The sequence below is a fragment of the Corythoichthys intestinalis genome, chromosome 7 (genome assembly GCF_030265065.1).
Source record: "Corythoichthys intestinalis isolate RoL2023-P3 chromosome 7, ASM3026506v1, whole genome shotgun sequence".
Lineage (NCBI taxonomy): Eukaryota > Metazoa > Chordata > Actinopteri > Syngnathiformes > Syngnathidae > Corythoichthys > Corythoichthys intestinalis.
Genome location: NC_080401.1, coordinates 20,399,742 through 20,471,830, shown reverse-complemented (window position 1 = coordinate 20,471,830; position 72,089 = coordinate 20,399,742).

Sequence of the window (72,089 nt, the reverse complement as noted above, 5' to 3'; positions counted from 1 at the left end):
CGCCTGGCTCTTAATCGATTCCACTTATTTCACAAGAACACAGAGAAAGGTTGCCAATCATGCATCAAAAAGTAGGTGAGATTGTAATGGCCTTGTCCGAAGCTTTACTAATTTTGGTGGGAACGGAATACCGTACTTTTCGGACTATAAGTCGCACCTGAGTATAAGTCGCACCAGCCATAAAATGCCCAACGAAGAGGAAAAAAACATATACAAGTCGCACCGGAGTATAAGTCGCATTTTTGGGGGAAATTTACTTCATAAAATCCAGCACATAGAACAGATATGACATCTTGAAAGGCCATTTAATATAAAAATACAATAGAGAACAACATGCTGAGTAAGTGTAGAGTATGATTTTACATGATGCATGAACAACGAAATGCTACGAAATACTGTCCTCACCAGGACACTACAGCTTGGTCCTGGCTATACAGCGAGCTAAACTCCCAAATGACGATGCTGGACATCCGTATAACTTGCTGAATCAATTTCGTCCTCGACACCAAACAGGTTTGCATCAACGTAAATCAATGATCATTAGGTGCTATTACAGCTATGACACAAACGGTTAGTATGCGTTAGCTAGCATTACCACATCGTTCAAACAACCACACAACTGGCTCTAAGTGTCCGATCGCGGGTGGAAAACACAGAACAACAACAGGAAAGATGATACACACAGGCGTTGCCTCTGTAGAGATATTTTACAAGCATAAACAATGAATGTAGGTTCGCAGCCGTGTCTTTCTCTCTCACTCCCTCTCTCGCCCACTCGCTCAGAGATGCTGAGTAGCTGTCCGTCCTCTTCTGGCATGTGAGCACTCTTCTTCGCGTAAAGAATTGCGAGTACGCTCCCACGTGGGCGTGAAAGCGCCACAAACTAAAAGCATGCATTTCAATATAAAAAAAGTCAATAATACAATTGAACACACATTGCCAAAGGCAGAACACGAACGTGGCCATAGCTATTAAGTTATCCAGATAACTATAGCATAAAGAACATGCTAACAAGTTTACCAAACCATCAGTGTCACTCCAAAACACCAAAATAACATCTGGTCTTTCACACATGAGTCGCTCCGGAGTATAAGTCACACCCCCAGCCAAACTATGAAAAAAAACTTTGACTTATAGTCTGAAAAATACGGCAGTTTTTTGTTGTTGTTGTGAACTACAGTTCCACATAAACGTACTAAAAGATCTCATTTAGCTTAGCAATTGGAGGTGTGACACCAATTTTTCTAATTGTCCCAAACTTCAAAGAAAGCGCATTTATCAAGATTTCATTGGCTGTGACATGTGTGTCTCCGTCCACCGAACAGAAGGCTATGATGACGCCAGCGCTACTGCAATAGGACTTGTTCAGAGTTTGCAACAAAATGCTCACTGCCACCATGAACGCACCCTTCAATGGCGTTTCGGAATCAACACCTTTCAAACTACTAATGCCAAAGCAAAGGGCATTAATCGGAAAATAATTGAATGTATTAATTTAAAAAATGAAATGACAAATGAATGATATACATGTGTATTTTTTTGACTTCCTGCCAAGTGTTTCCAATATTAAGTTTTGGATTAAAATTTTGCTTTCAGTATATCCCTAATATGACATATGGCCGAAAACAAAGACAAGGCTGAAAAAGCAGTTTCTGCTCTTGCACCCCTCTTTAAAATAAACTGCTGTATTTTAAGACAAAAGAACTGTTGTGTTTGATAGAACAGTATGTTTATATGCTGCCATAGCAGATTCATGGCACATTAAGCCCCGAACTATTTTTAATTTGTCAGTTTTACTCTGGAAACCACCGTTTACAGACGTTGTGCAACCGCTTTTGTTTCAACCTAGCCATGAAAAGAAGGTAAGTTAATCGTATTTATTATTCGAAATGTATGTCATTTTCAGCTTAAAATCATTAATTGATGTCTAATATTTAGTTTGAAATAAAAAAAGACAAACTATCGCTTAATATTTTTTTCGTTACTGTCGCATTTTCCCCAATTTTTTAGATGATAAATAATCAATCCAAACAAAGAAAGACTGGAAAAAATGTTTAAAAGGGTAAATTTATGAAAATAAAAATCTCGACCACTCCTTGATTTCTGCAATTTCTGCATCGCGACCCTTGTGTTATATTACCATGTTTTACCCATAAAATCCCCCCAAAATCCAGCTGTGGCCATTCACAGCTGTGTCTTGACACTCGGTGATACATGCTACATGGAGTTTTTGGATTGAAAAGAGGTAAGTACGCGATAATATCTCGTTAAAATCATGGTGTCAGTAATTATGTTCTCGTGTGCTCTCACCTCCAGTTAGGGTTTTGCTGTTTAATTATTATTATTATTTTTTAAATGCCCTTCCGTGAAAAAAATTTCTTCCCCCAGAAAGTTGAGATTTTAATCTTTCCAATGATGTATCACACATGCATTTAGGACAATTTTGAAATTTGGCCAAATTGGAGGCTTGGGTCCTCCACCAAAGGCTTGGGAGCTTGAAGGTCCTGCGCAGTAAATATCTTTGCTGTTCCTAGGACTGCGCTCTTCTGGACGGAGATGTCTGATGTTTCTCCTGCTGGAACCACTTCTTTGGTGTTGGGGGGACACGGCCCCCAGTGCGCCTATGACCACGGGTACCACTGTTGCATTCAGCTTCCAGGCTCTTTCCAGCTTTTCCTTGAACCCTTGGGATCGCTCTAGTTTCTCGTGTTACTTTTTGCTGACATTGGCATCGTTGGGGATGGCTACACCGATCAGAGCAGCTGTCCTTTGCTTCTTATCCATATATACTGTACTGTATAAATACAGTATATATTAGGCCTGAATGATATTGGGAAAAACTATCATTGCGATTTTTGAGGGGTTTGCGATATATTGCGATATTAAAACTAGAAGAACGTTCACCACATAACTTAAATAATTCTGTTTGGGATAGGCCTGAACGATATCAGAAAAAAATTAACACTGTGATATACAGTGATCCTTCGATTTTAAATATATACAATAGGGAGAACAAATATTTGATACACTGCCAATGGGAAAACCCATAGGCAGTGTATCAAATACTTGTTCTCCCCACTGTACATGCATAAAAAATTAAAATAATGGAGAAACTATGGTGTAAAATCTGCCCATTCCCTAACAGAAGGCAAGGAGAGCCCGCCCAACTCATATTCCATCGCTCTGATTCGCTGGCCAGCATCACTCGGGAATATCGCAAGCTGATTGGCCGAGATGACCTTGATTGGCCGAGATTGACCTTGCTGCCATCGAAGGAAAATGGCTCCAAAGCGTCCTCCGCCTGCTCAATCCTCTGGCGAACCCAAGAAGAAAAGAAAAATGATGACCTTGCACAAGAAAGTTCAATTACTGGACATGCTTAAAGTTGGCCACAGCTATGTGTCTGTTGCACGCCATTACGGATTAAACGAATCAACCGTTCGTTACATAAAAAAAGACTGGGCGAAAATCCGAAAGACCGCCTCACTGTCGTTTTCCAGGGACACTAAGCGAGTCGTGACTCCTTGCAACAAGACTATTGTAAAATGGAAAATGCACTAACAATGTGGATATTGGACTGTCGGGAAAAGAAGGTGAGTCTCGACACAAACATGATTCGGGCAAAAGCCAAAGCGCTGTATGATAGCCTCATTCCTGAAGGAGAGTTGAATGAAGGTGGCGGTGATGCCGACTACGACGAAGATGAACCACAGCCTAGTACCAGTGCTTCAAGTGAAGGAAATTGTGGTTTTGTTGCCAGCAAGGGCTGGTTCGAAAAATTCAAAAAGAGGTTTGGACTTCGCAGCGTTACATTGCATGGGGAGGCCACCTCGGCAGACCATGACGCAGCTGTTCGTTACGTTGAGGACCAGTTTCCCAAATTAACTGAAGAAGGTGGCTATCTCCTGGAGCAGGTGTTTAACATGGAGGAGACTGGCCTTTATTGGAAGAGGATGCCATCCAGGATGTTCATTTTCAAGGAAGAAGTGAAGAGGCCCACAAAGATCGCGTAACTCTCAAGCTTCTCAATAAATCATCTTTACCTGCATATCTATTGTTCTGGAGTTTTTTCTTCATTTATAAAGATCATCACTGTGGTGAGTACATTTTATTCATCTTATGCATGTTTTAAACTTTTAAACAAATTACGTCACAATGAAAAATTTGGCGTCTGTTCTGTAAAAAAGTCACGGATATGTACCTCATAACTATCGCTTAATTGTATTTTTTTTGTTACTGTCACATTTTCCCTGACATGTTAGATGATAATTAATTGATCCAAACAAAGAAAAATTGAAAAATAACATTTGAAAGGGTAACTATATGAAAAAGAAAATCTCAACTACGCAATGTTGTCTGCGATTTCTGCATCACGTCCCTTGTTATATCACCATGTTTCACCCATAAAATGCCCCCCAAAAATCCAGCTGTGGCCATTCACAGCTGTGTCTTGACACTCGGTGATACATGCTACATGGAGTTTTTGGATCGAAACAAGGTAAGTATGCGATAATATCTCGTTAAAACCATGGCGTCTTTAACTCTGCTTTCGCATGTTCTTGCCTCCAGTTAGGGTTTTGCTGTTTAAATTTTTCTTTTTTTTTTTAAATGCCCTCCTGTTCAAAATGTTTCTTCCCCCAGAAAATTGAGATTTTAAGCTTTCCAATGATGTATCACACATGCAAATGGGACAATTTTGAAATTTGGCCAAATTGGGGGCCTCAGCGCGGAACTTCAAGTCACCTGAGTGTTTTCCGCCATATATATATGAAAGTTGGAGAACACACCAGTGAAGTAGTACTACTACAGTTATCTGATGATGCACATTTTTTGCCAACGGCTGTGTCAATCAAAACTAAACATTGGAGTCAACTGTTTTTCTGACAATGCTCCAATGATCAAAAGGTTTACGAATGTGTATAAAATGCATGGTTGGTTAAATCTGGTATGGAGGAACTTCATTTAACCTTTTTGGGATTATTCAGAGTGTCAGTGTCAGTTTCATGGCCAAATTTCTAATACTTTATTATTTTTCCGAAAGTTGCAGTCCAAGATTGCTTTAACAGTTTAACTTCCCAGGTCTTAATTGTGAATGTACTTGTAATGCCAATCATTAAAAAAATAGAAAACAAACAAACCCTGCAACGCTGTCCTTGAGTGTGGAATCTATACGAGGTGCTCAGTTGAACGGGCCATAAAAGTGCAGTCCAAACTCAAGGGCGCAGCCAATCTTCTACCATCTGTCAACAACTTGTCATTTCGTTTTAGTAATTACACCGGCGTAAATACAGCCAGGAGACAGTAGTTTGATGGCTGAATAAGATCTATGTAGAGAGTATTCCGGAGTGCCTGGCAAGCTCCAAAAGATTAGGTCAGGTCAAAGCTTCCCTCTGAGGAAGTCGTTGCAGCTTTTATTGGACATGATTCAAACATTTTTACCTTTGAACTTTTCACCTGCTGATCTTCAGTGAAGACAGATTTCAGATCATTTATGTTGCTATATAAGAAAAACAAACAAACAAAAAAAGGTAACCAAAGGATAATGGTTGCCAATCATGCATAAAAAAAAGTTTGAATTGAAGAATTTGAAATTAACGTCCTAATATTACTTTCAACTTAATTTTAATTTTATTTATGCAGCACTTTCACAACTGGCCCAGGTATACCAAGAAATTAACAGGAACACATAACACAATACAAAACACATGACCCTTTTGTCTGCAATTACATTTTGTTATTTTGATCCTCTTGAAGTCAATATTTATATATATAAAAAAAAAAATAGAAAATACAAAAAAAACCCATTGATGACAATTAACGTCTTACTGTAATCTGATTACTTTCTTTCAGTAACGAGTAATCTAACGTGTTAATTTTTCCAAACGAGTAATCTGATTAAAGTTAGTTTCCTAAGTGTCTGCGCGTTACTATTTTCTTATTGCCTCATAATTTGTGTAGAATGAAGAATATTGTAATCATGTACGAAGATCATTTTGAATGAATGAAAATGCTAGAAAGGTTCCCGGTACGTGTTCCCATGGTAACCATTCACCGCTACTTTTCTTTCTCGAGTCTCTTTGGTCACGCGCTCAGTGTTGTGGGACTGAGAAAGGCGTGGGTAAGGCACATTTGACCTGAGTGTTGAGATACGTGAGGGAAAGTTGATCTGTGTACATACATGAATGAAGGTGAGTATTTTTTCTTCATTCTGGAGGGTATCAGCAATAGATTGGACCCCCTACATGTGCGGCAGTCATTGCTACAAGTTGGGAAGCTTTGTTTACAACATATTCGTGTTGCACATTTATGCCATGAAGTTATGTGTGCGTTTAGCATCTTTGGGATGTGTTGTAAGTCCGACTGAGTGTAAAGTGCTTAGTTACCGCCACGTTTTGTGGCCAAATTGACCGCGTGTGTGTACAGCGTACTTCCAGATTGAGCGCGCGCATCCGCACCAGCCCCCAACCCCACCTTTGTGTTTATTGCACTGTGCAATTCATTTGTGTGTTGTTGATTATTGTGCAGTCAATTTGCATTGTTTTACATTGGCACTGATATGCGGTTAACCCTAATCCCAAATTCTGAATTTTTGACATTAGGCTTAATCTTCGAGTTGGGGGGAGGTTAATTAGTCGGTGGAGTTGATTTCAACAAATTTCATGCAGTTTGTCAGTTATCTGTTCGTTTTAGCGCTCCGGAGGGGCTAAGCTAGCACGAGTCAAAAGTGGTTGAAATCAACTCCATCGACAAATTAAACCTCGTTAAAACACAAATTAAACCTTATGTGAAAAATTCTAAGCTTCCCCTTTAGATTCAATTATCAGGAAGTCAATTACATGTGATTATATTTTTCTGTTGTCATTCTTATGTTGAGGCGACAAAGGGAGAAAAATTGGTAAAAGGTAACTGGTAAATTACTTTTAAAGTAACTGTTACGTGCCAAAGACGGCTCGCGAAGGGCGTAACATAAAACAAGCCACACAAATGTGCGAGTGGACACAAATTTATTTACACACAATCAAACTCGCAATGAATATGTACATGCCGACGAAGCGTGACTTCAGGTTAAGCCCAGGCCAAAACAACAAACAAAAGGAACTATTATTAAACCCCACCCGCTAGCTAAACCCTAAACATGTAAAAGGAACAAAGAAAAGACAGCTTCTAACCTAACTTCCTACTCTATACAAAACAGGAGAAAACGGGTTGAACAGAAATGGCGACTTACCCTTACTTGCTTCAGTGCTCTTATTTACAGTGGTGAACAAAAACGATCCAATAACGAATAAACACAAAAGACCTCACCGAAAAAGCGGGAGTGTATCAAACTAGCGATCAAAATGCAAACGAGGGAGAATGGTGAGCAAACAGCTAGCGAGGAGGAACGCGACAGAATGCTGCCAGATTGCGACCTCCCAGAACGTTGACAGCGGCAGGTTTAAGAAGCTTGGCGCCTTTTTCCGTGGCCAATCAGCGGCGGTGACGTCGTCGGTCCGTCCTGCGTCGATCAGCTGTCATCACAGTGGGAGGGGAAACAGCCAGCTGGTGGAGGCGGCGATCAGCTGACTGGAAGAGTCTCAGAAAATTAACTATTAAGCGGCCAGGGGCCGTCACAGTAACTTAGATTGATAATGAAGTAATCAGTAAAGTAATTAGATTACTTTTTAAAGGCGCAATCAGTAATCAGTAATTAGATAACTTTTTCAAGTAATCTGTGACAACTCTGATGACAGCAGTGTCTTGCATTTCTTGTGTTTAAACAACATAACCCACAGATATTGTATGTTTTTTTCTGTCTCTAGTTGCGAAAAACTGTATTGTCCTGCAAAAGGCTCGGTTTTCTAGAGCTTGAACAGGATAAGTGATAGAAAATAAATTATATGAAAGAGTGTTCATTTTTAGTCGTGCTATCATTAAGATTTTATTTTCCAAAATCATCCTGTTATTCTCCATTAAATTTGTTTAAAAAAAACTGTGGTTGCCAGACGGAAACCTTGCAACCATAAAAATAGGTTGGTATTTGGGTCCCTCTATTCTTTTGGCATAGCTCTTTGAGCAGGACCTCCTCCTCACCTGGGCAGTGGGATGCAGTGTGGGGGATGCCTGGGTACAACAGATGTGAAAAAAAAAAACTTGGTTATATTACTTGAGGAAACATTAACTAACCGAAATGTCCCCAAATCAACCTGGTATTACTTGTCATGTGTATTATTGATGAAACAAAATTGTGTTGCGAAATGGAATAGAGTTCTAAAGTTGAAACGATTTATTGGAGGGAACTGCAGTGAATTACAGTAGTTCCGAAGAAATATTTTGCTTTCATGTTTTTATTACAAAAACTGCTTTTGTAGTGAAGCAATTTTCCCTGCTTCCTACTTGACCAACTAGCAACATATCCTTTTAGCGTACGACTTAGTCAAGAAGGCATTAAGTGCCCCTTGAACCATGTTGTGAAATGGCCTAGGAATAAAGAGGAGAGTTTTATTTATGAACATCTTCCACTGAATTACCCTGGAAACAATTCATGGAAGCAGTAAAAAGAGGGCCAATAAACCAGTAGAGAGACATTTGTCTCTTGAGCTTAACATGGAGAGTAACAACACCTTACATCTTTCATCCCAAGCACTATTTTAGACTGTGTATGATTTTGTTAAGTGTCTTCTATTATAAAAGCCTTTTTGCAGCATGGGTCAGCTGATCTTCATCTAAGTCACCTAAATTTGTGTTCATGAAATAGATAAAGCAAAAAATGTGTTTAAACAGCCATTTTCTATTGAAATGACTCACACTTATGCATTACTCTGCATGTCAGTGTGAGCCACCCCACCCTCAGATGTTTTTCAGTGAAACTGCATTGACTGACTAAGGTGCTGCATCGCACAAGAACTAGAGACAATCCCCAGGTACATGGGTTAGGATCACATGCACAACGAATTATGTGACATAACAACTTTTGCATTTAAAAGTTGTCAAAATACAGTGTCAATTCTGGAGAGTAGCGAATCAACTCTAAAATTTTGTTCAAACTGATGCCAAAAGTAATTTGTTATTTAAATCTTATCCTGATTTACTGACTTCATAATGGTATTGATGGGACACAGGCACAGGCGGTTTTTGCTATGGGCAATGTGGGCGACCGCCCAGGGCGCAATCTATTTGGGGGCGCACAAGCGCCCTTGAGAAAAAAAAATAAAAAAAATCCACTAGTTTTCTAGACTAATACCGCTCATTTCCATGTCAAGTTAGTAGAGTGGGCGCTAGGGCGCCCCTTGCTATAATGTCAATTGCTGCTGAGAGTCGTGTGTGTCAGAGGAGGAGGCAGGGGGAGACGGGAGGGGGATCAGGTGCTCGCAACTGCAGAGTGAGTGAGCAGGACGAGACTCAATCACTGTCAGAGGAAAAGCAAGGAGGGGGGCGGGTACCCTGTACAGCTTTTCACAGGCCACCTCATTATTCATGTGACTACTTAAAGAAATGGTGATTTTTTCCAAGAAAGTCCATTAATGGGTCTATCATATTCCTCGTTCAATACTCTATAAGAAAAATATAGCATATAGGCATCTAAAATAATCCTAAACGATTTTATTAGCAATTTTAATACTCCTTTTAGCAAGGTTACTTGGGTATGCGGTATGCCGCTGCGTACAATCCCATAGCAACCAGTCCTGTTATTGTCCTACGTCAAAAGCGCTGCATATTCTGAGAACGAGAATAGGCGTAAGCGTAAGGTGCGCATTTTGAGCAGAGGACGGCCACCCCACCTGTTAGGATTAATCTGTGCGTCCATGAACGAATGTAAGTATTTCCTCTTCATGCCATAAAGTTCTTATGATAAGTTAGAGCCGTCATCAGCGCGACCGTTTCGTGTTTTTCCTGTTACGTCAGCTGGTTGATCCCACTCGTTCTCGCTGCGTCGAGGAGAGCGTTCTTTACTTTATATTCGCATTGCACATTTGCTTTAAGAGGGAAGGTGTTACTTTAGCATCTTAAAATGATGTTGTACATCCATATGAGTGTAAAGTGCTTAGTTTTCGCCACTTTTATGGCCAAGATGACCGCACGCAGCGCGCACTCGAACCCCCCGCCCCCACCTTCGTGTTCATTTTACTGCACAAATATGTATGTGTGTCACGTGACTCAGAGTGAGTGGGCGGCGATTGGGCCCTTTTTTAATTGGCAAAATGAAAAGTTATCCGTCTGGAAATAAAAAAAGAAAGAAAAAAAAGCAGAAGAGGAGAAAAGGAAGCAAGACAGCGGTGAGTGTACTATGTTACTGTAGTTTTATGTCCTAATGTAGTCGAAGCACTGCAGACTAGTAGAAGTAAACCAATTACAGTGCCTTGCAAAAGTATTCGGCCCCCTTGAACCTTGCAACCTTTCGCCACATTTCAGGCTTCAAACATAAAGATATAAAATTTTAATTTTTTGTCAAGAATCAACAACAAGTGGGACACAATCGTGAAGTGGTAAAAAAAAATTATTGGATAATTTCAACTTTTTTAACAAATAAAAAACTGAAAAGTGGGGCGTGCAATATTATTCGGCCCCCTTGCGTTAATACTTTGTAGCGCCACCTTTTGCTCCAATTACAGCTGCAAGTCGCTTGGGGTATGTTTCTATCAGTTTTGCACATCGAGAGACTGACATTCTTGCCCATTCTTCCTTGCAAAACAGCTCGAGCTCAGTGAGGTTTGAGGAGAGTGTTTGTGAATAGCAGTCTTCAGCTCTTTCCACAGATTCTCCATTGGATTCAGGTCTGGACTTTGACTTGGCCATTCTAACACCTGGATACGTTTATTTTTTAACCATTCCATTGTAGATTTGGCTTTATGTTTTGGATCATTGTCCTGTTGGAAGATAAATCTCCGTCCCAGTCTCAGGTCTTGTGCAGATACCAACAGGTTTTCTTCCAGAATGTTCCTGTATTTGGCTGCATTCATCTTCCCGTAAATTTTAACCATCTTCCCTGTCCCTGCTGAAGAAAAGCAGGCCCAAACCATGATGCTGCCACCACCATGTTTGACAGTGGGGATGGTGTGTTCAGGGTGATGAGCTGTGTTGCTTTTACGCCAAACATATCGTTTTGCATTGTGGCCAAAAAGTTCAATTTTGGTTTCACCTGACCAGAGCACCTTCTTCCACATGTTTGGTGTGTCTCCCAGGTGGCTTGTGGCAAACTTTAAACGAGACTTTTTATGGATATCTTTGAGAAATGGCTTTCTTCTTGCCACTCTTCCATAAAGGCCAGATTTGTGCAGTGTACGACTGATTGTTGTCCTATGGACAGACTCTCCCACCTCAACTGTAGATCTCTGCAGTTCATCCAGAGTGATCATGGGCCTCTTGGCTGCATCTCTGATCAGTTTTCTCCTTGTTTGAGAAGAAAGTTTGGAAGGACGGCCGGATCTTGGTAGATTTGCAGTGGTCTGATGCTCCTTCCATTTCAATATGATGGCTTGCACAGTGCTCCTTGAGATGTTTAAAGCTTGGGAAATCTTTTTGTATCCAAATCCGGCTTTAAACTCCTCCACAACAGTATCTCGGACCTGCCTGGTGTGTTCCTTGGTTTTCATAATGCTCTCTGCACTTTAAACAGAACCCTGAGACTATCACAGAGCAGGTGCATTTATACGGAGACTTGATTACACACAGGCGGATTCTGTTCATCATCAGGCGGTCATTTAGGACAACATTGGATCATTCAGAGATCCTCACTGAACTTCTGGAGTGAGTTTGCTGCACTGAAAGTAAAGGGGCCGAATAATATTGCACGCCCCACTTTTCAGTTTTTTATTTGTTAAAAAAGTTTAAATTATCCAATAAATGTTGTTCCACTTCACGATTGTGTCCCACTTGTTGTTGATTCTTGACAAAAAAATTAAATTTCATACCTTTATGTTTGAAGCCTGAAATGTGGTGAAAGGTTGCAAGATTCAAGGGGGCCGAATACTTTTGCAAGGCACTGTAACTGCCTTAACTTGTAACTAGCTTGTTAGCGTTTCTTCATACATAAAGATGTTACCTAGAACATTAAATCAGTGTTTAGAATCACCATACACACTGATCAGCCAGACTGATAAGATGTTACATGATTCACTTCTGTGCCAGAATGTTATCCTTATTAAGTAAAAGCAATATAACTTACCAGCTAGTCAGTAGAATACGGTATGTGTAAAGGTATATGTACTAAGCACAATAATAATAATAATAATAATCTGAAGTACATTTTGTTTATTGAGGCAAATGTGTGTAAATAATTAAGGATAGTGTGAAGTGAATGAATAATGCAATTGGGGGAGGGGGGGGGCACTTTGAGTGTCCAAAATAGCGCTCTATAAGAGCGAGGCTTTATTAGACTTTTATTAAATATGCTATTGCTACAAGTCCAACTGTCCCCCTTACTTGCACATGCTCAAAGGGCCCCATGTTGCCTCTGGGCAGGGGATAGACTATTTTAATAAAATAACGTAAACAACGTAACACATTCTTGTGTTTCATGTCGGCGGCGGGGGTGGGGTGGTGGGGGGGGTGGTTGGGTAGTTTGTATGTCGTGGGTTGGGGGGGGGGGGGCTGATGGGGTGGTTCGCCCAGGGCGCGAAAGTAGCCAGGACCGCCACTGGACACAGGGTGCGGGGCTGATTAATAGGGGGCCTGTTTCCGTCGAAGCTGACCGAGTGGAATATATGGAATATATGCGTAAATCCCTGAATTCTTTATAGATATGGACGTAAAACAGTCTTGATTCTTGGTTAAAAGCAAAAAAAAACAAAAAAAAACTGGGCAGTTAGCATTTACTTTACGTACATATGTCGAATGTGCTGCTAATCTTTAAGCCACTGTGGCATTGCCTTATCACCACAAAGAGCTTTTTACCTTGACATTTTTGGGAATAAATGCTTAAATCTCTGAATTCTTTTATAGACCCTACCCACGTGACGTCACAACTCCTTCCTCCTGACTGGTGCCGCCCAATTGTCCGTCAACACATCATGTTTCCCTGTTACGGCTAAGTACATTCCTCCTATTTACGACGTGTTTTTCTGCTCGTTAACATTAATAATCAAAATGGTGAAGGCGTGTGTGGCGGTCGGTTGCAATAACAGAGAAGATAGACGGAGAAGACGGCGAGACTTGAAGTTCTACCGGATTCCAAACGATTACCACAGATTATGTAGTAGTCATTTTATATCTGGTAAGATGCATTTAATATATATTTAGAGGGTTTTGGGCTGACAACCACAATTAAGATCATTGCTAGGCTAATCGCCGACAACATACACGTATGTATGTAGTGAGAGTGCTATCGCTAAACCATATAAACATTAAAAGCCCTAACTCCATTGACAAACGACATGAAATACATTAGACTTGACAGTGGATGTTAGCAATAACAAAAGATTTTGAATTGAAAATTTCGTAACTCACCTTTCCAAGCACAAGATAGATTCCTGCCGAATTTTCGTGGACGAGGACCTGTTTCACCCAACCAGCAACGAAGTATTTATAAGCCTCCAAGCTCTTAAAGTTTTTCAAACTTTAGTGAGAATAGGCTGATTTTGTGTGGACAAGATAGTTGTACATATCAGGGTAGCTAGCAGATGTCAGGCAAATACGGCGGAGACAGCGGGTCGAAAAACATCGATTTAGGCATCAAATATGGATCTGGCGAATGGATAAACTGAAGCTTTTCCACATAACGCCTTTTATGCAACGCATCAAGTGAGTTTACGGCATCTGAAAGCACCGGGTCTTCCATGAAATGCATTATAAATTGCTCGATCAATTGAGACCATTTATAATACAGACACAAAATGACGGACAAGGGGGTGGAACCATACAGCGAGCATGTGATTTTGTGACGTCGGTGGGTAGGGTCTATAGATATGGACGTAAAACAGTCTTGATTCTTGGTTAAAAGCAAAAAAACGGGCAGTTAGCATTTATTTTACATATTATATTATTATAATATTGCGAATTATGACGGCAATGCTGTAGCGGTTAATTTCTCCCATTGTTTTTTTTTCACAATGTTTCATTGTTTGATAGTTCTGCGGTGAGGGAATGCGTTGCTCTGTAATTAACCGCCAAGCCACTAGAGGGTTGTGGCGTTATGTTTGTACGGTTTTGGGGCATGCTTGTTGACTTCCTCTAGTCTAGTTTAATGGAGAAAAAAATAAATAAAAAATGCAAGATGCAAAGCTTGAATGTGGATATTGAGCTCATCAACATTGAATAAATGATGAGGTTGACGGTTTCGAGGCGGTCTGTCCGACATTTGCTGCCGCACAGAGACTTCTAGCCTCGGGTGGAAACCAGCAAGCTGTGGCGGCTAGCTTCAAACTGGTGTCGAGCACTGCGTCCAGCGTTTTGTCCAAGGTCTGCAAAGCCCTCCAGCCCGATTTGTTTGCCGTGTCCTACAACCAGCCAGTGGAAAGCCATAGCAGATTTCTGGTGGCTATGGAACTTCCCAAACTACGTTGGAAGCCTTGTTTGGACATGAAGTTCAAGGTGTCCTGAAAAAAGGGACCCAACTTGGCCATTGTAAACAATTTTTTTCTTTGAAATATAAAGGCCACATCAAATGCATGCAAATTCGGCCAAAATAGGCTTAGGTGTTAAAGGGTTAAAAAAATTTTGAAATCCTTACAAAATCTTAACGTCATTTCGATTATTAATAATAGTGGAACAACGCTGAAACAATGTTATGTTTTCGACCAAAACGCCCGCTCATTCATAATTCAATGACTTCAATCGTATTTCCCGGTCAATCATAAATCAACTATTTGTCAACATTAGTTCATCAACTATAAAACAATGTTAACCCAACCATCGCCTGACCTACCATAGAACAACATGGTGTCAACGTCACTTAACATCGAAAATTTCGATGTCAACCATACTGATGATTTTGATGGAAAATCAACGTTTATTCAATGTCGGTCTGCTATCTGGGTCAGCATTTAAAGTTCAAATTGTAAAAAAAAAAAAAAAAAAAAAAGCTCACATATCTCTTTTCCTCAATCCATCAATCCATCAATGTTTTGTCTTCCCTGACTGTGTTTGTCTGCCAGCCACTCCCTACTGCTGATCCAGCATCACAGCACATTTTTCTCTGTAAACCACATTTGAGCAGGAGGGTTCATGGTTGACAAGTGATGAAAATTGATGTTTTCAGCTCAGTTTGCATTTTTTTTTTTTAAACTGAATTTATCATGTGAATTAAACGACTAGATTTTGGTGTCAAAAAGGTATCAAGAACGACTTTATGATAGTGGTTCAAATTCCAAAGAGATTGAGAGTGGTGAATGCAGACCTGTCTAAATTTTCAAATCGGGAAGACAAACCACACTGGAAATAATTTGAAAATCCTTCAACTGTCCTTTGCCCATTGAAAATCCAACTATTCTTTAATGTTGTATTTTTTTTATAGTGCCTGGGTACTATACAGGAGATTAAAATCAATTATCAAGACTCTCAATTAGAAAATAATGAAATTCACTGGAGTACACACGCAACAGAAACAGCTATTACTGTACCATCAAACACAAAAAAAACATTTTGCCAATCCGTTTTTGGAGACACACCCCTGTATTCATATTGAGGAAATGTCCTTTTGAATGTGCATGTATCGAGACAGAGTCTTGTCGAGCTTTGCTTAAATTTTTTAAACATATTTTACTTTTCTTCACAAGACTACAAAATAAACACATCTTACATACAGTAACATCTGCAAAAGTGATGTTTCTTGCTTCAGCTTTTCCTCCTCAATGGACCCGAACTCCTGAAATGACTAAAAAAGGCCCACTGTGTAATTTAAGATATGCTATAGCTTGGGTCCACAACGGATGCTAAAGTGACAAACAGTGGTGACAAAAACAACAAACAGAACCTCTGAGAGTCTTTTTAAGCTCTCTACTAGATTTATTCATGTAACAGAAGAAAAGTTGCACTTGAATTGACAGCACATGTAGGATTTCACTATTTGCGAGGAGGGGTGGTGGGGATTTCGGTTTCATATTATGCAGCTTTGGTGCTGCTGTCCCATGGTGCTCCTATTGTACTATTGGATTCAAAGTTGCTTTAAAAAGTAGGAACTTTAAGTATTCCAAAATTTGGTTTAGTAACTCCTGCAGTGACAGTGATGGTGACGAACCCAATTAGGGGCTGGTAGAAGAAAAAAAAAAAAAAAAAACACCAAAAGACCCACATGTGTCTCTTTTCAGCCTTCTGCTAGGAATTTAAATTACTGCGATTCATTTTTACTGGGGTGGATCGGTAGCAATTGGTCATTTTTGGAAACTAGTGAGTTAATATGAGCACTGGGAAAAAATGCCACTTGAGTCATTTTTGTTATTTATAATAAATAAGTCGGTAACACTTTATAATAACTATCCGTTTTACTAGTTAATAGATCATTAGTAAACTGTTGATAAATGATTTATTGTTGATTTTTTAAGTATTTGTTAACAGTTTGTTAAGCATTTACAGGGTGTTCTTAACCTGAAACACAGTTTGTGTAGAAACGTTTCAAGTTTTTGTGTGTAACGTTTCGCATTTCTATCTTTTCAGGTTAAGAAATGCCGTTCACTTGAAAAGAAAAGGCATTTTGATAAGGCATTTTGCAGGCAGCGCTCATGTTGCACATTTATGAAAATCTGCCATAGTACCAACAAATATTTGTACTTTTCTTTGTATATTTAACCAATAAAACTTATGACCTTCAACATAAAGTGTATATAGTTGTATTAAGATCAATCAACTAGCATGGGCATTTAGAATGGGGTCAACCATATTGGAACACCCTGTAAATGCTTAACAAACTGTTAACAAATACTTCACAAATCAACAATAAATCATTTATCAACAGTTTACAAATGATCTATTAACTAGGAAAACAGATAATTATTATAAAGTGTTACCAATAAGTCTGTCAATGGAACAAGAAAAAATGTCTCAAAATAAGCATTTATATCTAAATGAAATGCTACTTGTGTGATGAGATATGTTTTACAAGAAACGAGACATATTCGTGGTAGGACTTTGATTTTTTGCAGTGAAGTGAATATACGCTTGTTCAATGTAACTGTCTCTACCTTACAGCATCCTTGCTCATCACTCCTTTACTAGTTTCTGCAAATCAAAACCACCAGATACTGCAATGAAGAAAATGTATTGTTTCAATTGAATGACCATATTAACCTGACTATAGTCAATAAAACTCTCAACCACTACATACAGTATATAGACTTTTATCGATTTCATGATGCTGCTTTTGTGTGCGCTATAAACATTTAGGTCATCCAGCGTTGTGGTAATGAATTCTATTAAATCTTTTCCCCTCCCTTCTAAGGGTGATATAAACAGAGGCCCGAATCTGGAGCAAATAACTGGAAAACAAACCACTCATGACAGAATAGATCGGTCCCATTTTGGGAGGAACCAAGCAGCTCTTTTACTAGCTGTCAGAACCCTCTCCCTGGCAAAAAACAGATGAAAAGAGTGGAAGGGAGAAAGGGATGTCTGAGCAGTCACAGAGGCTCATCCAGAAATCCTCTCTGAAGCAAGAAAAAAACGAGACAAGATCAGAGAAGTGCACTGCGCATTTGAGGATCTTAAAGTGGAGGTATCCAAGGAGGGCATTGTTGCCATTAAGTGCGCATATGTTTAGGGAGGTTCTTCACATATTTTGCTTATATTGCAATCAGGAACCTCACAGGGGCGATCACCATTTTTCAAAAATATTATTTTACAAATGCTGATTTTCTGGCTTCTATTGTGGTATCAGAAGCAACACACTCACAATGGCCTATTATGTTGACAGCAGTTGTTGACAAATGGGCCAAGAATAAACCTACTATATCATGTATGGAAGTTCACTTGGTAAATGTAGTTGACCGGTAGTCATGCCCCATCATGGGTTGCCATGACAACACGAAACCAGTAGATTTTATCTGCTGCAAGTGTAACCAGGTACATGGTACATTATTTGTGTTTATTGACATCTGCGTTCGAAGATTGCAAATATCAGGCATGCAAACTGGTTAGGGGTGAAAAAGGTGACAAAGTAACATGGACACACAGCATGCGCGGAAAAGTGCATTTCATAGTGCAACCAGAGACATCTCGAATTAAACACAGTACATAATAATTTAACATATACAAGTCTAAATCTCTCATTCTGAAATCAGAACATATAAGACGCATTAAGTAGCAAATTGTACAACATCTAAATTATAAAATATACAGTATGTCCCATTTGCATTAAGCAGAGAACAACTGTACTCCCGTATCTCACTATTGTCAGTCATTTGTTGTCACGAGAAGAGAGTGGCGGTGATAGGGTCGTGTTAACGAACCGGTGTTCTGACAAATTTTGCAACCCATCAAAAATTGCAACGATGCGGTTCTGCGCATGCGCGTAACGTTAAACATAGCCGCAAAATGCGCAAATGCAGCGATTCCAAAGTAAACACTACACAAACTTTCTTGAAAGAAAGGAAGATTAACTTACGTTTGATCATGGAAGGACTTGTAGAAAAGTTCTCCACAGATACATCCTGCCATATTAGCTGCACACAAAAACTGCACTTCGCTCTCACCATTAACGACTTCGCCTTGTCGTTAAGCATTAATTAAAAAGCCCACTTCACAAAGATATGATATTGGAAATTGCAGCAAGGTTTTCAATGCTCTCGTAGCGATGTCAAGATATTCCGGAATGACTTTAATCCAGAACCTCGGTAGAGCTGTTGTCTCAAATGTACGTTTAATAAGGTCACCGTCATTTGCGATATCTACAAGTTGATCCTCCTGTTGCACAGACATGCTCGAATCACTCGGTTTATTCACAAACAGGTCACGAATCCACTCCTTCGCCGTTCGTGGGTCTTCGAGGTTGTAGGCTCGTCAGGTGCCCTTTTCGCCGTAAAAATATCTCCAAAGACGTCTGTTTTCCGGTCATCTTCGCTCGTGTGGGGGCTAATTATTTCCGGGAACAAATGTGCTGCGCCCGCGGCCTAGTAATACGTTATTATTGAGGACAAGCGCACATAGATGTACTATATACACAAACAAGATGTACTGCTAGCAGTCCAATCAATGGATTTCTATGACGACATTCTAATCTATCCCGTCGTATTATATCTAGAGTAGACAAGGATATTGGTGTGTTAAGCAGGGGCACAGGGTTAATTCGGACAGAATGCGGTCGTTATTAAATTTTTAATTCTTTGCGGCCCGGTAGCAAATGCGCACCGGAACCGGTCCGCATGACTACGGTTTTGAAGTTAACGGTTTCACTCGTTGATGAGCTTTGATCTGGGCTTTTTCAATACCACCTAGAAAAATGCCACACATGTGAGTACTTAGCCCTTCGAAGTGACGAGCCACTGCATTCATCAGTTGCAGAGAAGAGTCAGGCTGAAAAAGTGGATGAGGCATCTGATGTGGCTAATATGGAGCCTCTAAATAGTCCTGAAGTCTCTTTTTTGTAAATACAGTGTACAGTGGTACCTGTACTTAAAAATGTATCTACATACAGAATTTTCAGGTTAAGAAACGCCTCAACTGGACAGTATTGCTCCCTCGGTTTACTGAACGTAACATACAGTACTTATAGCTGCTCTGCCATTAGGTATTGCCAAGCATTACTGGCATTCAATTGGCTAAGAGCAGAGTTGATTAGTAACATGTTACATGTACTCCGTTACATTTACTTAAGTAACTTTTTGAGAAAAATGTACTTCTAAGAGTAGTTTTACCAAGTCACACTTTTTACTTTTAGTTGAGTAAATTTGTGAAGAATTAACGCTACTCCTACTCTGCTACTTTGGGCTACACAAGAGTCGTTACATTTTTCCACTTTATTCTAGCGATGCTATTGCCAAGAATAGCGCTACTAATTTCACCAATGAGACGTCGCAACAATAATCCCATGACTCCATTACACCAATCAGACCCAAGCTTGCGGTCCTATGATCACGCAAGCCTGTTCAATCACTCGTCTTTAAAGCACCGTAACAAATGAAGTATTTGACATAGAACGCTGCCCTAAACATGAATCGAAATCGCGGATTTAAAACGTCCAGTTTTTATTTGGCACCGATTGACCACGGAATCAGGAAATATGATCCTTTTAATTTAATAATAGTAACTATAAAGGAACTACAGTATTCACTACTCAAACTAGGAACTATTTTCTTCACTAGAGGGCAGGGCATTCATGCTCTTTGGAGGAATAATGCTTCATTACTGTTTTTTTCTCTCTATTTAATGATTAAAAAAAAATTTTTTTTCTTAAATATCTTTGGCTTAATGTGGTTATGTAATGGGTTATTGAACAGTATCATTATAACCACAGTTCATATAGATAAGTTTGTGCTGAGAGAAAAAAATAAGCCATTGTTTAAAAAAAAAAAAAAAAAAAAATCAAACAAAAAAAAGCAGTTACTCAAAAGGTTACTCATTACTTGAGTAATCTTTTCACGGGATACATTTTTACTTGTACCTGAGTACATTTTTTGGATGACTACTTTTACTCTTACTTGAGTAATATTATTTTGAAGTAACGCTATTCTTATTTGAGTAAAAGTTTTGGCTACTCTACCCACTTCTGGCTAAAAGGGACTTGTACTGTATGTCTATGTGTCCATCCCAGCGCCCTCTTCATTCGCCCTCGTGTTCTGACAGCTTTACATGAGTTTTTTTTTTTTTTTTTTTTTTTAACTTTCTTTACTCTACTCTTGGTTTTTTACATTATCCACAACTCAGATTTTATGTTGTTTATGCAATAATTTAATTACAACATGTATTTGTTACAAGTTTTAATGCATTTTTATGCATTACAAATGATTTATGTCTGAATTTTGGGGGGCTCGGAACGGATTATTGCATTTACATGGAAAACGCGTCTCTACTTAGACATTTCAAATTAAGAAACTACTTCAAGAACCAATTAATTTAGTTGGTAGAGGTACCACTCTACTCTATATTTCCATTTTTCAATAGTTCTACAGTCTCCTCAATGTTGTTTGCATCAACTGTCATTTCTATTTATACTTCACACCGTAGTTTTGCATTGCATTTTAATTCGTATTCAATTCAAGTTGAGCAGTTAAACCAGGGATCCCCAAACTATTCTACATCGGGCCACAGTGGGTGCAGAATTTATTTCCAACAAAACAGGTCAACACCTTTACACCAATCTAGTGTTTTAGAAGTGTAATCAGTTGATTGTAGTCATGTCCTGCTTGTTTTAGCTGAAACCTCATTGGTTAAACGGTCTGTGCTTGAACAGAACAAAGGAACAAAAACTAGGACCCACAGTGCGTCTTGAGGACCATTTTGGATACCTCTGACTTAAAGTGCGTATGACAGGAGAAAAAAAGTTTTAAATAGCATTATTATGTGAATAAGAATCATATTCTGAGATGGTTCGACCATATACAACAATTTAGCAAAGCGCAGATGACGAGAAATTAGTCTTTTAATCTCCAATATTTTATGCCACCTAAATCGGGCTTATGTCATTTCCCTTCCCCGGCTTCGGAGAATGTAAACAAACCAAGAGGCATGACAGATAGCCGACATGCTAACCCGAACGAGTGATGTTTCAAAGTCTTCGAAGCGGAAAATCACATATAAATTGCCCGGAACATTTCACATGACGACTGGGTTGTCGATTGTCTTCGCCGATCGCCAACCCGCCCGGCGGCGAACAAGTTAGAGCTCGTTGTTCCTATGCTGAGGGCAGAGGGCTCGTTTGCGGGGAAGCAGCTGGACAATGACCGCCGGACAAACCGGCTGACATCGGAGGAGCGTGTAGCTGCCAAATGGTTAACACGAATATGGCAAAATAATGCTTTACTACACGTCAAAGTTGTAAACAGCATAGACTCATAGGAGAGCGGCTGCAGTTGTTATGCAGCTAACATGACAATATGGAGGAGACCTTTTTACATGCCCTTACATGATCAAATGTAAGTAGTCCTTTATTTAAAGAAAGTTTGTAGTGTTTACTTTGTAATCGCTGTATTCGCGGCTATTTTTAACACAAAGTTGCAATCTCTGATTGGTTGGAAAATTTGACAGAACACCGGGCACATGAAGCGGGCAATAAGCTGCGTATAGTGCTCTCCCGGCAGGGGGGATGTGTGACAAGCCGCCGGTCATCGGCCGAGGGGACAAGGAGCATATCAGCCACAAAATGCTAGCCACCTACATATTAAAATGATCCCAGTATTTGACATAATACAAAAGACAATGTTTACTCACTTCCTCGTAAGTCGCGTGGTCCCACAGTTGTAGGGCTTGTTCTGGCCAATATCCACCAGTGAATGGGAACCTTTTGAAACCCCAAAAAGGCTCACACGCCTCTCCCTCCTACAGCAAGATTTTTCTGCAGCCGTTTGGCTGGCGTAATGCGAAAAATAAACGTATTAATCCGCAAAATCAGCTGAATCCTTAGTCCTTCTCATACAACAGTACGGCTGTATCGTGAAGAGGACTCCTTCTCCCGTACACGTCACAGCACCCTCTTCCTCAATGCAAGACCGAAGCCGGAAGTCTGTCGTTTTCGTAGCGCGGGATTAGAAAAATTGAATAAATATATCGATCGCTTCTTCACACATTCAAGTGGTCCATTTCATTCAGGAGCATAAAATACTGCGTATATTATGAAATAAACATGCTTTTTCGTGTCACATGCACTTTAAATCATAGTGTGTATAGTCTTTGTCCAGTGGTGTTTTTCTTATAGTCAATGATATGATTTGTGGCCAGGCTAAATTACAAATGCAAACTACTATCTATGTTTTTATTCCAGTGGCGATTACTGGACTTTAGATTGCATTGCCATGGAACTTCTGATAGACATCTTGTATGCTGAAGCTAATGCTCAACATCATTTGCATACATATTTGGTTAAAAAAAAAAAAACAACGACTAGCATTAATGTAATAGCGTTTCGGAAATCAGGCAAATTGACAAGACAAGTCAAATTATATCCTTGATGAATTCTCTGGTCCAATGTGTGGAAATGCCCAGAGTTGATCAAAATTGAGGTGTGACTGATATGTGATCTCTTGTACTCTCTAATACATAAGGATGTAGCAACTTGACATTTGACGGACATTATTGAAGTAGACAAATGATTTATAGTTCATGAAATTATTTTTGATGACGTCTTCCTCTCTGTCAAGCTAACTTCTGTTATTTCTGGCAGTGAAAGTCTTACTTTCCTGCCAACTGGAGCCCAGAATCTGAAAATATTTAGCTAATTCAGTCTGCTGGACACACACACTCACACACTTGCAGCGCTAGCACATTTGGTCCCAAGCACACAAATGCACAAACACACACATGCACACCAAAGACTCACACAACAACCACCCCATTCAAATCAGCTGCGGATTGCTGAACGGAAAGCTGTCACTTGTGAGGAACCTCATGAAACAGGCAGACAGACGGCCTGTGTATATTTCCCAGGCTGCAACCGGTTGAGTGGAAGTTGGTGCCAAGCAGAGCCGTTGCTGACTTCTCTGGGTCCCAAGGCAACATTCTGTGAGAAGGCAGAATCCTCTCACCTGACCACAACGAGCCCACATTATTACATTTATTTTTCACTCTGCAATGTAAGCTGTATTTGGTGGCCACTTCAAATATATTTCATTAAATGTTTATACAGCCATCAATGTGTTCACTCTACTTCTGAATTGTGGTGATACTGTAGACACAGCATTCAGTATATCGACATACTGTATTCGTATATCAATATGTGCATCTGTAAATTCCCAGGAATGTTATTCACTTGTAATAAATGAGCAACTCTCCTCAAATAGATACATAATTTTGTCACCTTAAAATCGTAGTGACTGGTATTACAATTCAATACATTCAGAAACACTAAAAGAAATGAGTAAAAAACATTGTGGTGGTCAGTAAATGTTACTTTTATAGAGTAAGTGCAGGGAAATAAATATAGAATCACTCCATTCTGAGGGAAAATATATGGAATCATGAGAAACAAACAAAGAAATAACAATCTAAACACATCTCTAGTATTTAGTTGCACCACCTTTGGCTTTTATGACAGCTTGCAGTCTCTGAGGCATGGACTTGATGATTGACAAACAGTATTCTTCATCAATTTGGTGCCAACTCTCTTTGATTGCAGTTGCCAGATCATCCTTCCAGGTCGGAGCCTTCCTGTGGACCATTTTTTTTTCAATTTCCACCACGGATTTTCAATAAGGTTGATATTTGGGCTATTTGCAGGCCGTGACATTGACTAGATGAGTCTTTCTCCAAGGAATGCTTTACCAGTTTTAGCTCTGTAGCATGATGCATTGTCCTCTTGGAAAATGATTTCATTATCCCCAAACATATTTTCAATTGAAGGGATAAGAAAGCTATCTAAAATTTCAATGTAAACTTGTGCATTTATTGAAGATTTAACCACAGTCGTCTCCCCAGTGCCTTTGCACATGCAGCCCCATATCATCCAGGACTGAGGGAATTTTGATGTTTTCTTCAGGCAGTCATCTTTGTAAATCTCACTGGAACGGCACTAAACAAAAGTTCCAGCATCATCACCTTGTCCAATGCAATAAAAATAACCTTCATCCAGTCATTCACAGTCCATGATTGCCTCTCCTTAGCCCATTGCAGTCTTGTTCTTTTCTGTTTAAGTGTCAATGATGGTTTCCTTTTAGCCTTCCTGTATGAAAATCCCATTTCCTTTCGGCAATTTTTACAGTTCTGTCAAATACCTTGACTCCAGCTTCCTCCTATTTCTTCTTCATTTGTTTTGTTGTACATCTTCTGTTTTTAGGACGTATGGCCTTTAGTTGTTTGTCATGACATTTGGATGTCTTCCTCGGTCTACCAGTACGCTTAACTTTAACAACGTTGCCATGCTGTTTGTATTTCGTCCAGATTTTTGATACAGCTGACTGTGAACAGCCTAAATCTTTGGCAACCATACGTCTAGCGTTACCTTCTTCAAGAACTTTGATAATCCTCTCAAGAAACATCTCTCTTGTTGGAGCCATGATTCTTGAGAATCCACTTGGTCCAGCAGCCCTCCAAGGTGTGACAACTGCACTATTTTTACTGCTGACTAACCAGTACCTATAATCTGAGACAGGGGCCCAATTAAGGAAAGGAAATTGACTGGGTGTGTCTGTATTTTATACTCAAATTGGAGTGATTCGATATGTTTTTCTTCAGAATGGAGTGATTCTATATTTATTTCACTCCACTTGCTCTATAAAAGTAACATTTACTGATCACCACAATGGTTTTTATTTATTTATTATTTTAGTGTCACCAAGGAGATGCACTTTTGAACTAATTCATTTTTTTTTTCAAGCTTTGTATCTGAGTTTGTTCTACATAATAAAATGTCTGAGTGAGTGCTCGTCCGAGACTGGTGATTCCGTACTTTTTGCTAGGGGTTGTACCTTAATTCATAGATGCAGCTAGCTGTATTGCAGTATAGTCACAAAACAGAATTCCTCGGACTTAATAATCCGAGTGAGGTTTAGTCATGCCAGGCGGACAAGATGAACCACAGCTGGATATGAACCACATGGGACCATCATTTTTAGGTTTTCCTTTCGAGTTAGTGTTCCCACAATTCTTTCCCATCGTACTTTGCATTCCCCCTTTTCATCACAAGTGCCCTCTCCATAGCACTCTTTATCCGCCATTCAATTTTTCATTGTGAACACCTAATTTTCTTCAATCATTATGGTTTTCAATCGGAACACTTTATTCAACTCTTCAAGGTCCACCAATGCTAATTTTCCACTGATTGTAATTATTAATTTGTTTTGTATTGATACAGGCATAATTATCACGTATATTCTTAGTTAAAAAAGTGGGCTTTCTCAGTCTTAAAATGAATTAATGACGTTAGTATGTCAAATTTTTGTTTCTCTACCTTTAATTAATGAGAGACTAACATAATACTGTACTGAAAGCAAATTCTTTTATTTCTTGTTTACAAACATAAAAAAAATATTCAGATTGTTTTTTTTTCATTCTGCCTTATTCATGTTGGTGACAGGTTTCCACTTCACTGAATGTGCACCAAAGCTTGGAACTGAGGCATACCTCATGCTGCTTTCCTTTTGAAAGTTGCAGCATTAATGATACTCAGACAAAAAAATAAAAGACAGAGAGAAACAATAAAATGATCTACTTTTTACCCAAAAAATGTAATTAAATGTCCATTAAATAACATTAGGATTAGTTTACGGAACACCTTTGGTTTCTTGAAACTATAATCACGTTACTGTCCAGTTCTAAACTACCTTTTTAATTTATTTAGTGTGAACTTCAAGATAAATGAGATTTTTTAAAAAATTTATTTTTCTTTTATCTTCAGATTCAAGACTGTGCTCAATATTTATATGCATACTGTAAACTCTTTATATTTCCAAACACCTGCAATGTATAGGAGAGTGTAATCTCTCAAAATTTTTACCATATGCCACTGTTTGTGTTTCATATCCGTTTTTCCTCTTTATAAATTTGGTCTATATGTGAACCTGGGTTTTTATTTGCTCAATTTAACAATTTGAGGGACACTTTATGAACGTACACTTTACATCGTTTTAATCATGTGGTGGATTAAATGCAATACAACCTGAAATTTTGTGTAACAATATATAGTATAAGTAGGATTATGAGACAGTGTGGTATGGTTGGTCCGCCACTCTTCTAGGCGGACGTTATACAAGATTTTTGGAGTGTGAGACTGCTTATTATACAGGAGGTCAGGGCTCTGTAGTTCTTCCACACACGTCCACACCGTAAATCTGTTAAGAAGAAGACCCAAAATGTTCCGAAAGTTTGAAGCATCTTCCAAAGTGTATTGGTGAAATGAAGAATTAATATTTAAAAGCAATCAAGGATTAAAATAAACTACTGGTTGACTTTTATTCTAAAAGAAAAAATATAACTGACATCTTATATAAGAAAAATTCCCATCATATACCTACACTGTAAAAAAACAACCTACACAATTTACTCAACAACATTGAAGTAACAATTTACACTGTTTGATAGTGTAAACTTGACCCAATTTACTTTAAAAATTGGGTAAAATTTTATTCTATCAAACTGAGTGTAATTTGTTATCTGTTTTATTGAGTAACTTTTATAGGTGTTTTTTACAGTGTAGTTTAAATCAAAATCCACATTTTAAAACTAATATTCAAGTGTGAAAAATCAATTCAAACAGAAATATATTACCATGTCATATCAAACAGAAATATATTACCATGTCATAATAGAAAGTGATCATCAAGGACGACGACAAATGGAATTGCACATGGGTGATCTTGTTATACTGTCGAATCATCTACCTTTGTAACATTCTTAATTGGCACACAAGAATATAAGAAGCTAACCATTGTAAAATATAACTAGCCCAAGTTGTGTGTGTCAAGCATCCACTGTACAAACATTTATTAAAATATTTGTCCCAAGATCTTTCATAAATAAATGAATAATATAGTGTACAGTGTTATTAAAAAATAAAATAAAAACTCACTGAAAACATGTATAATTTCCCTATATGGGTGTATTTGGACGTACTAAGGTGAAGTGAAGAATATTTGGAGCCATTTATTAACATATAACCAAGTCAGATTTTGACAGCTCCCCTGATCTGCATTCATAAGAAAAATACCTCTGCTCATTCCACAACCCGGCCAACATCAATTCAAGGACTCGCGATGAACCCTGTATCAAGAGCTGGGTCTTAATTAGTCTGTTGTTTCAGTACAACTCCCAGCATGCAGCTTAATGTGAGTATGTTCAAACCATCACCTGAGGTAAAACTTAATTTATTTAGCCCCCTTCTCACTACATTATAAAAATCTCTTCTAGTTTGTGCTGACGTCTAAAGATTCAGACATACAAATGCATTGTGCCAACAAGGATTGCAATCTGCTTTTCAGCACAGAGGAAAAGCGACAGGACATTTACATTCATAACTTGTGTATTTCATTTTTGTGTGATATAGTTATTCTAAGACAACAACTGCACACCTATTTGCATAAATATGTTCAGAAAGCAGAAGAAAATGCAATTTTTAGGCTGAATTTCATGTTCTGAGCACATTTTCACCCTTCACTATTCACCAAACAGTGATGGAAAAAAACAAAAACAAAATAATAACAATCGTATTAACAGTCGGACTTCTTGCTATGTTACACAGGCGGATGAAGACATAGCTCTGGCTCCAAGTTTGAACGTAGCCCGAGGTAACTGCACCACTGACAGGCTTCCCAAAATGTGAAAGACGGGTGTACGCTCAAACAAGAAAGATGTCAACTTCTCAAGAAGTGTGCTTAACATCTATGGATGACAGGCAACCAGGCGGCAACCTCAAAGGGAGCACATGAGTGGAGCACTTGAGATTCAACCGTTAAGCCAAAAATGATGCTTTTGTCTCACTAATTATGCCAGAATAATGGATTTCCTCTCCTCTTTGATGTACAGTATTTCAACTGAAAAATCATCTTGTAAAAAAATTATCTGATGTGGGGTGGAATAAGGCAGTTATTGATGACATTCAAGATAAAACTGACAAGTCGAGCACAACTGAGGTTTTCTAGGGAAACCACAAACCTCAGGTCACTCATAATAATGGTCACTTCACAGAAGTTCATACATTGTACAAGAAAAAACAAAGAGGATTCATGGTGGCAGTGTCCATCACAATCCACAACTATGTTAGATGAAGCTGGGGGAACATTACAAATTCAATCATTGTTTTTTTTGCTTTATGCCAAATGAGGGCGCTGCAAGCTTTCCAACAGGATTAAAGAGCCAGAACGTTGTTACAGAAAGTACTGTGTTAGTTGGCTCTATAATCCTTTATGGATCAATTCTTCTGGATGAAGTATTTGCATTTACTAAAACTAGTACAAGTGTTAATTCAGTCACAGCTTTTAAATGGGAACTTATTTAGTGGTTTTGATATTATGATTTAATGAGAAAATATGCTAAACGATATATATATATATACATATATATGTATGTATGTATACTGTATGTATGTATACTGTATGTATATATATTGTATGTATATATACTGTATGTATATATATTGTATATATATATATATATATATATATATATATATATATATATATATATATACTGTATATATATATATATATATATATATATATATATATATATATACAGTATATATATATATATATATATATATATATATATATATATATATATATATCATTATTCAAGCACATAGAACATTAAAGTGTCTTTGATTAAAGTAAGTGGAAATGTATTTCAATCATTTAATACATCTTGATCAATCAGACTAATGACCATGGGCAGTCAGCTAAATTCTTCATCCAGCCCACACTGTAATATTAATAGGACCTTTGGCTCATATCAATTAGTGATAATAATCCTGACTTTGTAAGAATAAAGGCTTTTGATAATAGGCAATTAAATCTTATACAAATTAAAAGTCTGACGGAAAGGTTTATTTTGTTTTTTTAGTTTTAAAAAATGATTTTACCTGTATGTTCAGCTGCACATTTGTATCTGGAGTTGACCGTGGACCGTGGAGCTGGGATATGCTTTCTCTCGGGACCTGAAATGGGTGGCCGACGTCAATTCCCAAAAGGCCCAACACATAATGTACTTCCTGCAGCTGCTAAGCACGGCCTGCTGCAGAAACTCTGCAGCAGTCATTGAATCATCTCTGTGTTCAAGCATCTCATCTTGTTTGGTGCCGTGATAAAAAAGGATAAATTCCAACTGCAATGGACAGTTTTAGCACTGTCCAGGGGGTCATTGGTAGCACCTTCCTAATCTTGAAAATTTGTTCATTGGGAAACAGAGACAATATTCTCTTTGACACCACACCATCACTTTTTCCATTCCTTTCCTCTGATAGGTGCCATCAAACAATTTACAAACTTGATCACTTCATCAAATCCATGAATAAAACAACAAATGATAATATATTGTAATTAATAAACAATTTGATAAATTACAATGTTGAAAGAGAAAAAATGACAAATGCAACACATTGATGCACTTATGGACCTTATAATAATTTGCGTTTAGTCAAAAAATATGGTATTCTAAAACAGTGTACAATATCTTCTTTCCTCTTGCTCTAGAACATCTTAAAATTGTACTTATATTTTTGGATTATTTTATTTTTTGTCAATATCCGTAGTGTCAGTACTGCTGTATTAATTGTAAAACCACTGAACAGCATAACTGATGTTGATCAGTATTACTTCACTACTAGACACTTAATAATGTAATATAACCTGAAAAATTATTTCATTTAGGGGAAAAAAACAACCTATACAGTACTAGAGGTATGGAAGGACAATTTTGTTTGTGAAATATCCATTCGTTAAAACACACCTCCAAAATTCTTAAATTTTCTATTCTTTTCAAGGCATTAGCTTTAATGAGACAGTTCATTAACTGTTGTTATTACACTGTACTATAACCTATTAAATGACCATTTTAGGCCAAAAACAAACAAAAAACATCAAATTCAGACTACAAAAATCTACTGTAATGAAGAATCACCTGCACAAAGAGCATTAGAGCCAGTGGTGTTACCAGGATGCCAGATGTGTGAAATCCAGCGTCGGGATACTGCACCTTAAAACATGTTTTGTTTTCTCCTTGAGATAACTGTTGTTGTGATTTGGTCTAAACAAATAAAAATTTATCTTTTTTATTCGACTTAGAACACATCCATAACTGAACAGTATGGACATGCAGGTGATAATTTTTCTTTAGGTAACCTATTTTGGTTCCTTGGTTTTATTATTATTATTATTATGATGATGATTATTATTATTATAGTTATTCTTTGTTCCGCAGCCCCTCAATTTGACCCCCTTAGAATGCTTCAAAATGCACCAAAATCGGCAGGTAGGTTAAGACTGGTGCAATCTTTGATACCGTGTAAAGACAAATTCCAAATTTACTATGTAGCGCCCCCTAGCAGTCATTCTTTGTCCCGCCGACGCTTTGAGTCCTAATTTGACACCCTCAGAATGCTTCAACACTCAAAAAACTCAACAGCCAGGTGAACACTGGTGAAAACTTTGATAAAATGTAAAAAAACAAAAAACAAAAAATGCGTAAATGTGTGTAGTGCTCCCTAGGAACAAAACCAACATTTCAGTTCATTTTTTAAAGGTGAAAGTGGAGGTAACAAAGCAAAAGTTAAAACTTGGAACACATCTGTACTCTATGAATGGGATTTCATAAGCGGTACCCAGACAGCCGTTAGTACTACATCCAATTTTCTTTTGGTGGGCAGAGCGTGCCCTAACCCTAACCCTAACCCCCCCATGGTAACGCCCCTGATTAGTGCCCTCTAGTGTAGAAAACATACAGTACAGGCCAAAGCTTTGGACACACCTTCTCATTCGTGTGTTTTCATGATTACAGTGATCCCTTGCTACAGTGCCTTGCAAAAGTATTCGGCCCCCTTGAAACTTGCAACCTTTCGCCACATTTCAGGCTTCAAACATAAAGATATAAAATTTTAATTTTTTGTCAAGAATCAACAACAAGTGGGACACAATCGTGAAGTGGAACAAAATTTATTGGATAATTTAAACTTTTTTAACATATAAAAAAACTGAAAAGTGGGGAGTGCAATATTATTCGGCCCCCTTGCGTTAATACTTTGTAGCGCCACCTTTTGCTCCAATTACAGCCGCAAGTCGCTTGGGGTATGTTTCTATCAGTTTTGCACATCGAGAGACTGACATTCTTGCCCATTCTTCCTTGCAAAACAGCTCGAGCTCAGTGAGGTTGGATGGAGAGTGTTTGTGAACAGCAGTCTTCAGCTCTTTCCACAGATTCTCGATTGGATTCAGGTCTGGACTTTGACTTGGCCATTCTAACACCTGGATACGTTTATTTTTGAACCATTCCATTGTAGATTTTGCTTTATGTTTTGGATCATTGTCCTGTTGGAAGATAAATCTCCGTCCCAGTCTCAGGTCTTGTGCAGATACCAACAGGTTTTCTTCCAGAAAGTTCCTGTATTTGGCTGCATCCATCTTCCCGTCAATTTTAACCATCTTCCCTGTCCCTGCTGAAGAAAAGCAGGCCCAAACCATGATGCTGCCACCACCATGTTTGACAGTGGGGATGGTGTGTTCAGGGTGATGAGCTGTGTTGCTTTTACGCCAAACATATCGTTTTGCATTGTGGCCAAAAAGTTCAATTTTGGTTTCATCTGACCAGAGCACCTTCTTCCACATGTTTGGTGTGTCTCCCAGGTGGCTTGTGGCAAACTTTAAACGAGACTTTTTATGGATATCTTTGAGAAATGGCTTTCTTCTTGCCACTCTTCCATAAAGGCCAGATTTGTGCAGTGTACGACTGATTGTTGTCCTATGGACAGACTCTCCCACCTCAGCTGTAGATCTCTGCAGTTCATCCAGAGTGATCATGGGCCTCTTGGCTGCATCTCTGATCAGTTTTCTCCTTGTTTGAGAAGAACGTTTGGAAGGACGGCCGGGTCTTGGTAGATTTGCAGTGGTCTGATGCTCCTTCCATTTCAATATGATGGCTTGCACAGTGCTCCTTGAGATGTTTAAAGCTTGGGAAATCTTTTTGTATCCAAATCCGGCTTTAAACTTCTCAACAACAGTATCTCGGACCTGCCTGGTGTGTTCCTTGGTTTTCATAATGCTCTCTGCACTTTAAACAGAACCCTGAGACTATCACAGAGCAGGTGCATTTATACGGAGACTTGATTACACACAGGGGGATTCTATTTATCATCATCGGTCATTTAGGACAACATTGGATCATTCAGAGATCCTCACGGAACTTCTGGAGTGAGTTTGCTGCACTGAAAGTAAAGGGGCCGAATAATATTGCACGCCCCACTTTTCAGTTTTTTATTTGTTAAAAATGTTTAAATTATCCAATAAATGTTGTTCCACTTCACGATTGTGTCCCGCTTGTTGTTGATTCTTGACAAAAAAATTAAATTTCATATCTTTATGTTTGAAGCCTGAAATGTGGCGAAAGGTTGCAAGATTCAAGGGGGCCGAATACTTTTGCAAGGCACTGTACTTTGCGCTTCAAACTTCGTGCCCTCAGTCCATCGAGGATTTTTTTTTTTTTTTTTTTTAATGAACGATAAAAAAAGTACCAATTAGTTTTATATATAACTGCATTGTTGTGTCTGAATGGTACAATGCAGTCATGTGATTGTTGTTGTGACGTCTCATTGGTGAAAATGGTAGAGCAACTGTGGGTATATCTGGCAAAAAAAAACAAACAAACATAATATGTAGCGTAAAGAGGTAAAATGTAACAACTCTAGAGTAGCCCAAAGTAGTGGAGTAAAAGTAATATTTTTTTTCTTCACAAATCTACTCAAGTCACAGTAAAAAGTATGGCATGGTAAAACTACTCTTAGAAGTAAGTACATTTTCCCTGAAAAAGTTACTCAAGTAAATGTAATGGAGTAAATGTAACGCGTGACTACCCACCTTTGTAAAATCCCACCTGGTCACAAGATCTTTATCACAAATCTTCCGCTTTTTGCTCATGTCATCACCTCCACTACCCATTTTGCCTCTAGTGCTCACTGTCAGCAAAAGACCTATTAACCCCTTGCAATGCTCTATATTGTTGTTAAATAATTGAAGATTCCTCTTGCCACAGTGAAAAGACAACTAAATAATGAATGAGATAGGTGGTCTTTAGAGGTGGAATAGCTGTGTGAATTATTTAGGTTAGCAAACTGCAAGAAGACACTTGTTGCATAGAAAAAGACTCTCAAGAATCTCAACTTTACATTAATTTCGCAGATCCTTGCCTTGGAAACAAAGTGGAAATGTTTGATCATTTGACATAAAAGAGACTTGCAATTATTCAAACTGCATACAATTATTTTAAGCAGTGTCACGGCCCTTCGTCCCTTCTGCTGTGTTCCATATGCTGCTGCAAAAACACAATTTCAAAGTATATGTATAATTCATTTAAGCGATATGAAAGGATCATATGTGTTCATTCCTTGTTATTAAAAGTTGTCAAAAGGCGGCTGCAATCACATATGGAAAGATGTGTCATGTGGTTGTGTGATGTGCGATCAGACTTCTTTCCGGGGTCACAGCACTGCTGAGAGCCCACCTGGCACCACATACATGTGTATTTCCCACAGTACAGAACCAAAGACACACCCATACAAACCAACGTATGGGTGTGCTCAAGAGACAGATGGTGACAATGAATTAATGTGAGCATCAGAGTTAGAAGGATGCAAGGAAAAAAGGCAAAAAACAAGGGAGGGTGTGCTCTTTTTGAATACATGCACATGTATGAGGTCAAGTTGGATGAATTTATACAAGACAAGCAGTAGAGCCCAGCATTGCCGGGCATACTACTTGTACTGGGTTGTTGGGGCCAAGGTTTGTTAAAGTGATCCTCTAACTTAAATACATGTAGGCTCTAATAAACCACAATTTTTCTCTTGTACTAAAATATGTTGTTAGAAACACATAAAATGTTAAATCAATGGCAATATTTTATAATATTTAGTCCATATTTTGACCGTTAGTTGGCGCCATGGTTTGCGGGCTCGCAGTGATGACGTAATTGGTATCTTTCCAAATGTGTAGGGTGTTAAACAATTGCTTATTGCTGCCTAAACTCGCAAAGTAAAATGCCACGATGTGCTGCTTTTGGATGCAATTTCCAGTCAAATGGAAACAAGGGGAGTGAAGTGAGTGGTCAAGGTGGAATTATTATTTTTAGTGAGTAAATGTGCATAAGTGGAAGCTTTTCCCCCTTTTTGGTCCCTGTATGCACGTACCCTACCCACTACGCGTTACAACTGGCGCCCAAACATTTTTCCTGGATCCTCAGTCAAGTAAGGGATCCGTCTATTTTCTGGATCCGACGGTCCGACCACGTTTGCAATATTGGTTTCGGATCTGTCCATTTTTTTGATTCATCGGTCCCACAGCGGCTTTTCGGATCAGTTTTTTTGTTGAATCGATGGCCTGATCGCAGCTGCGATATTGCTATGGGATCAGGCTAATTCCTGGATCTTCAAATGAGTAAAAAATCGCGGATTTGGATTACTACTGCTATATTTTATGTTGACTATTCTTCGTGGGAGTTTTCCCCAAATCATACCAAATAATTAAAGCACTATGGCACGCTACAGTGACGACAGTGACCCTGACGTGGACCTCACAACAATGTTGGGAGTTCGTCAGGGAACGTGTGTTTGCGTATTGCTGAGCTCCCGAGTGAAGAGTGGTCAAGGTGGAAATATTATTTTTTGTGAATAAATGTGCATAGTGGAAGCTTCTCCCCTTTTTGGTACTTTTATACACGTGTTGTTATATTACCCTGTTTCACCTATAAAATCCCCCAAAAAATCCAGCTGTGGCCATTCAGAGCTGTGTCATGACACTCGGTGATACATGCTACATGGAGTTTTTGGACCGAAACACGGTAAGTACGCGATAATATCTCGTTAAAGTCATGGCGTCTGTAATTCTGCTCTCACGTGCTATCACCTACAGATAGGATTTTGCTGTTTAAAAAACATTTTTTTTAAATGCCCTCCTTTTCAAAAAATTTTCTTACCCCAGAAAATTGAGATTTGAAGCTTTCCAATGAAGTATCACACATGCATATCGGACAATTTTGAAATTTGGCCAAATTGGGGGTCTGAGAGCGGAACTTTAAGTCAACTGAGTGTTTTCCACCATATAAGTTTAGATTTAGATAGATGTGGGGAAAGACTGGATATACTAGTAGTTTCTACTATGATGATAGAGACAAAGAGAATCTTTAACAGAAATTTGAAGAGTGGTGTTAAATATTTGTGTATTTTTCAATATGTGCGTCATGTCCTGCTTCATGGGACACGAGAAAAGGTGACTAGAATTTAAATTTACAACTCTGCAAGTTGTGACCGTTTTATTTTTTAAATTAAATCGCACTGACAGAAAATATGTGACAATCAATAAATGACACACAGCATGATGGAACTAAATACAAAAAGATGACAGAGGTGGGCAGAATACAAAAAAGAAAGGTGCTTATTGACTGACAGAAAAGAAGTGGGCATATAAAGCTGTGATCGTTCAATTCTAAAACGGTTGATCTGAATTTATATTCTGTCAGGTCTAAGTACATTCACCTTGAGCTAAAGTCGTGCACAGCCACAACAAAAAGACATCATTAAATGGACCGCCAATATGTCCATTCACCATGGAAACTGATAGAACCATGTCAACTTACTTATTCTGCATTGGTATTGAAGGCACAGCATAAGTAAATCAGAGAAATGTGTGATAAGAAGTGATTTATTTAAATACTAAAATGCCATACAGACAAGCAAGGCAGGCTTTGAACATAAGAACTAGCAATAAACGAAACATGAATTCATTTTCCAAACATATTTATTTAAGATAATTATATTAATATATTTTCATTGTCAATTTGTGCATCAAAATGTAATACATTAATCAACGAGTGCTCACAAGTTTTTGGTAAAAGATATACTTTTCAAGGAGATTGACAAGTTTCCGAGGCACTTCTGCTTTACTACCGCATTTCTGCTTTCATTTGACACTTTCTCTAACCAAAACAACAGTGGAGCTGGAGCAGGGGTCGCATTAACCGAATATTTTCCGTCGTTGACTGGTTTTTTACAACGGTGACGGAAAAAACTGAAGTCCATCTGTCATTTTGACAGGTTGCAATTCACACCCCAGACCACAGGGTGGCGAGTGAGCATATTAATTAGCTATTGTCTCTCTTGATGCATGACATCGTTGGCCTTACTTGGAAAAATGTCAAACTGAGTGTCCGAAGTTTCTTCAAAAAGCCCCAAAACGACGATGGTGTTGATAGAAGAGGTGAAAAAAGAGGGACTGATGCAGTGGAGGATGACAACGGATCAAGTGAATCGCCGGTTCACTCCTCCCTGCGGCGAGCAGTTGAAAACACCGCCAATTACCAAGAAGGGCAGAATTGGTAACACGGTGAAAGCGGCATAAAGCCAAAAAAGCGGACCAGACTAGCCAGAGCCTGAAATTATTTCAAGGAAAATATGGAGGGTGCCACCACTGTGTGTACTCTTTTTGCTAAGCTGCATACCACGGTAGCACGTCGGCTATGAACGAACACTTGACGCGCCGTCACCCAGGTGTATTTCGGAAGACAACAGGAAACAACAAGCTAGCGGATTGTAAGTCCATACAACTTTCTAACGATTTAAAAAAAAAAAATTGGAAGTTGCCTTTATGTGCGTCGTATCAACGTGCATTTTTATTTAATAATAATAATAAAATAATACATATATATATATATATATAAATAAGTAAATATATATATATATATATAATGGAATTATATAATATTTTATCATTATTAAATGTATTAGGATCATGGAAGGTCCCACTTGGGGGAGAAAAAAAAAAAATATATATATATATATATATATATACATATATATATATCCTGTATATACATAATATAATAAAAATATATATGGAAACACAGTACTGGCCTGCTTACTGTAATCCATGACTGCACTAATGTTAGTTATTTTAAATTTTAAAGTGTTATTGTATTATTGTGTACAAGTGCTGCTCAAAAGTTTGTGAACCCCCTCAACATTTTGGAATTTTCTATTATTTCAACCTGATTTCCTAATCAATCAATTCAGTAGTTTTTTTTTTTGTTTTTTTAACAGTTGTGTTGTCGAGACTAAATTAAAAAGAGTTTTCATCAACTGATGTAGGTGCAAAATTGAACTGTTTGGTCACAACCAAAACCGCCATGTATGGCGAAAAGTCAACACTGGATACCACCAAAAGAACCTTCTCCCAACAGTGAAGCATGGAGGTGGGAATGTCAAGATCTGGGCTTGCTTTTCATCCTCAGGACCTGGACAACTCCACATAGTCCAGGGAATCATGAATTCTGAGGAATATTGTCAAATCCTAGAACATAACCTGACGCCATCTGTTTTGAAGTTAAAGCTTGGCAGAAGGTGGATCATGCAACATGATAATGATCCAAAGCATTCCAGCAATACAACCAAGGAATGGCTGAAAAAGAAGAAGATTCGTGTTCTGGACTGGCCCAGTCAAAGTCCTGACCTAAATCCCATTGAAATGCTGTGGCGGGACCTGAAGCGAGCAGTTCATGCCAGACGCCCATCAAACCTCTCTCAACTGACTGCGTTCTGCAAGGAAGAATGGGCAAAAATCCCCCAAAGTAGATGTGAGAGGCTGATTAGTCACTACAGAAACCGTTTGGTTGAGGTAATCTCTGCAAAAGGAGGCGCAATATCCTATTAACTGAAGGGGTTCACATACTTTTGCACACATGATATCTGAGTTTTTCTTAAATCAACCACTTTTGTTAAATAAAGAATGACAATATAACTATTTCTTTTGTTTCAGTCCATTATTTGGAATGTCAGTATTGTGGATTTGGGTATAACTTAACATTTAATAAGGTTATTTTAGTTTTTTTTACAAAAAATCTGACCATCGCTGTGGGGTTCACAAACTTTCGAGCAGCACTGTATATACATATAGTGACTGCATCAAGATATAGTCATTTAAAAAATTTAAGTGACAGGTAAAAATAGATTATGACCGGATTTTTATGACCCTGTCAGTCAAAATGACAGACAACGAAAAAGTCTAGCGCAACCTCTGAGCTGGAGTGGAATCACTCATGAAGATCGCTCAAAAACAGACAATTTGGAAATGACGCATCCATCTGCCATCATCACGATATGGAAGGACAACATGAAGAAATGGCTAAGAGTCGCCACAACCATAATAGTTTTTTATTTTGATTTAATGGCAGTGGATGTAAACGCAATCCGGGACCTGAAAGACTCTGAAGCATCCAGTTGAATGTGTCCTTATACATGAATATGGGAATTTTGTGTTCATGAAGGCGGATGTGGATGGTGGTAGATGGTGCTACTACAAAGCAATATAGCTATAATGCTATATGTTCAATGGCGTACCACACACAACACGTCACTTTTGCTGATTAATATTCATGACGTTAGCAATTGTTGCTAGGCGGGTCAAGCTCGCATTTGTCCCAATGCTAAATGGATGTAAACATAGTACAAACTAAATGTTTACTGAGCTAAACCTACCAATTCTGTCCGAAAATGATGTCCCTGGTGCCAAATTCACTGGTAAATATATGGAAGAACATACAAATTCTCAGTTTAAGAGATGGCTTGAGTGTCGAGGGCTGAAAAAAGACAGGAAAAAGAGCCGACCTGATCCAGGTAGCTTTTTTTATCGACACCTTTTTCTTGTGTGCATTGCCTTACGCCACTGACAATGACATTCTCCTGTTTTAACAATCTATCCTTTACCAACATATGCCCTTTCTTTCTTATATATTATATCCTCTGGTTTTCTTACGTCTCTGACCGTTCTTGGGGGTAATTTACATTGCTATTTTTGTGCAGCGATCGCAAATGTTACTCAGTGACAGCCAACGAACACTTTTAATTTTTTTGTTAATAACAATTCTTAATTCTATTATTCATTTACACTTCAATTGTTTTACAACAGAAAAAGTAACAACTGTGGCAGTCAGATACCATTTAGATTCTTTTCAGGTCACACATTGTTAGACAGAACGCCACGCTAAAAAAATAAGTAAAAATATCAAAATAGCTTACCTCTTCATCCTCTGTAGGACCATTGCCTCCAAAATATGTTTACTGCATATGAACGTGAATAGCTTCACCCTGCTGGCGTTAAACTGGTCTTTTGGACGTCCGCATAAGCTGATCCATTGTTCACATTTTTTCCTCTTCTTTGGCTTCAGAAAATGTATGAAGAAAACATCCTTCAAATGTCATAATATAGGGTCGTTTGTACAAGTTCCATAGAAGCAGTGTTTACTCGGCATGTTCTTTTTGAAAGATTACCGGCAGAAAACAAGTTGTAATAACATGAGTTGTATGCGAGGGCGTGTCTATGTTGACCCACTTCTGGGTTACGATGGTGACGTCACGGCCTAAAAATAGCATTTGTGCGGTACGCTATTTGACTATAATTCTTTGTCTGTTGCGTCACAGCAGAGACATCCTTAACTTTGCATTAGTTTCAACGATTAAGAAATGGAAAAAAAAACACTCACATACAAAAGTTATAAGTTAAAAAAAAAAATTAAAATAACGTTTAAAAGGGTAACTGTATGAAAAAGAAAATCTTAACCACTCCTTGTGTCTGCGATTTCTGCATCGCGACCCTTGTTATATCACCATGTTTCACCCATAAAAAAAAAAAAAAAAATCCGGGTGTGGCCATTCACAACTGTGTCTTGACACTCGGTATTAGCGGTCCTGGGGCTTCCTGTCTATCCGTCCTGGGAGTGGATCTCTCCTGACTGTGGTACTCCCCAAGGTTTCTCATTTTCTCCCGATGACTCTGGAGTTTTTGGAGTTTTTCCTTGGCGACATGGAGGGTCTAAGGATGGGGGATACCCAGGACTTGAATTTATTTATTCATCTTTGTTGCTTCATTTGCTGTTTCTGATTGTGTATCATATTGCCTCTGCAAAGCCCTTTGAGACAATGTTGTTGTGATCCAGGGCTATACAAATAAAATTGAATTGAATTGAATTGATACATGCTACATGAAGTTTTTGGATCGAAACAAGGTACAGTAAGTACTTGCCTGGTACACCAGACTCACTGCTGTTCCAGCTATTGAGTCTGGCTACCATTCAGTGGATACAATTTCCAGGGCGGAGCAAGCCACAGCAAACAGACAGCGGAGTGGACCAATCAGCGACGGGCAGACGTGAGTGACGTTAATAAAACGACGAGGGCAGGACGAGGGACTTGCGCGCGGAAGTAAACATACGAGGAGAGCGGAGTTTATTCAACATGGCTAGCGCGAGACAGACTGTTGTTAATGACTCGTGTCGATGTGTTTTTGGTAATTTAAAACTGATTTTACCGTGGATTGGAACATATTCTCGGCTCTCCTGTTCACCATCTGTGTTGTTGTGGAGACGACTTCCGACGCGCAAGAGTGACGTTGCTCGTTAAGAACACGTCACGCAAATAAACGAATCTGATTTGTCGATTGATTTTGTACCTGCTCGAGAGGCCGTTAATGGGCTGGTTCCCAGACATTTCTCTCAGTGTTTGAAAAATACAGGGAGAAAAGTCTGGCCGTGCCAGGCAAAGTAAGTACGCGATTATATCTCGTCATAATTGCGGCGTCTTTAATTCTGCTCTCGGGTGCTCTCGCCTCCAATTAGGGTTTTGCTGTTTAATTTTTTTTTTTTTTAAATGCCTTCCTGTTCAAACGTTTTGTTTTTTTGTTTGTTTTTAAGCTTTCCAATGATGTATCACACATGCATTTCGGACAATTTTGAAAGCTGGCCAAATTAAGGGGACTCAGAGCGGAACTTCAAGTCACCTGAGTGTTTTCTGCCATATGGATGTTAAATAAGAGTGGTCCAGGAATTGACCCTTAAGGGACTCTGAATGATGGTTTCCAATTGACACAAAGAAATCCTTACCATGTAAATAAGACGTGAATCACTGAAGAACAGGGTCAGTAAGCCTTACCCACTGTTCCAATCTGCTGAGAAGTATGTTATTTATTTGTATAGCGTCTTGTTGCGCCTACAAAAGGTCAGCAGCAATATTGCACAACAAAACATGATTAAGCCTTTTTTTTTTCTTTTTTTTTCCTGCAATCTATCCACTCTAGCATTGCGATTGACTGGTATATTGCGATCAACGTAATGAGCAGTAGACTATATGAATATATATGAAAAAATTGATGTTTTCTGCAGGGGCAATGGTGTCATATCCATGTTGTCCCATCAAGATCACATCTTAAAGCCAAAAGTGGGATCTACCGAATTTTTGGGACTATAAGTCGCACCTGAGCATAAGTCGCACCAGCCATAAAATGCCCAACAAAGAGGAAAAAAAAAACATATATAAGTCCCACCGGAGTATAAGTCGCATTTTAACTTGATAAAATCCAACACATAGAATAGATATTGTGGTGGTCCTTGCCCACACTCCCCTCTGCTGGCTTTTATTGTTATGACACTTCCTGTTTTGATGTTTTAACCTGGCTCACCTAGGAGTGCACCTACAGCTCATCATTGATCAACACTGCTTATAAGGAGCGGCCCGGGCAGCAAGCAGGTGCCAGATGATTCTGCCAGTCACCATTGGTACATCGGCCAACTAAGCCTGTAGTTTGTAACTCTTGTCTTGGAACTCTTGACTAATTCTGTTTTTTGCCATCAGGACATCCACCCATCACAGCCCTCGCAGCAACCGCCACAGCCACAGCCACAGCCATTGACCATTCAACCCACCAGCCGCTCAACACCTTGCCCTTGTACAATAAATATCACTTCACACTCCATCTGTTTCCGGCTCGCATCTTGGTCCACATCAACTTTGCCTACCTTGCCTTAACATAATCATCTGGCCACAAAAATGGACCAAGCGACCGCTGACACCATCCAAGAGGCCCTCGGACACCAGGGAGTCATGCTGGACAAGCATGAGCTGACGCTATGTAGCCTTGGAGAGACTCTCCGGAGGATTTCCATGGACTTGCAGCAGGTCAAGACACAGCTCTCACAATCCAATTCCAGGGCCGGTCCTACTGTTTCTGTGAGTAGTCCTACTGGTGGTCCACCGCCCCCCCCTTCGGCCGGACGTTTTTATTCCAACTCCTGAATGTTACTATGGGAAGTTGGGCTCTTGCAGACGTTTTTTACTCAATTGCAATCTCGTCTTTAATTTGCAGCCTTCTAGTTATGCCTCTGATGAAGCTAGAGTTGCTTTTTGTATTAACTTGTTGAGGGGAAAGGCTGGTCAGTGGGCGACAGCGCTTTGGGAGAAAAATTCACCAGTGCTAAATTCTTTCGAGCCATTTTCTTAGGAACTACGTAGAGTGTTTGATCACCCCGTTCGTGGGAGAGAGGCCAGAAATCGCCTTTTTTCCCTTCAGCAGGGTTCTCAATCAGTGGCAGACTTTTCGATCGCCTTTCGTATTTTGGCCGCGGAGAGTGGCTGGGGTGAGCTGGCTCTATTATCTGTCTTCTCGCGTAATTTGGCGGAGGAAATAAAGGACGAACTAGCAACACGGGATGAACCTTCCACCCTCGAGGAAATGATTTCCCTTTCGATAAAGATCGATAACCGCATCATAGAACGAAATAGGGAGAAAGCTATTAAGTAACGTCTTTTCCCGCCACACATATCTCCCTCTGCTAATACCATCAAACCATCCCCCAGTGACACACAGCGACCGACACCCCCTCTTCCGTTGGAAGACAATGCAACATGGGCCAACCGAACACTTTGCAATCACCTGCCATGCACGGCCAAAAGACCCGGCTCGACCGATAAAAGGGAGCACCATGGTGAGCCAAACCTCCTCGGAATCCTGCTCTCAGTCACGACTCGTACTCCCTGATAGCATTTCCCATGGTTTAGACGCTCTAACACTTCAGGTATTCATTAATTCTGGTGCTGACGACAGTTTTATGGACGAAGTTTTTGCGTATCAGGCTAAAATCCCTCTCGAACCCCTCAAGGCCCCCAAAGTGGTGGAAGCAGTGGATGGCAGAAAACTGTTTTCAGTAACTCATCGCACAGTTCCTCTCATGCTTAAGGTCTCAGGAAATCATCATGAACCAATACAATTGTTTATTATCTCCTCTCCCGTAGCACAGGTCATCCTTGGTCTCCCCTGGCTCAAACTCCACAACCCAAACATAAACTGGACGGTGGGGAAGATTGTGGGGTGGAGCAATCGCTGCCACCTGGAGTGTCTCGGCTCAGCACACGCAATCGGGAGACCGGTCAAAGAGCCAGTCTATCCTCCAGAGCCACCTGACCTCTCCAACGTACCCCCCGAATATCATGACTTGGCCACCGTGTTCAGCAAGGACCTCGCCCACACTCTGCCTCCCCATCGCCCATATGATTGTGCCATTAATCTCTTGCCAGGTGCACCCCTTCCAACAAGCAGACTCTACAACATATCCGATCCTGAAAGAGCAGCTATGGAAGACTACATCAGAGATTCCTTGGCATCTGGTATCATACGCCCCTCTTCCTCTACGGTCGGTGCTGGTTTTTTCTTTGTGGAGAAAAAAGATTCCACCCTCCACCCCTGCATTGATTACCACAACCTAAACCAGATAACAATAAAGGATAAGTACCCGTTGCCTCTAATCGACCCTTCTTTTGAGCCCTTCAGTCATGCCAGGTTATTCACCAAGCTGGATCTCCGAACTGCATATCACCTTGTCCGAATCCGTGAGGGAGACGAGTGGAAGACGGCATTCAACACTCCCATTGGTCATTTTGAGTACCTGGTAATGCCCTTTGGTCTCACAATTGCTCCTGCTGTTTTCCAACGACTCATGAATGACATCTTCCGGGATATTCTGAACCATTTTGTATTTATCTACCTTGATGACATACTTGTCTTTTCACGATCCTTAGAGGAGCATCGTCATCACGTCAGGATGGTCTTGCAGCGGCTCCTGGAGAACAGGCTTTTTGTTAAACCGGTAAAGTGCGAATTCCATGTGTCCTCAGTGAGCTTTTTGGGTTACATAATCGCCCGGGGGCAACTCAAACCAGACCCAATAAAGAGTAAGGCAGTCATTGACTGGCAAACTCCCAATACCCGGAAGGAGCTCCAGAGATTCCTGGGCTTTGCCAATTTCTACCATCGCTTTATCCGGGACTACAGCAAGGTGGCCCTCCCCTTGACTCAACTCACTTCCACCAAACACCCCTTTGCCTGGTCCGAAGCTGCTGGTAAGGCGTTTTCTCAGTTAAAGTCACTCTTCACCTCTGCCCCTATTCTCAAACACCCCGACCCCTTGCAACAATTTGTTGTGGAGGTGGATGCATCGGACACCGGAGTTGGGGCCATCTTGTCCCAGCGAGACCCCACTACCCACAAGCTGCACCCATGTGCCTTTTTCTCCCGACGGCTCAGCCCTGCTGAAAGTAACTATGATGTTGCTTGCAGTTGTTTTGGCCCTGCAGGAATGGCGTCACTGGCTGGAAGGCGCTAAGATCCCATTCCTCATCTGGACTGATCACAAAAACCTCTCCTACATACAATCCGCACAGCATCTTAACCCCCGACAAGCCCGCTGGTCTCTGTTCTTTGCCCGGTTCAATTTTTTGTTGTCATATCGCCCAGGTTCACGCAATGGCAAGGCTGATGCACTGTCACGGCTGCATTCAACAGGTCCAAGCTCTGTAGACTCTGGACCCATTCTTCTGTCGTCCTGCGTGGTTGCCGCTGCCAGATGGGAGATTACATCATTGGTCAGGGAGGCTCAGAAAGCTGATCCAGTTCCGGGAAACGGTCCCCCAAATCGCCTATTTGTCCCATCTGTTGCCCGGTCTGAAGTCCTGGAATGGAGTCATTCATCCAAACTAACCTGTCACCCTGGTATCCATAGGACCCTGTCTTTCCTCCAACAGTCATTCTGGTGGCCTGGTATGGCCAAAGATGCCCGCGACTTTGTCAAGGCCTGCACGGTCTGCGCTCGAGGGAAGGCCTCCCATCAGCCACCCGCTGGTCTGCTATGCCCCCTCCCTGTTCCCAGTAGACCTTGGTCCCACATTGCAGTTGATTTCATAACCGGTCTGCCTCCCTCTGAAGGTAACACTGTTATTCTTACTGTTATCGATCATTTCTCCAAGTCTGTTCACTATGTTCCCCTTCCCAAATTACCATCTGCTCTGGAGACCGCCAACCTGTTAGTAAAACATGTATTCAGGCTTCATGGCCTCACTCTAGATATCGTTTCAGACCGTGGCCCTCAGTTTTCCTCATCGGTGTGGAAAGAGTTCTGCAAAGTGGTGGGCGCGGCAGCCAGCCTTTCCTCGGGATACCATCCTCAGACCAACGGCCAGACCGAAAGGGCCAACCAGGACCTATAGGCCGCCCTGCGTTGTGTCACCGCCCATCATCCCGTTTCCTGGAGCACTTTCCTGCCCTGGGTGGAGTATGCCCATAACTCTCTCATCTGCTCCGCCACCGGTATGTCCCCTTTCATGGCATGTAATGGTTTTCAGCCTCCTTTGTTTCCAGAGCAGGAAAGGGAAGTAGCTGTCCCTTCCGTGAAGGACCACATCAGTAGGATTAGGGGAATCTGGAGTACCATAAGGGCTGTCCTCACTCGCACCGCCGAGAAAAACAAGAAGCTGGCGGATCTCCACCGTTCACCAGCCCCGGAATACAAGGTGGGACAAGAGGTCTGGTTGTCTGCTCGGGACCTTCCCTTGCAGGTGGAGTCGCGCAAGTTAGCCCCCCGTTTCGTGGGCCCTTACAAGATCACTAAGATCATCAACCCTTCCGCTGTTCGCTTGGACCTCCCGGCATCCATGAACGTACACCCCACCTTTCATGTTTCCCTGCTCAACCCCGTTTCCTCCAGTGACCTCTGCCCTCCAGCTGTAACACCTCCCCCACCCCTTCTCATTGATGGCCACCCAGCATTTGCTGTCTCCAAGATCCTGGATGTCCGACCTCGCGGCCGAGGTTTTCAGTTTCTGGTGGACTGGGTGGGCTATGGCCCTGAGGAGAGGTTGTGGATCTCCCGCAGTCTAATTCTGGACCCGTCTCTCTTGCGGGATTTCTACGCTGCCAACCCTGGGAAGCCGGGCAGGCCGCCCGGTGGCGTCCGTTGAGAGGGGGGTACTGTGGTGGTCCTTGCCCACACTCCCCTCTGCTGGCTCTTATTGTTATGACACTTCCTGTTTTGATGTTTTAACCTGGCTGACCTGGGAGTGCACCTGCAGCTCATCATTGATCAACACTGCTTATAAGGAGCGGCCCGGGCAGCAAGCAGGTGCCAGATGATTCTGCCAGTCACCATTGGTACATCGGCCAACTAAGCCTGTAGTTTGTAACTCTTGTCTTGGAACTCTTAACTAATTCTGTTTTTTGCCTTTAGGACATCCACCCATCACAGCCCTCGCAGCAACCGCCACAGCCACAGCCATTGACCATTCAACCCACCAGCCGCTCAACACCTTGCCCTTGTACAATAAGTATCACTTCACACTCCATCTGTTTCCGGCTCGCATCTTGGTCCACATCAACTTTGCCTACCTTGCCTTAACAGATATGTCATCTTGAAAGGCAATTTAAAATGAAAATACAATAGAGAACAAAATGCTGAATAAGTATACATAATGATAATTTTACATGATGCATGAAAAACGAAATGCGAACATGGCCGGTTTGTTAGCGTAACACAGCTATTAAGAGTTATTAGCATAAAAAAGATGCTAACACGTTTACCAAACCATCAGTGTCACTCCAAAACACAAAAATAACATGTGAAATGATATAAAAATGTGTTAATAATTTTACACATAAGACGCTCCTGAATATAAGTCCCACCCCCAGCTAAACTATGAAAAAACTGTGACTTATAGTCCGAAAAATGCAATAATAAGAAAAAGGGTGAGCAAACTTTGTGATCAAGGGTTACAGAGATTTTTTGATCAGTTAGTCCAGGTTCAGATTACTATACAGTATTGTATCTTATGCATGTAGTAGGTAAATGATTTTTACCAGCATAAATTAACCAATGCTTCAATTACATAACTAAATAATATGTTGAAGTTCCCAAATAATTGCTGTAATTTTTTCCCCCTATAAGGAACGTCTGACTATAAGCCACACTTCCCAAATCTGGCAGGAAAACTGTACTTGTTCATATATAAGCCACACAGGACTATAAACCGCAGGTGTCCACATTTTATAATGGAATATTTACACCAAAGCTTATTAGCCCATAAAAAAATCACAGATAAACAACATTGGATTATAAAACGCAGAATACAAAGTGTTTTGAGGGTGGGTGCATTGTAGTAAAAAAAAATTATATATTTTATTTATATAAAATACCATATATACATATAATTTTTTCTAAAAGAAAAAAAAATTAAATGTGTGCATATTTAAAAATAATTTCTGCTCAATCAACCAGTTACTAAATTATTGTAATAAACAGTAACAGTAACAATATGTAAATAAATATTTAACTGTATAAATTGTTGTCAAAACAGTTTAAAAAAACAGCCGATCCACTGTATTTGAACAACCCTGAATTAAATTTCATATGAGCAGCAGCGTGTCTACTACAACTTGCTGAAACATAAAATATAAATGTAGATATTGCTGCTTGTATGCATTACATCCTGCCTGGACACACTGGAAATCTCACAATCACTCATCTCAAATTGCTTGTAAAACAAGCAAAAAAAAAAAAAAAACTGTTTAATGGCTTGGATAATTTGTTGGGTTAATACACTAATTAGTCAAAGCATAAATCTTGAAATACCTTTTGACATTATCAAGACTTGTAACTGAAAATGTGCAGAATCAAAGTAGAGCTCGTTTTTGGTGTGTTTTTTTCCCATTTCAGTCTCACCATCTTCAAGAAGATCTAAATCAGGAAGCACTTTAGCACAGTTGTTGGAGCAGTGGGTGACATCAACGTAGGCCAAATGCAATTGGAACAAGTTTAGCACCTTGAGGCACCCCTCTGCCACCATGTGCTTTGCCAGGTCAGGCATCTCAGATGTCACATGACGTTTTAATGGAAAAGGTAAATCATTTATGAACCAAAGTTACAAAAGCTGAGGCAGTCTGTTAGCTTTTCAAATATAGACACCTGCAGTACATAACCAATATGAGCAGAGTATATTAAAACAACTGCTGTGATACTCAAAAGCTTTTGAGTGGCTGCTTTTGATTTTACAGAAACTAAGATCAGAGATACAGTCATCTACATTATCTAAAAATGGTAAATTCTGCAATTATTATTTTTAAACAGTGACAAAGAGTAACTATAAGTAAACATGTAAATAATAACGGTTGCAAAAAGAATTTTTTCTTAGATAAGTGGCTGTAATTTTAAACTGTAAGTTAAACCTTCTTCATGTTCTTTGGCTTTGGGCGTCACAGAGCATGTTGATTATTGGTGTGACCTGCATTGTTACAGCGGGAGTCTTGCACTGTTTTGCAGCCTGTTCTGAGTCTTCACACTTGTTCTCATTCATAATGAAAAAGGTGGTCCTGCAATATTAATAAGACTGCAAGCCTTGGGCACTGGTTTTATTTAAGAATACAGTAGAAGAGGACAATAGAGGTGACATACTGTAATATCTCTGCAAGATTGTGCAGGTGTATATGAAAATACATTTTTGTTGTTGTTGTTGTTGATAAAGATAAATCAATCCTAAATTACCTTTGCTTCACTCTTTTCTATAATGAAAAAAAAAAAAAAAAAGATTCTTTTGATCTACATGATTTTATTGTGTATGTACATCGGTTCCACATGGTACAATCATGTTTATTTGACTTTATATATTTTTTCAATTTACTTGCATTATCGTAACATTATATCATCAAATCACATTCCCTTAATGTTCTTTTTTTTGAGTCTGTACAAAATAATTAAATATTATTAATGCAACATATTTTAATCACTTGTGTAGCGCTTTTCCACCATCAGGGCACTTAAAGCGCTTTGACACCATATCCTCAAAAAGCTACTGATGACGCAGCATCAGGAGAAATGTGGGGTTCAGCATCTTGCTCAATGATATGTAGTCAAGATCACCAGGGTGGGGAATCGAACACGAACCAACTGGGACTTTAGTAGAGCGCCTTGGCTCTACCACTGAGCCACACCGCTGTGGGGTGGTAATTGGCGGTCTAAGGCAAAGAAATTTCCTGAAGTCTTTGCTCCATAACATGGTTTCCTTGATGGTTTTTATGTCTGCTTATTAATCGGGTCTGCGTTAACGGCGTTGGTCAGTCGTCACCGCTACGCAGAAGCATGAATCAGCCTTGAGAATAGAATAGAATAGAATAGAATAGAATAGAATAGAATAGAATTTGTCATTATATAATGTGATTAAGAATATCAACAGACTTTTGATCAGGAATATGAATGAACATGGAACCAAAGACTATATGCTTGGATAGCATTTAAAATGTTTTTTTTTTTTTTAGTGATTAAAATGCATTCAACTAAGGCATTAAGAATTATTTCTTTGAACATTCTTTAAGTTCACCTTGAATCCACATAAAGTAATCACGTTTTCAACCAAAACATAAATTAATCATGTTGCATTTTTTTGTATTTAAGATGAATAAATCTAAAACCCCTCGAATATGTGGGAAGTTAAATTATGAATTGTATGCATTTTAAAGAGTATTACAACACCTGGGGAAATGCTAATATTCCATCATTTATCCATAAACGCATGCCTTTTGGATTCATATCATGCCACTTCGTGTAATTACACATATCGCAACACCAAAAAAATGATAGAAATTTGGATCGATTGTCAAGCTAAAACCACTGGCGCCCGAGATCCCGGAAATCTAGCATATTGTGTGCGTGACGTCACAACTAGGAAACACCCGGCTCAGTGCTTAGTACTGAATAGCGGCGAAGATGGCGGACAATTTTGTTTCTAGTTGCAGCGACGAATCCGACGTAACGAACATTCTTCTAATGGTGACGAGGAGTTATGAACCCGTTTTGGTTTATCAATTTGAGCCATACAAAAGCCAATGCAGGCTAATGAAACGATCATTGAGGGGAGCAATCACACTGATGAAACACTGGCAACAGATCGTGTGGGAAACACCGAATGGTTTGTTTTGCATTTCTTTCTGTGAAGCTGATACACCGTGACAGCAAAATAAAGTAATGTATAGAATAATTATCATTTATTGTGCTATCATAGGTTTTCGCTCTGCCAACAGACACAAATACGAATGGGATTAGAGGATTTGTTGTATATATTTTACGAGCGATAATTTATACATATGTCCAGTCCTATATCCAATGCGTGATGTTTTTTATTATAAAAGAGTACTCACTCTGGCCATTTCGAGCTTGGCTGCTCCCCTCTTTTGCTTAGCCTGGGGTGGTGGGGTGGTCTCATTAGTGCCAGTCATCGTCCTCTTTCTTGATATCTCGGGACATTTAGGTGGCTGCGCGTGTATGGTGGGCACCGCATCTGCTTTCAGCAGCAATTTCTTAGCAAAACCTGATTTCATTTGTCCATAGTTCGAATAGCTTTCAGGTGTAAAATGTGCACCACACAAAACCGTGCCGAAGGCTGGGTCTGCAAAATTAGCCCTCTTTGCATGGACGAACTTTACTCTTTGTCTGCGTAGTCCAACTCTTTTTCTCGCGTTTGGGAACTCATGGGTACTACATTGCGACAAATGGCTATTTGTACACCACATAGCATGACAGGTTTGAACCATTTTAGTGATTTTTTTGATAAAACATGAACGCAACTCTCTCGTCGATAAACAACAATGGCACCTGCCTCGATCTTTTGTTTCCTGGCTGTGATGTCAAAGCCCCATTCGGCTGTTTCCGGAATACTTTTGGAAATGTTCGTAATTTTCAATAATTGCTCATGAATGTGATTTATTTTTTTGCTAACTTTATTAATATTTGTTATCTTGCCACATAACGGTTCTGTTGATATCTCACAGCCCCTTAGTATTATAATTCTCTTTAAGCGGTTAATGCGTACGTTTGGTGGTTATGTAGGGAGAAAAAACAAAGTTCCTAGAGCAATATTCTAGTTTAATAAATATCTGGTGTTAGAATACTTGCCTCTAGTCTTGTATTTGATAAATTCGGATTTGTTTTATCTGTGGAACTTAAATAACTAAATAACATTATTAATAACTTGCATCACATTTGTGCATGTTAGACAAGTCTGCAAATTAATCTGTTTCATTGACATCATGGCACATAACCTGGTCTCCATTATCAATTATCAGCATCACAATCATTATCATACTTGATACATGCATTTTGAGCAATGTTATGTTTTTCCCCCGAAAAATAATGATGTATCACAGAAATGATACAAATTTATGAGGAATTATATTTTAGCTGTTTTTTTCAATGGACCATTAAAGGCTCCAAAATGAAATAATTTTAATTTCGTATCAATTATTTAGTGGTTTGAGTTTGAAAGTGTTTGTCATGATGTGGAGGTGAGGTGGACGCAAATGTATGTAAAATACTGGAAGGCAAGGCAGGGTTGTGGTGAACTGAAAAATGGTTTAATAATAGTGACAGAAAATAAAATACAAACAAAAGTCAAGGGGATCAAACGGAAGGTATTAAAACTCACTTGGAAACTCAGGAACGTGAACACGAGGGCTTGGAGGCAGAACTGATACTGGGATAGACAATAAATGACAATGACACAGCAAGGACTGAAAGAAAACAGGGAGATTAAATACACAGACAAGGGGTAATGAGACAATGAGGCCCAAGTGGGTGATACAAGAGGCATCGGATTGGTCAACACACAAGGAGCAGGCACCACAGGTGGATTCAATGGGTAATCACAATGACCAGAAACACTAGGGCACAAACCTAACTCAACCGAACACAAGACGTGACAGGGTTAACCTATGGAAGTTCATCATTTCAGTATTATATTTGAAATTTGTAATGACACTTAAAGCCTAGAAGATGTAAGTCATAAATATAAAGGCATCAAATGTAAACAACAACAACAAAAGACCAACTCCTGACATTTACTCCTGTGATTGGCTTGCTCACTGTATCAAACACAACAAACCAAAACCAAAACAAAACAGCAGCAACATAACAACCAAACCAAAAACAATTCTAGTGATTCCATGACTATATAGATAGAAACTCTACCACATTGTTTTGAGTCGAAGAGGTCATCAACCAAGATGATCCCGGACATGATCTTCAGCGGGCCTCAATCTCTCCAAATTCCTTTTTTCCATTTGTCTACCAGTCCACTGCACCCATTCTTAATCACTCTGTCATTAAAGTCTAATGACACGGATGCTAATTTTACACTACTTTCCTCTACTTTTGTTTAATTATACTGACTGTCCAGACTCATTTGACTTCGCCAGCTCCATTGTGAGAGAGTTACTTTGGGAGAAAAGGTCCATTGGCTATGGAGGGCGACTCTCTATGCCTTTGAACATTGGAATGACTCACTATTTGAGTGTGCATTGGTAGTGCTATGTATTTTATAGCTTAGTTTTAATTCAGCTATAGTGCCTCAACCACAATTATACTGTGATTGACTGTTGGTCCTTCAGAGGTGTTGGTAGCTCGGTGAGACTCTTGCCCAATCAATGCTTTGAAAGAGATACAAGGATGAACACATTTTCCAAACTTTAGTTAATAAAGATCTTTGGTGCTAATGTCACACCCAGGGGAGGGGTGCGGAGGTTCTTATTAATATCGAATTCGTTCAATCACCAGAAAAGGGACTCCAACCTATTGACTTTAAAAACATATTTATTTTCAAGTCTAAAAATGATTAAAACACAAAGTTTAAAGAATGTCCAAAACAAAGTTAAAACTGATTGCTTGCCGTGCCATTGCTTGGGTCCGTTCCGGTGTCGGTGTCCGTGCCGTTGCTTGCGACGGTCTGGCGTCCGTGTCGTTGCTTGCGTCGGTTCCGATTGCTTGTCGTGCCATTGCTTGCGTCCATTCCGATTGCTTGCATCTGTTCTGATTGCTTGCAGTGCCATTACTTGCGTCTGTTCCGGTGTTCGTGCCGTTGCTTGTGACGGTCCAGCGTCCGTGTTGTGTTGTTGTTTTTAATCATATTTATACATATTTAGACTTAAAAAGTCAAGTTAAAGTCAATAGGTTGGAGACCCTTTTCTGGCGGTGGAACGAGGTGGATATCAAAAAGAACTGCCGGACCCCACCTCCGGGTGTGACACTAATATTAGGTTTTGTTTTAGCTTTTATGGATTCTCTCTGCAGGGGCCAGTAAAAGCAAACCTGTCCAAAACCATTTCACACTACATTTTGAGATAATTGGTTATCCAATTTACCGTAAGTCTTTTGATGTACACAGGGTAGATGGTGGAAAATGAATTATTTGAGATGGAGTATGTAAAAGTCTAGAATTTATATGACCCAAATAGAAGTCTAGCTGTATTTTTACATAGACATCAACATTGAGTGACAACCTATCAGGTTGCTTAGTTTCCAAGGACCAATGGGAAGTGGCAGTCTATAGGCTAGGAACTGATGGTGGAACGGAGTGGCTGTGGCAGCGTTAATGGTAAGTGAGAGGTAATTAGAGAGAGAACAACTCATGCGCAACTCTCCATCCGGCAAACAGAGAGAGGAGCTGGCCTCCCTGCCGCCTCATTCATCATCATCTGCTTAGCAGGCGGCTCGGATACAGGATGAACGGAACAGCCCTCACCATCTTTCAACTTCTTTTAGTGTCTTTTAAAGTTTCAAAAATCCCATGTACACATTTCACCCTCTTTGAAACAATGTTCTATTTGTATTTCCTTATATGTACCTTGCACTCTTCTGTCATTTTTGGTGCCTTTCAAACAATGTTCTTTATTGTTTCCTGTCGCCTGTCATGAAATTACCATTAAACCTGGTTGTCTCCCTCTCAATTTCTACTTAATGTATTGCTGCTACATCTTTAAAGGGATCCACGGATAGAAATACTTGTAGTTCTTAAAAGATAAATGTTATTATGACTTAAAATAATTTGATATTGAAAGCCCTCTTGATGTTTTCGTTTTCATACAATTTGTAAAATGAGTTTAACTCGTAGGTCGCCATTGTTGTTGATGTCGCAGGGCAGGCACGTCACACGGTTACGCTGCCGGGCTTCTAGAGTATGACTCTAGCGACATAAACATGTCATGTGTTCAACCCTTTCAATTTGAACCCGAGAGGAACATTAATGAGCATGACAGCACAGTCGATATTTCACAAAACGAGCAGCAAATGCAAAATGAACAGGAAAGACGGGATGAGACGAGACGAGAGTAGGAAAAAAAACGGTGTTCTGCCAGAATGTGCTACACGGCAAAACGTCCTACAAGAGGTGAATTTGACACCCAAAGTACTACCGTGCGCTTTTAGCTTGTTTTGTTTAGATTCATACGGAGAGAACATACTAAAGATGCCTTAAGAGATTACGTAAACGTACTAATATCAAATAAGGATGGTTTAAATATGATATGTGACTAATGTAGTCAACAGATCAATAATCTGCTTTAAAGCTACCACAAGAAAACACAATGCTTAAAAATATGAGAGGGAAACATATGCAAAAAGTATTTTGAGGCAATGAAAAGGCAATGAAAAGACTTAATAAAAACACAAATAGTAAGCACTCACCACTTCTAACCGATGAGCGTATGTGTTGGATGCCTTGCAGAGTAGAAGGAATTGCAGTAACCCAGTAGTATTTGTCGAGTCACAGTGACAATCTACGTCATCACCCCGAGTGTCCATTGCGCGCTTAAAACATGGCGCCCTCCGTAGGTCAAAACATGTATTAAATATTTTAGATTTTTTAATTGATGGCGATATTTTATGTGTTTCTAAAAACATATTTTAGTAAAAGAGAACAATTTTGGCTTAATAGACCCTACAAGTCCTTAAGTCCGAGGTTCCCTTTAAGGGCGTCTTCACACCTGCCCTGTTTGGTCCAGACCAAACCCAAAAAGTTTGTTGTGCGGACCTTTTGGGCTGGTGTGAATAAAAACCAGGTGCGGACCATATAGCTGTTCCGAGACCTCGTCAGAGTGGTGGTCTCGATTCGTCTCTAAGCGGACCATGGTGCGGCTCGCTATACGTGTGAAAACGACTGCACCATGGTTCGGACCGTAGCTGAAATCACTTTTTGGATGTAACAGGCTTTTGTAGCAAGAAAATGTTGTTTGGTTAGCATCACAGTCTGCGGTTATCAGTACGTCGGCTAATATGTTTCGGGGTTCAATGTGGAGCAATGAGGAACAGAATATCTACTGTCCTTGTAAAATGAAATGGCATCAAAGGCCTCTGATGCTACAAATTTGCTGCAAACACCTGTAATTTGATATTATGAGCACCTTTGCAGTACTCTGAAGCTCAGTGATTGTTTACTTCCTTATTTTACCATTTTACACCACCCAGACCACTTCGTCCAGTGATTGAGCGATTTTTTCACATGCGTAGGTTTGTAGGGTTGCTTGATCAAATTGCAATGTGAAAACGAACCGCATCAAAAAAGTTGGTGCAGACCAAAGAAAACAAACTATGGACTTTCCTGGTATGATTACGCCCTTAAATTATTGTACTTTACAAATGGTACATCTCGACTAAGAAAAATTAAGGGCCTGAAAGCAACTAAGCCAAAATTAATAATCGGTTGCAAATTGTGACGAAAAAAAAATGGAGTGAAACACAAAATGAAGAGCAAGGCATCGACAGAACTCTAGGGTGTGATATGCAAACATGCAATTTGTAGTAGAAAGTAAGTGATAGAACTGTTAACTGGTGGCACTTGTAAAAGAAACAGATAACACTTAAGAGTACTTTTTCCACTTCACCTCTAAAAGTTTGTCCTTGTTCTTATTTTTTGTCCACAACAATACCCTTTTGTCACACAAACAATATGTAAAGTATATCATTTCGATGACTCTTGTATTGCAGTTATTACCTCAGCTTTTAAGAGTGGGATATCTGTGTCCTGTGAATTTTGAATATTGAAATCGGAGCCCTTAAATTATCCTTGCTACAATATATGGCAAAGACTGCAGTAATGACCAGTAGAGCTGCTCTTGACACTTACTTTTTTATATCAGTTAATCGGGTTTTGAAAATTTACCTGAAAATTTACCTGATTAGTTTTAATGTGGAGCCCATTTCATCTACTTTGCTGAACATAGTTTTCCCCAATAAATCCTGGAAAGTTTTGCGTGTCACACTTGCCTATATGCTGCTATTTGGCCTCCAAAGTACAAAATATATTTTCAGCTGCTGCACTTTTATATTCATACCGCCTCTTTCAACATTCACTGGAACACATAAATAAAGCTATTAGGTTTTGGAAATACTACAAAACTGTCTCACGAGGGATGTAAAGCACATATGGCTCTCAGATCAAGCCTCAAGGTATTGCCGCCCAAGAACGTCAGCCTTTTCCAATCAAGCAGAATCTGATAACATATTTGTTTAACGATGGGGCTGACATCATAGCTAAATAGTAATACAACACCATTTTTGCTTAACCCTGGTACTCATTTAATTTTCAAAGTTAAGACTTAGGACTGTAGGATCGTTTTCAGAGCAGAAGATAGAGGCTATATTTCTGTCAAATTTAGAAAACTTATCTTTCAAAACAGCAAAATATAGTTTATGTCAATTGACAAATCACAAAATGAGTGATTGCAAATGTATCGTGGCATGTATGTTCCTTTAAGTAACAAATTCAGCTTCCTCTTCACAGTTGATCTGAGCTTTATCTAGAAATACACTCAATCATAATTTGCTATCTTGTGTGGTAATGTGCACCATGCATCACCAGTCCTGCTGAAGATAGGGTATTGTACCCCAAGATACTCTCAACATCCACACAGGGATGACTCTTACACACCGTCTTGATGCTAAGGTGTTTGGTCCCAACCTTGATAAACCAGTGTAATCCTGTCCCTAAAGTGTGTTTAAAATGGTTTGTCTGTGCACTGGTTGTCACATACTTCCCCACCTCTTGACAGAACCAGTCAATATTACCGCACAGAACCTAAGTAGCATTCTAAAAAAAGCCAGTAGCTGAATATGTAAATATTAAAAAATAAAAAAACATGTCAATATTGTTTGAAAAATACCATAAAATGAACTCTTAGTCACTGATTCCTTAAATTGCCTGTGACAGCATAAAACATCTTATATAGCATTATTATGTGTATCAGAATCATATTTTGAGACGATTCAACTATATACAACACTTTGGCAAAGCGCAGATGATGAGAAATTAGCCTTTTAATTTGCCGTTTAGCCCCGGCTGTCATTGTAGCGCTCTAGCATCCCCAGCTGGAAGATAACGTCAGCAGGGTCACGATTTCATCTGCTTTAGAATTCAGCACATTGAGGGGGAAGGATCAGAATGAGGAAAATGCGACAGACAGCATCAAAATGTCATTGTTGTTTCAATCTCTCTACTCCAATATTTTTACAGGATATTCTTTTTATCCAAGTTTTTGTTTCCCCAATTGCCAAATAAATGGTATGGTCATGACAAATAACAGTCTTGTGCTAAATGGAATATGAAATTGTAAAAAGGCATTTATTCAGTAGGACACGGCAAAAAAACTGCATAATGGTCAAAACTGCCGAATTCTTCCTCTCCCAAAAAGTATTTTATGCCACCGGAGTTAGTCCGGCTTTTGTCAGTTCCCTGTCCCTGCTTCGGATGGAGGAAAGAGCGTAAACAATGGCGGGCTGGCAGTGCTCGTCACCGGGAATGAACGCTGAAAATAACCCATTCTTGGTGGACAAACCGGCCCACGTCGAAGCGCAAAGCTGCTCGTGGCCAAGCCAAGGATAACGCATTCTCGGTGGGCACTCGAAGTGGGCGGGCAAGTTAAAGCTTGTTGTTCTAATGTGGCCATGGCAGGCTGCCTGTGCTTGTTGCCAAGCCGAGGAAAGCACATTCTCGGCGGACACGCAAAGAGGACCAAGCGGGGTGTGTGACAAGCCGCTGGTCGTCGGCCGAGTGGCCTTCTCGATGGACAAGGAGTATTGTCAGCCACTAAATGCAAGCCGCCTCCTTATTAAAACGTGTGCCATGATCCCAGTATTTGACATAATACAAAACACGTACTGGACTATAAGTCGCAGTTATTTCATAGTTTGGCTGGGGGGGCAACTTATACTCAGGAGCGACTTATGTGTGGAATTATTAACACATTATTATATAATTTCACATGTTATTTTGGTGTTTTGGAGTGACACTGATGGTTTGGTAAACCTGTTAGCATGTTCTTTATGCTATAGTTGTCAGGAATACGCAGGCAGGTTGTGTGGACCCAAATGCAGGGAAAGGGAAGCGAGGCAGAATGGCGGTGCAAAAGGTTTTAATTAATGCCAACAAAAAACAAACTACCAACAAAATGACAGGGGTATCCAAAAACTCTTAACAAACAAAAGTCAGGCTAACCACTCAACTTACTTTCAAAGCAGGGCGGGTAACACGAGGAACTGGGGACAAAAACGTAGGCATGAACATGGACAAGTACTTTGCCCAATGACGCAACAAGGAGTGACAAGAAACTGGGTGCTTATATACACACACTCAGACAAGGGGTAACGAGACAACGAGGAACAGCTGGGTAACACAGGAAGATGCAGATTGCAGGATACACTAGCAGAAGGCACAACAGGTGAAATCAATGGGCAATCACACGGACAAGTCACACTAGGAGAAAACCAACACAAAACCTAACAATAGTTATCTGAATAACTCTTAATAGCTATCTTACGTGAACAAACTGGACATGTTCACATTTCGTTGTTCACGCATCGTGTAACATTATCATACTGTACACTTATTCAGCATGTTGTTCGCTATTATATTTGTATGTTAAATTGCCTTTCAAGATGACATATCTGTCCTATGTGTTGGATTTTATCAATTAAATTTCCCCCAAATATACAACTTATACTCCAGTGCGACTTATATGTTTTTTTCCTCTTCGTTGGGCATTTTATGGCTGGTACGACCTATACTCAGGTGCGACTTATAGTCCGAAAAATACGGTAGTTTACTCACTTCCTCGTAAGTCCAATGGTCCCACAGTTGTGAACGGAAACTTTTTGAAATCCAATAAGGCTCACACGCCTCTCACTGGTGTAGCAACAAAAACCTGCAGCACATTTGGCTGGCATGATGAAAAAAAATAAACGAGTTAATCCGCAAAATCAGCTGAATCCGTAGTCCATCTGCATGCTATATAGTAATGCTGTGTTGTGAGACGCTGACCCAGGTGGCCTAAAGAAGTCACTCATTTTCATGTTGCGGAATTTTAAAAAATGTCATTTATAAATCAATCGCTTCTACTCACATCCAAGCGGTCCATTTCATTCAGTAGCATAAAATACCACGTGAAATATGAAATAAACATGCTTTTTGCTGTCATACGCACTTTAAATATCCCTGGAAAGCTGAAACACAAATTAATTTTTAGGAAGAGATTTTGTAAAAGGCCAAAATTGTGTTAAAGGAATGGAAAATGGCTGCTCATCAATGTAAGTAGATAAATGAAAGTTCTTTCAAACAAAGACGATATTCAGTCTTCCATGTTCATTTAATTTCTTTCACCAGATTAATAAAGCACATCTATCAATATAAAGCAGGTGAGTTAAATATTAGTTTGGAAAAGACAGGGACCAATTCCTCATAGAAGCTATCTGATCATGGCACTGTCAGGATGGAGAGGGTACTATCAAGGTGGTACTTGTTTCCCCCTGGAAGATAAGAAAATGATGACACTCACAGGGCAAGAAAGTGCAGAAAGAAAGGAAATTGGAAAAACGGGGGAGGGGGTTGACGAAAGTATCTCAAATGGTCCTCTTTTTGCTTACTACACAATACATCTTGGATGGAATATTTCTAACTATATGATATCAAATGTAGTATTGCGTGCCATTAGACCCTTGTTGTTTTAGAAATGTTGATTTCTAAAAAAAAAATCACTGTTGAAATATGTGCATATTAGTTGTTTTTCCCTCTTTTTCAATTGACCATGTGTCCCCCCCCCCCCAAATGAGGTAAATGCTTCATTCAAGGGAATCTCAATTATTTACACAGGGGGAGGAGGGAAATCACTCCAAAGGACAGTCCATGATCATTATGTGGCTTCAAATTGAAAAACCTTCCCTCTTTAAAAGTTGTGCTAATGTGACCATCAAAAAAGAAAAGAAAAAAAAGTTCTTTTGAACTTGACAAATTATTATTCCAATAACAGTACAAACAACTTAAAATATGGAGAATCAGTGAGGTACAGAATCTGTAAAAGTTTTTATGTTCTTGTTTCAAAATATGCCTTTTTAAAAATTTTATTTATTATTATTTGTTTTAACTCCCTGGAGGTAATCGACCTGTCGCTGCTGTAATAGTGATAAATCTCTTGCGCCTTCACAAAAGAAGATGGGTGGGAGGTGGCCTCCAAATATGGTCGTAAGTGGTTTGTGTATTGTGGAAGTGGGTTTAAATCAAAGCAGGGAGATTATCACTGCGGTACAGATGTGCAAATCACAGGGTTGCAACCAGAGGAGCTTGTCCGCAGACAACATAAATACAAAATTGCATGTACTTGTATCTGCTTCAGTTCAGTGTCTACGGGAGGCCTTTTTTTAATGTTCATGTGGTACCAATCACAACCACTCCTATCACTACATTTAATTACTCCCTTACTATTTCAGTAGCTGTGGGGTAATACATTCACATCACAATTATTCCTTCTTGGCAACATAACTATTCATTGAGACCTTTGTTTGATATGTAAGAAAAGTACAGCTATCACAGCTGAGCCCTTAAATCCATCGTCATTCTTCAACATTAGGTTTTAGGGAAGAGCTCTCATAATTTTGAAAAAAAAAAGTTCAAAAGTCAGTCTAATCAAAGACTATAAGATTAAATTCATACGATTAATACAAAAATAACGTCATGTTTTTGCACATGGATAGCAACAAATTTAAGTAAAGTACATAGCATTATATTCAGCTACATTAGCCGTTCGTAATGATATGACTTTTTTCTCGTACCAACAGTAGACATTGAAATCCCTAAATAAGCCACTTCGTTGTACCAGTCGCATGGTACAGAGAAAAAAGTAGTATCTTATAGTCAGAGGTAGGTAGTAACACGTTACATTTGCTCCGTTACATTTACTTAAGTAACTTTTTGAGAAAAATGTACCCCCACGAGTAGGTTTACTAAGCCATACTTTTTACTTTTACTTAAATAGATTTGTGAAGAGGAAACACTACTCTTACTTTGCTACTTTGGGCCGCACTAGTTGTTACATTTTTCCTCTTTATTCTACATGTTAGATTTTTGCCAGAGACGCCGACAGTGGCTCAACCAGTTTCACCAATGAGACGTCGCAATAATAATCACATGACTCCATTATACCAATCAAACTCAAGCTTGGCATTGTATAATATCACACAGGCCTGTTCAATCACATGGGGTCTTTAAAACACCGTAAAAAAATAACTATTTGACATCAACATGACTCAAACGCGTAGATTTTAATCTTTCTCCCAGTTTTTATTTGGTATCGATTGACCACTGAAAACATGAGATATGATCGTTTTAGTTTCATAATAGAAAATATGTTTTCTCCACTTGAGGGAACTCATGCTCTTTGGACGAATAATGCTGAATTTCTGTCGATGCTTTTCACTCGCCGGAATTCTGTGTATTTTGTGGTTATATTATTTTGTGGTAATTCAGTGGTTTGCAATGTGTTATAGAACAGTATAATAAGAACAACAGTTAATATAGATAAGTTTGTGCTGAGAAAAAAATACCATTATTTAAAAATTTTAAAAAAAATCAAACTTCATCAGCAGTTACTCACTATGTTAGTCATGACTTGAGTATTCTTTTCACCAAATACATTTTTACTTGTACTTCAGTACTTGGATAGTTACTTTTACTAGAGTAATATTATTTTGAAACAACGCTACTCTTACTTGAGTAAAATTTTTGGTTATGCTACCCACCTCTGCTTATTGTGCCCCCCCAACCCCCCCCAAAAAAAATAAAAATAAAATAAAAATAAAAAGACAGTAATAACCCCCTTTAATTTAATGATTTAACAAGGTGGACAATTTGTTTTCCTCTCAGGGACATGCAGTTTTGAATATATACATTTTTAGATACTTATTGATTACAAAGGGCACTTTCACACTAGACCAAGAGGACCAGGGTCCGGCTGTAGAGTTACCTCGCAGCCACACTTGCAAATGAGTTGTTGAAAAGGTTTAGTATTCACAATGTGCCAACCGAACTTTCCGTATGTGGACGAAAGGCGCACTCTTGGATTGGACAAATAGAAGAGGAAATACCTTCCTCCTAGGAGAGGAGGGAGTGTGGAGCATTACAGTGTGGTGCTGTGACACTGCACGTGATATAGCATAGCATAGCATAGCATAGCAAGTCGCCGCTGACCGAGCGACTATGCACAAGGGAATCGCTCCCTCACGACTCAATGTGAGTGAACTGAAGTAGATAAAAAATGCATAGGGGAAAATAAAACCACAAAAACCATGAAAGGGAAACGCAGTCGCTCTCACTTTCGTGACTTTTTGGACTGTCAAATTGTCGCCACTTCCAGGAGAGTGAGACTCATGAAACAGCCACCCCGAGAGGCTCTGCCTGTCTATGCCACAGTACAGTCACTCTGACACTGTACATTCACCAACAGCATGCAAAACACAACAACCACAGTAGAACCCGATTCTGTGTATCAAATGCAACTGATTAGCTCAGCTTAACATTTGGCCATGGCTAATCATCTGCCATCATGCCATTGTGGATTTTGAATAGCCTGCAAGCTGTACTTCCGCTTCCAAGGATGCCTTGCGTGTACCGTCACAGCCTGGAGCATCACAGCTCCAAGCCTTGACGCTGCACATAAAGTAGCAAAAGCGGACCCTGCTCCGGTTGATTTCAGGGTGTGCTTAAAACGGACCGAGACCAACGATTTGAGAGCAGACCAGAGTTCGTTTGTTTGGTCCGAACTAGAGTTCGGATGCGTCTTCACATTTACAAAACGAAGTGGACTATCAGAGAAAAAAAAAGAGCTCTGGTCCGCTTAAAACGGACCAAACAGTGCTAGTGTGACAGTGCCCATAGAGTCGTCATACCTACAGTAACTTACAATCTCCATTCTCAACTATTTCTGTCTTTATAAATGATCCACCTTGATAATTCTGTGTCACAGTTTAAGAGCAACGTACTTGCTTTTCCTCATTATGCCACAACAGTCACACTGCTAGACGTATGCGCAGGTTTGACCCTCTGCCACTGGCTGCATATAATTTTTGCTCCATTAAACACACTGTCATGCTCTGACCCGGAACAGATGCAGTTGACCTATATACAGTCAACTGTTAGTGAGAAGCCGCTAGCCATGAAAGCAATGTGGTTCTTTGGCTTTCTCAATTCGGTTGCTATCTCTCCATGGCTGTTTCTGTTCCTTTCATTATACTTCACACTTTGGACTCTGAACTACTGTTAGCCCCCACATTTGTCTTTTTGGCTCTGTTCTCGGCTGATGGTGACTAGCCTTGGGAGATGACCTTTCTGGCAGCCGGTGGACTGTCAAGTCTGATTACAATTTAGTGTTCTTGTGTCACTGTACACAGACTCTGGTTTGTTGAGTGTGACATCATCTGGCATACACTTAAGACTCTAATGTCACTATTGGTCAGCAAGGCCAAACTTTTACAGTTAAACGATTCTAATTAAGATATCTGTTCTCAAAAGGACTCTGATTAAAATAGATCTGTATTTCAAAGACAGGGGCACAATGTTTCTTAAAGAATTAGTCCATGGGAAAAGTGTTACAGTGGGTGAAGTACTATACAATATGTGTTTTGTATACAATACAATACATAAGAGCAAATGCAAAATGATGTGTAAGATACTTAATATTGCATTACTGACATTTACTCTAACCTTACTCTTTTTAAAGTGAAACACAAGACAATTGTCCTTTTTGTTATTAATCCTGGGTTGATGTTTCATGTCCTGTGTGGAACACATGAAACCATTTATGAAATGTGACACTGCAACAGAAAAATGTAGACAGATTGGTATATCACAGAAAATGTTAACATTTGTCTATAACTAGGAAACTTTGAAACCACTACCGATTTGCTGTTGTGAAATAATGTTAAGTGTTTAAGTTCCGACAGTCAATAAGGCCGCAAATATACATAAATTAGTCTTGAGCTTTATTCTGGAAAAGGGGTGCCGAAAGAGACAAACACAGATCCTACAAAAGCAAAACAAATGACACTCTAACATAGAGGTGATAATACACCTGTTGTATTGTCATCTAGAAAATTGTAATAATAAATCAGAAAAAAATTATTGCTCGACCAGTATAGGATGTAGTCCACCTTGTGCCTAAAGTCAGCTAGGATAGGCTCCAACACCCCACGACTCTGACAAGGATGAGCAGCGTTGAGAATGGATGGAAATCTATTGCTTATCCGCAGGTCCTAAGAAAACTTCTGCACTTGTGCTGAGGAGGACAAGTGAACGGGAGCAGATTATCCCAGTTTAAAAATAGCTACATTGGCTCTTTGTGAGTTTCATCATTGATTGTAAGGTATTTTTATTTCGGCTGTGGCACCATCAGTGTCGATGTTACCCTTTCTTGGTATTTCACACCGGGTTTCTCAGTGCCAAGCCATTCTGTTCTTATGAATTATTATGCATGTTTTAGTGCACATTTGTATATGTGTGTGTCTCTTTGGCTATGTTTACACCCCAGGTCAATTTTGAGTTCTTTCCCCATATGTGACACAAATCTGATATTTTCATGCAGTCTGAACAGTCCAATAGCGTACTGCACGAATGCAATTTTTAGACCGCAAGGCTGCATGACGTCACCATCGTAAACCTGAAGGGGGTCAACATAGAAGCGCGCTCGTATACAACCCATGCTAGTACTGCTTGTTTTCTGATGATACTCATTCAAAAAAAAAGAACATGCCGAGTAAACACTGCTGCTATGGTAGTTGTAGAAACAAATCTAGACACATATGAAGGATGTTTGCTTCATATGTTTCCCGAAGCCAAAAACTCAGGGGGAGAAAATGTGAACAATGGATCAACTTGTGTGGACATCCAAAAGACCAGTTTAACGCCAGCAAGGTGAAGCCATTCATCTTCATATGCGGTAAACATTTTGTTGTGGCTGATCCATTGCCTGCCACAGCCTGCCTCGAACAGGTAAGCCATTTTGATTTTTTAAACTTATTTTTTAGCGTGGCGTTTTGCCGTGCTGCTTCTGTCTGACAGTGAATGACCAGAACAAAATAAAACTTTATTTATACATCACAAGAGTAATGTAGGCCTATTTATGTAAAATACGGATATTTATATAAATTTGCCGTGTTTAGCCTTAGTATTTTTGTAGTAAGCCTGTTCATGTCTACAAGTAAGCTCTTTAATTTAATTTAATAGCTTTACCATTTCTGTTGCAAAGAAACAACCTCAGTAAGGGGGAAGTGTAAATAAATTAAGATTTGTTATTAACGAAAAAATTACAAGTGTTCGTTGGCTGTCACTTAGTAGCATTTGCGATCGCTACAAGAAAATAGCAATATAAATTACCCCCAAGAACTGTCATAGATGTAAGACAAACAGAGAATATAATATATAAGAAAGACAGGGCATATCGTGGTAAAGGATAGCTTGTTGAAAGAGGAGAATGTCATCGTCAGTGGCGTAAGGCAATGCACACAACAAAAAGGTGCCGATAAAAAAGTTACATCTGGTTCAGGTCGGCCCTATTCCTCATATTTTTCAGCCCTCGATACTCAAGCCATCTCTTAAACTGAACATTTGTATGTTCCTCCACATCTTTACCAGTGAATATGGCAAGAGGGACATAATTTTCGGACAGAATTGAATAATTGGTTCGTTTGTACACTATTTACGCATCTAGCATGAGGGACAAATGTGAATCTGACCCCCCTTAGCAACAGTTGCTAACGTCATGAGTATTAATGAGCGAAGGTGACGTGCTACGTGCGGTACGCTATTCAAATCCAACCTGGGTCTCTTTCATATGTCGATTGGAATGTATCCAATACCTCTGTAATATGACCGCTTGCTTATACATACAAATACAAACTACAGTATATGACATCAACAAGTAAAATCAGCCAACACTGTTCGACAATACGAACGAAAGACACAAATGAGCAATAGTGGACATTGTGTATTACCACACATGAAACTATCAAGTAAAAAAAATGTTGGGTCTGGTAGCATGAAATCCTCAAAGTTGCCACAAAAGCGTGATGGCCTAGACCTTCCGAAAGGATCATATTTACTTCCGTTGTGACTGCGGCATATTGCATATGCATGTGACATCACAACACATTCCATTCATACTACAAGTCGCATGTTTGCTCAATGTGAACTGCGTCACTAAAATATTGGCTTTACCAAAAAACCCGAATTAACCGTCACAACCTGCTGTGTGAATGTAGCCTTTGAAAGCTGTAATTTTTGTACATATGTGTGCATATAGTGTCCTCTGTTATTGTCTTTCTTTCATGATAAACACTTTCTGTTGTATTGTTTTACATAAAAGGGGTCATAGTATATAACTGAAGTTTGATTTGATAAATTCTGGAGAGGATTACGGCCAGTGAGTTATTAAAAAAAAATCAGAAAAAGTAAGAATTCCCACTTTAAAGTCAGAATTCAGACTTTATTAGAATAGACTATAATAGAATAAAATAAAATAGAATAGAATATAACTTTATTCTCAGAATTCTGACTTTTCGTCACTGACCCTAATCCACTTCCATTCTGTATTAAATCAAACTTTAGTGTGATACATTCGCTCTTTTAATGCCTAACAATGCAACAGAAAGTGCTTGGCATGAAAAAAAAAAAAAAAAAACAGATGGCATAAGGTAGAAAATGCTGGCTTTAACTCCTTCAGACCTGAGCATGCTGCCGAAGGACATGACGCATTCTCGTCTCTAAACTAATAAATACACTGAGTTTAATTGCTATTGCCACTTCTGGGAGATGATTGGACGGAACTTTACCCATCGAAATCAAATCATGAGGTTTAGCACACCCTCTTTGCTATTTTTGGCTGTTTGAAAATGGCTGAGAGAAAATGCAGTTACTAAAAGGCAACCGTAAGTGCTCATTTCTTATCAAAAACACATTAACATTAAAAATAACCAATAAAACCATGAAATATCCGCAACCAAAAAATTGTACTTTGTTCTGGTGTTTAAGTGGAGATTTTTTTTTTGCCCAGCTGAAAAAATGCTGGTCTGAAGGGGTTAAACTATAAACAGGAAAGACTTGTCAAGTCATGTATTTCAAAAGATTTTAAAGTCAGGTCTAATGAACATCAATTCTGTTCACTAATCAGTAATCAATAATTAGTTTTTTTAACCAGTGTTTGTGATCTTTTCAATGTCATGCAAATAGTTAAAGTCTAAAACGTTTAGTTTTATAAAACACATTTTATTGTGTGTACTGCTTCATTGTCTGGATTCACTTGTGCAATTGGCTTCAGCTAATCCACAAGAACTAGTCGACCAGAGCTGAAAGTAAAATTCCTGCTAAGCATGGTCAAGATTTGGCAAACTACCCCAGGTTTCAGTGACAACTCAGATTCACCCAACACAAGGGCTTTAACTGATGCTGTTAATTAGGCTTGACTAACTAAATATCTATGAAGAAAATGGAAATTAAATGCAAGCTGTCGTCGAAGTAGAAGCTGGACACAATGCTGGATCACAGGTGTGTTGGCCACTGTTTCGAGAACTCCATGCCTGAGGTAGAAGCAGGTATTTTGGGAATTTTTAGGACCTGTATATTGAGTATGTAGAACATTCGACCGTGACCTGCCTTTGTAATAGAATCTTGGTGCTCACACTGAGTAATTGGCCTCTGGGGCTACATACAAACTTGAAGAAAGGTAAAGAAAGAGCTTGTCAAAAGACCGGCCAAAAGACAGTTCAGAAATAATAGACGGGAGGCCATAAGAATTTATTTATTTATTTTTATTATTTTTTTTTTTTTTAGCTTGGCTGGTTTCTGCAGGTAGCAATTTCATTGCACCTCCCGACTTAACTTGCTAGAGTTTTAAGATCGACTATTGTACTTACAAATATTGAGAACTTTCTTGAAAAAACTTAGAAGAAATAGAGAGGTGCCAAATGAGCATGCACGTAAGCACTTCTCGGAATATTATGTGTAGATCTTAGTCAGCACCTTTTACAAGGGCAACCATGGTGAATTGGAGAAAAAAAACACATCCCCACACACACAGATGCATCTAATGATTAATCAGTTAACTCAGCATGTAACCACATTGACCCTAGGTTATGACTCCAGATCTGCATTAAGCATGCAACTCCACAACCTTGCACTCCAGCCATCCCTCTTGCCAGACTCACCTTTCTTGCAACAAAATGATCTCTGTCTTTTTGACTGCTCATCATAGGTCCGACCATGCATATCCCCTCCTATTCTTTCCTTACACTCCTGTATTATGTTTATTAATATACAGTGAGATACAAAGGGAAGGGAATTTAGGTTGAAGGAATAATATCTTTTCTTGTATTTACTGTTTGACTGTTTGTATTACTCTAACACACTTAATATAATCAATCAGGGAATATCATCTTTTCTCCTATTTACTGTTTGACTCTTTGTATTCTTTTAACACACCTAATATAAAATAAATAGCATTTATATCATGGTTTAATAAAAAAAAAAAAAAAAAAACAAGCATATTATGAACAGTTGCCCTTGGAATGATTAGAACTTGCAGCGCCAAGACAACCTGCAAATAAGGACGCCTTCTGACCACGGAAGCCCAATGCGGAAAATCACGGAAACCCACGTCTGCAACACCAATTCCCGCAATCAGCCCTTCAGGATAGTCCAGAAAAAATGACAGGACGTCCTGTACTACCACAACACCCGATAACAAAAAAAACTCCAAGTTTGATAGCTCAGCGCCTCTCAGACGATGAGGCACGCCAAACCTCCCACCTCAGTTGCCCCATTAACCATGACCTGGCAAAATCTGCAACAGAAGAAGACCCAAAAATGCCCCTCATCCTGCCCACGGACCACCCCGTGAGAACCTTATAAATAACAGAATGTTTAAATAATCGTTGTCATTTTTCCTGGGAAGGTTTTGTTGATTTGTGATATGGTGACCCTGGAACAAGTCTGTTTCCTTGCCTGGGTCAGTTGTTGTTTTGCCCTGTTGTTTGATCGCTGTCGACCTGAATAAACTGTCAACATGTGTTTCAAAGGCTTTTTCCAGCTTTCAAAATGGAGTCAGTACAAGGTGTTAAGTCTAAGTCGTGGAGTTTGGCCTTATGGCCAGGTTGTCGGGTTACGCCGGCGCAGGTCGTTGGAGCTGGGCCATCACAGGTCCAGTGGTTCGGTTCGTGTGATTCCGGCAATCTGTTAAAAGGTTACATTCCTTCAAGGTCTAGGAATGTTTGTATCTTTTCTCTGGACTCCTTTAAAAAGGAGTTTTGCCACCAATTTAATTTCCCCCATGTGTGCCCCCATGTAGGCAAGTATGTCGACCAAGAGGGATGATTTATTGTTTTACTTTATTTGTTTTACAGATTAAACAATCCGTGTGGCTTCCCTTGATTTGTATAACAGGCTGCTTACAAGTTTGCTGGTGGAGCCACAAGGTGGCAGATAACCATTTAGAATAGGAATACATATATTCATATCTAATTTCTCTGTCTGCTAAACTTGGCTCCGCACCTAAACAATTGGAACTGCTGTATCAGGTGGGACATTGCCCAGACTACATGCATTGTTGCATTCTCAGCAACAGTATCTGCGCAATTATCCCACTAGCAATGTTATTATGCCTTAGTTAATTCCAGAGCTGCAATGCTAGCATTGAGATGTTTTAGGAGGCTGTACTGACAGACACTGGCAGGTCTGGTCTTTTCTCCCTGGGGAAGGCTTCACTGTCAAGGGTAGCTTACCTCTGCAGGCAGGGGTGGCTCAAGTGAGAGACATGTAGGTGAAAAGAAGACAAGGAGGAGGATGAGGAGGAGCAGGTTGTTTAAGAATGCCACTCAGGTTTTCAATTGGTGAGAGGAGGTGCCTCTTGGGGATGACAAAGTGTCTTGCCGATCTGGCGGGAAGGCCAACCAAAATGTAGGGATGAGATCGTTCGTGTGGTGCTGAGAAAGGATGCAAGTGATGGATGGCAGTTGTTAGTCTCAGTAATTGTGTTCAGGTAATTGACCCAGTTCCCCCCCTTCTTTTGTGGCTCTCCTCTGGGTGAGTCAAACACTCCATCTTTCTTTTACTTCTGTTGCACGAGAGGGAAAACATCAGCAAAGAGAGCCCAGTGCAATTACCTTGGCAGCATCGCTTGTTTTGACTATTCAGACTTTTACCTAAGCACATTACCAGTACACTGGAATGTTAAAATGTCAATTGAAGAAAAAAAAAAAAAGATTTTATTCCCAACCAGCAATTTTCAATGTATATTTTAATCAAGTCAAGTCACATTTATTTAATATAGCCCTTAATCACAGCAAATATCTCAAAGGGCTTCGTAGGCCCACAGTTGACAAACAGTCACAACATCCACTGATCAGAACCCCCAAAGGGCGATAAAAAAATAAAATAAAATAAAATACCACAACAGGGGAAAATAGGAAAGCTTTGAGAAGGGCCACAGATGGGGGATGCCCCCTCTAGGATGACCAGGCAACAACAGATGCTGAGTGAGTTGGCCAAATGAATGATGCAATACACTGATATCATAACCGAATATTTTCTGTCGTTGACCGATTTTTTAAAACGGTGACGGAAAAAACTGAAGTCCATCTGTCATTTTGACAGGTTGCAATTCACACCCCAGACCACAGGGTGGCGAGTGAGCATATTAATTAGCTATTGTCTCTCTTGATGAATGACGTCGTTGGCCTTACTCTGAAAAATGTCAAGGCAACTGAGTGTCCGAAGTTTCTTCAAAAAGCCCCAAAACGACGATAGTGTTGATAAAAGAGGTGAAAAAACAGGGACTGCACAAGCGGGCACGCAATTCAAGTCCATGCGCACCAGGAGGAAGGTGTAAGACTCCGTTCAGGCCACAGCAGGTGAACTGTTAATTTCATTGCTCCATATGTAGCCTACCTTACTGGGGCCACAGTCAGCTGTTTTTGTCACTGCGGAGAAAAAGTTACATATTCATGTGCTTGATGTGTGATGGCACGGTGTGGATTCTCTGTTAAGCTTGTTCGGACAGAATATTAATTTAAAATGAATGAAAACTAAATACTATTGAATATGTTGAAGCGGTATGCAATGTTAAGAGTCTTGTTAGCTC